Source organism: Nuphar pumila, chromosome 13, assembly GCF_984573655.1.
Source record: "Nuphar pumila chromosome 13, dmNupPumi1.hap1.1, whole genome shotgun sequence".
NCBI lineage: Eukaryota > Viridiplantae > Streptophyta > Magnoliopsida > Nymphaeales > Nymphaeaceae > Nuphar > Nuphar pumila.
Window position 1 is genome coordinate 87,488,467 of NC_143261.1, and position 72,089 is coordinate 87,560,555.

The 72,089-nt window shown below is 37.4% G+C and overlaps 2 protein-coding genes across 4 annotated transcripts; both read left to right on the forward strand.

Moving 5' to 3' along the window:
• The first annotated feature begins 18,474 nt into the window (after positions 1-18,474).
• Positions 18,475-27,834, forward strand: LOC149819019 (protein MODIFYING WALL LIGNIN-2-like). 3 transcript variants are annotated; one of them, XM_089985547.1, is made up of 4 exons: positions 18,475-18,994; positions 19,260-19,465; positions 19,988-20,073; positions 27,660-27,815. In XM_089985547.1, the coding sequence occupies exons 1-4, from the start codon at positions 18,890-18,892 to the stop codon at positions 27,671-27,673; spliced, it is 411 nt and encodes a 136-aa protein (XP_089841673.1). In that variant the 5' UTR covers positions 18,475-18,889; the 3' UTR covers positions 27,674-27,815. The 3 variants fall into 3 exon arrangements, with proteins under 3 accessions (XP_089841673.1, XP_089841672.1, XP_089841671.1); XM_089985546.1 differs by lacking the exon at positions 19,988-20,073 and having other exon boundaries at positions 18,478-18,994; positions 27,660-27,834; XM_089985545.1 differs by lacking the exon at positions 27,660-27,815 and having other exon boundaries at positions 18,493-18,994; positions 19,988-20,432.
• Positions 27,835-50,031: 22,197 nt separating this feature from the next.
• Positions 50,032-52,356, forward strand: LOC149819020 (abscisic acid 8'-hydroxylase 1-like). The gene is made up of 6 exons (XM_089984284.1): positions 50,032-50,344; positions 50,437-50,823; positions 50,940-51,114; positions 51,460-51,566; positions 51,656-51,774; positions 51,903-52,356. The coding sequence occupies exons 1-6, from the start codon at positions 50,072-50,074 to the stop codon at positions 52,000-52,002; spliced, it is 1,161 nt and encodes a 386-aa protein (XP_089840410.1). The 5' UTR covers positions 50,032-50,071; the 3' UTR covers positions 52,003-52,356.
• Positions 52,357-72,089: the final 19,733 nt, after the last annotated feature.

Consider the following 72,089-nt stretch of genomic DNA (forward strand, 5'->3'; position numbering starts at 1 on the left):
GCATGGCACATTCTCTTAATCCAAAATATTATGCAAAAAAGTGATAGGAAAGTAGTATTGATCGTGTCCCTCCAAATTTAGACCCAGAGCTATCAAGGCATAGAAATATTTGTATATATTTGTATGACAAGACTTTATCCAGAATCACATATTCTAAATTAAGTCACACAAGAGTTTGAAAAATTTGTATCTTCAAGATTAATCGGACAAGCATTACTAGCGAGAGAGAAGGAGAATATAGATCCTATCACATGATGGTCAACATTTGGATCAAAAACACCTCTTCTCCAACATCTTGCATTGAGATTGTTATCTCAGCCTGCTAGTTCATCCTGTTGTGAAATAAATTGGAGCACATATTCTCAAATTCATAACATGAAGAGAAACAAACTCACCAGAAAGCGTGCAAAGGATTTAATATATTTTCATTCTAATCTTCGACTACTTTCGCGAACCAATGATGAATACATATACTAATTGCTCTCTTAGTTATTTGACTATTTCTTAGTTTTTTCATTTAAATATACTTATATTTAATATTTTCAAATTGGGTTTGTAATGTAGACAAAGATTATCTAATTTTTAGGATGTAAACCAGAAGAGTGTGACTTAGAGGGACACTACAAGAAAAACGTTAATTAGCGACGGAAATTTGCAACGGATTATTTCAGTCGCAACTTAGCGACGAATTAGCTAGAGAAAACTAGTTGTCCCTAAAATTGGAATTAGCAACGAATTTTGCGACAGAAAAATTTTGCCGTAAAATCCGTCGAAAAAATTCTATTGCAAAACCCATCGTACTTAGCGACGGATTTTTTTTGTCTCTAATTACTAACGGATTTTGCAACGAAAAAAATCCATCGCTAATCCGTTGCTACTTTTCGATTTTAAACGGCCCACCTAGGGCGTGAAATTCTCCCTCCCTCTCTCTGATTACTCCCAAATTGGCCTGAAGGGGAAGAGGGCGGCCTCGAGAGGATGTTCGCCCCTCAGAGTGTCGATGGCGATGGTGAGCCGACAGAAAAGATGGTGTGGCGGGAGTTGCAGAGAGAAGAACCCCAAAGATCTTTGCCTCTCCTCCCGGAACAAGACCAATCCCCTCCCCCACACCAACGACTCCAACAACCACCCATCACCACCGAACTCCAAACCCACCATCCCCAACGCATGCAAGGAGACCCAAGAGATCATAATCGAGGACACTTAGAAGCCCGTTTCGGAGAACAAGTTGCTCCTCCACTCCCTCTCGCTGCCCGTGCCGAAATTCGGCGGCCACCAGATCTCTGGTGAGACCAGGCGCAACGAGATCCGCATTGACATCGACAAGGAGCACAGGATCGTCTTCCCAGAGCACGACGGCACATCGTCGTCCCACGACAGCGGGGAGAGCCGGTCCACAGCCTATCCGTTGGTGACCGTGGTCGCGCCCGCCAAGCCGGAGGTCTCCCACCTCGACTGGGGCCATTCGTACACCCTGCGCAAGCTCGAGGTTGCCACCAACTTGTTTAGTGAGATTGCTTGGCTATTACACTGAAGGAGCTCATAGGTGATCAATCATTTAGGTCTAACGAAATCTTTGTTCCATACCTAATATAATTTTGATCTGTGCACATCTTTTGTTTTGTTTTTTCGTGATTTTTGTGATTTGCTTGGTTAATCATCAGGTTGCTTGTTTATGAATATGTGGACAATGGGAATTTGGAACAATGGCTTCATGGGGATCTTGGAACCTATAGCCCTCTAACATGGAAAATTAGGATGAGCATTATACTTGGAACATCTAAAGGGTATACAATGCTTTTATCATCCTTAATCTCAAGTAAATTTTGCATTCCTTTGATTACCACATTGCTCTTTACTGGTGAAGTTTCATCTACAATGCAGGTTGACTTACCTACACGAGGGACTCGAACCTAAGGTCGTTCATCGTGATGTTAAGTCAAGTAATATATTGCTCGATTATCTAGCTATCATAGCTTAATACAAGTTGAGTTTTAGGTGGATTTGTCATTGTGCACTTGTGCAGGTGAGATTCTCTAGTTGGAATCTGCTTTCTAGTTGGGGTTTATATGATTGGAGCTCAATCTGTAATTTCAAATATTTGTAAGATGGCTTGGTTTTATTCGATGTGCTGCATTGTATAGTCCACAATACTTCATATGTTCACGTGATTGGCAATTCCACTGTCCTTTGTTTGATATTCTACACAACAAAAATGTCCTTCACAAACATCATATCCTTATTAGAGTTGAGACAGTAAAAAATAACAATCATAGATGTGTAAGTTGATTCTGAGGTGACAAGCTTCGACCGATTTCCAAAGACAGTTGGAAGTTTGATGCTGCATGAAATTTTCATTTATTTTCAGAAACACTTGTTAATGTGCTTTTTATTACTTTCTCTTCTTCTTGGTTTGATTAGGAAGCATGATTTAATACCAGGTTTCTTGGTTAACACCTCAAGTCTAAGGAATTAGGCTATTGCATGCAACTCAAGGGTAAGACTTATCCTCTGTTTCAATGCTATTGTTTATTTTATGTATTTATTTACTTCTGCTGCTCCTATAATGTTAACATTTTTCAAGAGTGATGATAAATGTACTCTTTGTTTTTTTCCTTCTTAGGTTAGATGATTGATAGGTGTACTCTTAGGAAAGCGGATTCTTAGGTTGATTTCTTTGGCTAAAATGTTTGTCTTTTGCTCTCACAGAAAAAATGAATCACCAGAAAAGGACTATTTTCGCTTTCAGTGGTTTCTACATTGGGTTGTCAAACGTCAATGGATTGATCTTGGTAAAGAGAAGAAGGAAGGGGATGATAAACAAACATTGCACATTTTATGGATTTTAGTGTCCTTGAAAATCAATCTGAAGTACTCTGTTGAAATGTAGAAACTAAACCAAAAGCTTCTTTTTTGTCTCTACTGTTAATGCCACATATGTCAACACCATGATCTTTGCCGTGAAGAGTAGTTTTTTTTTATGACAAGGAACCTTTGCCGAGAACCGGGTCACTTAATGGGCTCGGTCCCCTCCTCACCACTCAACTCTATGATCTCTATACTTTTCCTATTGGGGGATTGGAGATCTATGATTGTTGTTGGAGATTTTGATCTTTTGGTGGTTTTCATCCAACTCTCAATTGCTAGTTCTATTAGGTCTACAGTGCCGCCTAATTTAATGTAATCTTACTTACTAGTCAAAACGTTCAATACTTTTCCTGATGCATTTGCAGGCTATAGAAACATGTTTTGGATATGGGGAGTAGCTCCATGGTGAAGTTGTTGCAGCTGGAACGATACGGCATCCTTCCCTTATGTTAATGTATTTGCTTTCTCCATATAATCAGCAGCTCATAATGAGTGTTTCATAGGTTATGGCAATGTTTCAGGTATGCTCCTCCCACCCCCGCAATGTTTCACTTGTTATTTCTATTTGGATATTTGAGCATCATATTCATCATGTTTATACTCTCTCTCTCTCTCTCTCTCTCTCTCTCTCTCTCTTCTTTCATTGTTGATTTTTCAAGTGTTATGAAAGATCTCATTTGCTAGGCTCTTAACAAATATATTATATACAATGATGAACCATCTTTACTGATTTTGATATCTATGAACCTTGTCTATATTTGATTACCCCAAGAAAACACTACGAGAAAAGAATCATTAAGAAAATAAAAGAAAAAAAGTGACAAATCTTTTTAGTATGCATTTTCTCTTTTAATGTTGTAGCTTGGATCTCTTCTCAGATTTGAGACAAATAGAGGTCTCATACTTGTTGCAACTTAGGATTCGAGCCGAGCTGGAATCCCTCATGAGGACCCACTCATTTTAACATAGGTCCAATTGATGAGTTGTGGAGCTGATTTCAGAGTTTTTGCCCTTGCAGTAAGGGGGGTTCGTGCCCCCCCCCTATGCAGGTCCCACTTTTTTTTTTTTTTTTGGGGGGGGGGCTTATGTTTGAAACGCGCTGTCTTATGGATCGGACTTGATTTTTTCCTAGCAGCTTAGTTAAAACTGCGTAAAAAAACCCTAATTTTTGGTCAAATGAGGACTTTGACCCTCATTTGACTAAAAAATTGAAAGCGTGTACGCCTCGGCTTAAGGCGCACAACTCAGGGCTCTTTTTTTAAAATTTTATTTTAAATTTTGCCACGGATTAAAAACGGATAATATCCGTCGCTAATATTCAGCGATAAATTTTTGATGTTTTGTGACGGATTATATTCCGTCGCTAATGTTGTCGCTATTTTAGCGATGGATTAGCGACGAAATATAATCCGTCGCAAAACTGAATATGTGCTTATTTAGCAACGGATTAGCGACAGATCATGTTCGTCGCGCATCTGTCGCAAATTAGCGATGAAAGTAGCGACAAATCAGTTCTGTCGCTAATTAGCGACAAAAAATATGTGACAGACGCTATCTGTCACTAATCCATGTTTTTCTTGTAGTGGGAGATCATAATTTTAACATTACAAACATGAATTTATCTGAACTCAGTCTTCCTTCTTATGATGCATTTGATGATGAAGCAAAAAATTATTATGATTCATTATCTCATCGTCATTCACATTGTGTAGGATATACTTTTGGTATGTATTTATGCATTGCTTCTACTTTTGTTAGTATACTGTATAATTTACTTCTTTTTTCCTTTACTTATTTGATTCTTTCTATAATATATTTAGGTTGATTTAATTATGGTGTTAGCTTTTATGATGTAAAATAGAATTGTAGATTGTTAATTTGATTTATTGCATGCATGATGATGAATTGATTTGATGATATTATGATAATTGTTTTTTATTTCATTAGTGTTCTTGTTGTTAACGGCTAAAACTTAAAAATTATATATATATATATATATATATATATATATATATATATATATATATATATATATATATATATAATTTTTTATATTTTTGCCCTACCACACCCTGCACCCATTTTTTTTTAAAGTGCCGCATCACCGCACCCGCACCCATGTGACATGGATGAGACACTACTCAGTCAACGATCAATAGATAAACAGGATTACCACTAGTCTGCCTCTGCATGCATGTGCGCGCGTGTGTATCCAGTTTTATACAGAAGCCTGTGGAATTTCACTAGAATGCATGACTGTACTCAACCAACTATGGTTCAGTAGATCAGTCTAAATTCCAGACTTAACTTTCAATGAGGTCCATCCAAGCCAAATAAGAAACCGTCTAAACCATGTGCATGTGTGTTTGTGTGTGCATATGCAGGCATGGGAATGTGTTTTTGTGTGTGCATGTGGGCACTCACAAAGATATGAACTCTCTCTCTCTCTCTCACTCTCTGCATTGGCTGCATGACTTGGGCCACCAGCTCAAGTGAGACCAGAAATATTTGATTGAAAACTGATGACAAATAATTAAAATGTTAACGATCAGCAAATAATCCAAAGAACCTTTAACTTCATCTTAAACTTGCATAAAATATACTAACATTAATATCATTAGACAACCTATTTTCTAGACATAAAGAAAGCAAAGAAGAGGTAAAAAACAGTTCTAAAGTTAAAGCTTGTAGTAAAAGAAATGCAAGAACTGTTTGCAGAAATTTTGCTTCATGCACGTAGAGAAACAAAAAAACCTCCTTTTGCCTTTTGCAATTGTGCCACAGAGGAATTGTCACCAACCAGCCAATGGGTGTACCAACAGATAGCTTTGCATGATTAGCCAGCTCAAAGGGCTCATGTGCGTGGTGTGTGTGTGTGAGAACAGCAACACGCCTTATAAGGTCTAACCAAAAGCCCGTAATGGCTCACAAGGGCCACTAGGCCTTACCATCCATAGCCCCGCATGGCTTACATGGGCCATTTAGGACAATGTAATGCTTACTAGAAGATCTTTATGTGACATGAGGACCCCATGATGCCCTCCAAGCATCTTTGGTTCATCGAGGGTTTTTCAGTTTCCTAATGTCAATGGAGGGTCCTCACCCAAAATACCTACATGAGCATAGGATTATGGGCCCAAGGTTCCCAGCAAACATTGTAGGGTTACAAACTTGTTTATAAATAAAGAGAACTTGTGTATCCATACGAGTCAAGCCAATCGAGCTTGCCATGTTCGTGCTCTAGTCATTTACCTAAATGAGCTAGCTAATAGTTTGTCTCGCTGAGCTCAATTTCTAAGTCGAGTCGAGCCGATCCAAATGGAAAGTTGTTCATCTTGTTTCCCAGTCCTAGAATTTGTGCCCACCATAGTTCAGAATCCTGGCTCTGCCCTAATCACGGTGGGTATATGATATATATTGAAGGTAAAACATTTTCATGATGTGAATTGGAGTTCCAAAGTACTTTTTTCTTCTACCAACGCAAGATGAGAACCTCCCATGTAGACTTGATTGTCTTCTCCCACGCCATCGTATGTTTTAAACATGCATCGGTTATTAGAATGCATCGGTCATTAGAAGTGTGAATTGCAGACCTTGAATCCATGTATCACCCTTTATCCATTTAAACCATAAAAACCAAGCTTATTACAACCACTAGTTTCCCTTCTAAAACTTCTGCCATGGTGCCTGGTCTTTTATAGTGACGACACTAGCATGATGTCCCGGTTTACTACATACATAGCAAGAAATAATTTCATGCTTGAATTTCTTAAAATATTTAGGTTTTTTATTTTTAAACTTCAAACCGGCCTTGAACCTTGGCTTACGATCCATCATATGTACTTTGGTGCCAACTTCTTTAACTTTCACTTTCATATCTTTGTGATGAGCTTCTTATTCATTTCGAAGATGATAAAGAAGTTGCTCCAAGGTGAAATCATCATTCTTATATTTTAACATATTTTAGTAGTCTTTCCAATTATCATTGCATTTAGAGATTCTGCGCAGAGTCTACTTCTGAGTAGATATCAAACAATGGGTCACTGAGGGCATTCAAAATGCCATCGACACACATAGTCATCTTCCTTCCACTTGCAGTGTTTTCTATTCTGAGCAATAGTTTCTTCTTCTCGTTCTAGAGGATAGGGTTCAATTAACACATACACCACTAACATTCTAAGTAAAGACTAGAAAAAAATTTACTGTTATATCGTTCTCACTGCTCCTATCAAGCTGGTGAGAAGAATTTGAAGAAATAACTAATGCACGCGTAGGACACTTCTTGCATGGTTGCTTAAAACCTATAAATAGAACATAGCAGGGAAGGTGAGCAGACACCTTTATCTTAGGGCCTCCGGACTTGGATGCTTGTGCAAAAGAACATGGGCAAACCATTTTCTACATCTGGCTTCCTTCCAAGCCGAAATCGGAAATCCATCAGTTCTATATTCTGCAAAAAATCCCTTGAATAGGAGAAGGCATAGCAGTTGAACTACAACCCTAGACAGAACTCAGGGAATAAAACCTTTTCAGAATTTGATGAATGGGCCTTTATAGCCCGCATTTGCGTTGCCACGACTGGGCCTGCAAAAATGCACTGGTTTTAGTGTGTTTCCACAGAAACCAAGCAAACACATCCAAAAGGCAAAACCTTGTAAAAATGGTATTAAAATTGAACTTGGCATCAACAACGAATCTGGAAAGTCGAAATATTACATCTCCATGATTTTTTAATTTCCAAGATACTTATCCAATGCCAGTTTCGGATTCTCAAACTTTAGCTCCAACAGAGCTCATAATTAAGGGAACTCGAGTTTCACCGAGTCAGGGGAAACACGACTTTGATGTACACTCAATGTTATAATCTAAGAGGAATGGATACAGGTTCCTCTTCCACCATAACTCCATGTGCGAAAGTTAAGAGTGATGGGTAGAATCAACTAACTCCATATAATTCCATATTAGAAGGCACTTAAATTCATTTTCAATCTGACCAAGTTAGTCAAGTTCATTGAGTCCACGAGTTAGATATCCGGATCTCACCAAGTTTAGCAAAATATTGGTAGTGAAATTGGCTAAAAAGAAATTTGATATTCCAGTGTAATCAGGCAGGACGAGCTTTCAGCAAAGCCTGCATCCATCCATGCATGCACAGGTGCACGTGTGAATGTGTGTTTGCGTGCATACATGTGCATGCATTAGTAAAGATCAACGGATACAAGGAAAACCAGGCGTTTCCTAGCGGAGTATATGACAAGGTCAGGTATTCATGGATGGGGAAAAAGAAAAAAGCTAAGTGAACGAACAAAGCAGCGGTCGCAAACATCAGAAATCCTTTTTTTTTTGCACACAGAAGAAATCAATACTTTCAAACAGAAAATCAGAAAAAGGATGACATCGTATTCATACATCAGAACAATTTAAGGTCATGAAAAAGAGAAATCAGCGATGCAGGATTCTTAACAACAAAAACCAAATCAATCAGATTCTTTATAAGAATCAACAATTTGAGATCTAATTGAAAATAGAGATCGATCATCAAATCTCACGCATTGAAAAGTTAGGGAAAAAATACTTACAGATTCGCGTACCGACTAATACGATCCCAAAACGTAGATAAACCCGATAGTGCAAATTCCACTTAACGATTTAAAAGAAAAAAAAAGCACCTACCTAATACCTAAAAATAGCAACTTTGAGAAAACGAGATCCCTATCAAATGAAAGCTGGGATCGACCAAAAAGGAAAAGGAAAACGGAATATAATCGCACATCAACCGAACAAGGCCACAGATCAAGAACAAAAACCAAGATCTCCGCGTGAATCGGGACATTAACTCAGAAATCAATTCAAGATCGGCAAACGGAGCAATCAGAGAGGAAAATCCGACCTTTCCGCTCGGTAAACCCTCCCGATCCCGGGATGCAGCACCGATCCGATCCCTTTTTCACCGTCGTCTCCGATTCAGTTGATGCAAGGCGGGAATCTGATCCTTCCCCTTCGGAAAAAAAGAAAAGCAGAGCCCGCAAGGGAAAGGACGTATTCCCGACCTGCACCAAGCGAATCCCAGACGGAAGTGAGCGAAGACGCACAAAGAGAGAGAGAGAGAGAGAGATGTTGGTGGGAAAACCCTACATAATCCCCTACATCCAGTCGTGGTATTTATACTTCAATCCCCACGGGCTCATCGACACGTACGTGCTTCGGTATTTCCATTAATCTGAAGGGCAAATCTCGAACACTTTGAATGCTCGGATGACGTCATCCCTTCAATGTCAGGGTGACTACTTTACCCTCGGCCTCATTGGAACATAAAAAAAAGAAACCATTCTGGCTTTCCCAATTACCATTCGTGTGTTTGGATTCAAATATATATTTTTTTCGCGAAATATTACTCAATATTTTTTTTTTGGCTGCATAGAAGAATTTAGTGGAGTCGGTTACGATTTTGCATAATTCACTAAATCCAAACACACTCAATAGTAAGCCTAAGGCTAGGAGATGAGACGAGCCACTCGTCGCTTAGCGGTGTGCTCGGCTCACAGTGAGCTCGTTTGAACTCCTGAAATAGGCTAGGAGAAATGAACATGAAAAACGAGTGTTCGGCTCGGTTTAACTCGTATAGGATCAGTAATTAATATATATATATATATATATATATATATATATATATATATATATATATATATATATATATATATATATATATATATTGTATCATAGAAGGTAAACAGATGAAGTTTTCTGCTTACAAACAATAAGTTTAGAGCTCAAATCCTATTGCTTATAGTTTTGAAAGTGTGTTTATTTTGTAAATAAGCTAATTTGATCTCGACAATGTGGACTTAGAATCTAAGTTTTATTGTTTTTCTTTTTGGTAAACGAGCCAACTCGAGCTTTGTTCATTTAGCTCAGGCTCATGATGAGCCCGAGCTTGGCTCAACCTGCCACAAGAAAACTCAGCATGAACATCCGTGTTTCGTTTCTTCGACTCCTTTACCAGCCCTAATAGTAGCTAATGGCATAGCAATCATTGGTAGGGGGTGGTCATTCGGCTGGGTGCCCGGTAGGCTGTCAAGTACCCAGCCCGTGTCGGTTCGGGCTCATACCTGAATCAAGTTTGATCAGATCCTAATCGGGTCGGGCCCCTATATATAATTTGCATAATGTCTGACAGGCCTGTTCCTTTTACTGGGTCTGTTCTAAAGGGTCCATCCCGAACCCAATTCGAGCCTGAATACAGCTGAATTAGGCCGGGCTCAGGGCAAGACATGAGTCAGGCGTGTGGGGGCCCTAATCGAGCCACCCCCTACTCATCGGTTTGGGTGAAAACACTATTATACCCCAAAGATGATGTCTTGTTCAAATGAAACACGCTAAATTATCATCTCAATTATTCACGTAACACTAGATGGGACAAGTACAGCTTAGATGACCGACCAATCAGAATTCTATCAATTGCATTCATTCTCTCTCTCTCTCTCTCTTATTTGGAATAATAGAACCACTTGAGCGGTCCCCTTCATCATCAAATGTGTGTAATATACTCCTATCAAGTAAAATAATAGTTTTATTTTTATATTTTTTACATACAAAAAATTGCATATCTTAATCTGAACTTTGGTTGGATTCGGGTTTAGTGTGAAATTTCATAAACCATACTTTGTTACCAAACTCGCCTGATCCATATCAGGTAAAATAATATTTTTTGTTTGTTTGTTACATAGAAAATTCGCAAATCTTAATTTAATGATACCCATTTCTTTGTTACCAAACCCTCATCCTGTCAGATTTGATACGCCATAATGAAATGGACGTGAGAAACTATGCATGAAGCAGAAGCAGAAGCAGAAGCAGATCAGGAGCAAGTGCTGAAAAAGTAATATGAAGCTGAAAGCTACGTAGAGTTACTAAGTAATTGTGCAAGTGGATGAAAAAATGAAAAGAAAACACATAAAAAGCAATATGAAGCACAGATGAAAATAAATAATAAATGACATGAACACAAATATGAAATGATATAAAACCAACACACACACACAAGTTTGTTATACAAAATTATAAATTTTTAATATAAAAAATATAAGAAGTGAGGAAAGGCGAGTAAGAAGTTACAAGAAGCCAGAGAAAAATGTTAAGTGAAAGAAGTAAAAATGGGGTTTTCACCAAAGGGAGTCGAGTTTCTCATGTTCCTTACGCGGGTTTCCCAAATCTTCTCCTCCTTTTGAGAAAGCGAAGAGTTTTCGCTTTCGAAGCAAGCTTCTAAGAAGGTGAGTTTCCACTTTTAGCAAGAGGCTTCTGGTAACTATGCTCAGATACATTTGGGTCTTCATCTCCTTAATCTAGCAAAATTCAGTGTTTCTAATGTGTAAGCTTATTGAGCAGGTTTGTATTAAGTTAAAAGGGGTCAAGGTTGAACCAACGGGAGCTCCGTTTGTATGGTAGGAGCAGCTAGTGCACGACACCTGGGTTGGGATGTTGCAGGTTCGAAACCCAATGGTATAGTTGTATATAACTGGTAAGGGTTTGCCTAACCCCTGCTTGCCTTTCAAGAAAAAAAAGGAAAGGGGGGAGGGGGGGGGGCAAGGTTGTGAAGTTGTCCTAGTTTCACTTTTCAAACAGAATATTAATAATTGAGGGGTTAAGAAGTTGTGAAGGGAATGCAGATACGGCTAAAGAAAAAGCAAGGGGGCTGCGAGCACCAAAATTAGCTGTTTCCTCGTGAGGTAAATTTCTTCGTAGGGTCATTCTCGCGGCATTAAAAACTTCAGCGCCTTTGAAAGATATAAGTGCTCTTTAGTCATTAGTAAAAAAATTATCTGTCCTTATCGGTAATCGATCTTTCCAACATGCCTTCTCGATGCCCGTGAATCCGTGTTTGATTGCATGTCCAAGATTACACAGAACAGTATAACAACACAGAAAGAAGACGTGGTTGTGCTCTTAGCGTAAAGGAATAATCCATTTGGTTAGTGCCTCTTAAATCGTACTGCCAGTCAGGATTGCCGAAGTTCTCATTTTTTTTTTGAGGGATCAGTAAGGCTCTGTTTGGGAGCCTTGAATCAGAGGTATGTTGTGGTTTTCGGCTTTTCGCCAGTTTTCTCATGCACTCTGCTGTTTGGGAGCAGTGGTGTTTCTAAAACACTGCATTAGGAACCAAGTTGGCAGCCCCAACACCACATTTCAGGAACGTTTTTGGCTACTCTGTCCTCATTATGTGAAGTTGCAAATTCTGTACAAACGGAATCAAGAAGAACAAATCTAAAATGCCTTTGGAAAGGTCTCCTATGTTACATAGGCCAAATTTACATGGATTTTGTGACAATGTCGTTAGCTCATCGCCAGCTTGCATGTGGGCATACAAGTGCATTGTGACTAAGGGTGTAGGCGGTTTGAATTCGGATCAGATGTGATTAATACCAAATCCTACTAATAGGATGTTGCCTAAACAGATTTGGACTCAGATAAAAATCTCATACCAAATTTGTTTTTTAACATGTAATCAGATTTGAATATCCATCAAATCTTTATATCTGTCATATTCGGTGGCAAAAAGCAAAACCATATCTGCATCCAATATCAGGTTGCAAAATGGAATCCTACGCACAATACATAATTTAGAGGTTTTGTTTTTTCTTACTTCAATACCCAAATATCCAGATTCAGATTGGGTCGAGTAACCCAGACAAACCCAATACTAGAATATAACTTTACCAAGTGAACAATGGGAGCATTTGTATGAGCGATAGACATCGGTTCACAAAGTGGATCATTTTCTCAAACTATTTAATAAATGGAACCGTATCAAATTGGCTCAAACCAATTCATTTATATAATTTTTTTAAAAATCAAAACAATTAGCAAAAATTCAAAGAATAAGGCTAATTTCTTAAAAATTAGAGGAAAACTCCTTATTAATGAAGACCAAGATAAGTGAAGGAAACCTTCTTTTATTTGGTATAAAAAATAAAAAATAAAAAATAAAAACAATTATTGGCTCGATGGAATGTGATGAGACCCTGGTGCGACGCGATAGGTGCGAACAATGGGACATTATGTGACACATCCATGGTGGGCGACCAAGACAGGTGCGACACACCTAAAAGCATGTCTTTTTTACCTAGAAGGAAAAAAAAATGTCGAAGGTCAGTCGGTTCTATACACGTGCCACATGTTATAATTTTTCTATGAAAAAAAGTCTTTAGACGGATCATCAATCAATATTCATGTAACATAAAGTTATAGCATTTAACTACAACCAAGAAGTAATGCATTGAAGAAATCATCTCACATATTTTATATATAAGACTTAAAGTTTTTTCTTGCAAGATTATATAAACGACAATGACAATGGTAAAGTCATTGATATAACTCTTTTACCATTTTGTTCATTAATTATATTTTTATGATGCAAGCACATGTTCTTGCAATCTAATACTATTTTATCAATCATAAGAACAAATAATCATGCATTCTTAAAATGATAAAAGCATCTACTTGCATGCATTGAGAACCATATGATTGACATGAATATCAATGAGATGTATTTATATGCATCATTTTTTGCTCATAATTTATGTGGGATTTGTTCTTGGAAGGAAAATATGTAAACATCATTAAGTTTAAAGGATGTCACAAGTTTGTAACTTACAAGTGAATGTTCTTTGTTATGACACTAAAGTTGGGCATACCCCTTGATGGATTTGATGGATTCCAGGGACTTATAATTTTTCTCTGATAAGCTTGTGAACAAGCAACATGGTATTTATGAAATTTTTTTATTGCATGTCAAAATATATGATAAACTGTTATTTGTTAATTAGATTTATAATGGATTATAAGTTGTCCTACTTTCTTTGTTACAAAAGCCTTGCTTGCAGTTTTGTTAACAATAATAATTGATATATGTATTCCATATGTACATGAAATTATGTTATTTTGAAAATGTTATTTAGGCCAAGTGGGAGATGTTGAAAATTTTATATGGTATTGCATAACTTTTGATGAAATCAATGAATATTCAAATATGGTCGTGATTATGTTCATGAACTATTATTCTAGTATTGTATGCAACAATGACTTATGTGATATCTTATCATGGTTTTACCAGTTTTGATTGTAGGATGAGCTTATTTGGAAACTTATATAAGTTGCGTCGATTTATACACTGAAAAAGAACCCCAACCTCATAACTTTGGATACAATGCCTTTGATGTCTCACAAATCAACTTAGGAGGTATAATCTTGAGTGAGTTAGGGTGATGCAGTGATTGTAGTGTATTTTGTTTTTTTTTTTTTTTTGCAGTAGAGTCTGTTGAAGATGAGACCTTTAAGAGATAGACCTGCTCATGACGTTAGTGTGAAAAAATCAGTTGAGGATCCAATATAAATCATAGAGCATATGGCACACATGCTTACAGTTGACCCGACATTGTCTCTCTACCAGTTGGACAATTTGATATGTACGAGACAAATAGCTCTATTAAGAGGCAAATATTAATAACGACACTCGTTAGTAGCCTTCGAGATAAGATTAGCTTATGTGAACTTTGGTTTTAGACAATCAACATATCCTATATTGATACTGTATGTCTATGTATTGAATGCACAAAGCTTTTTCGATACTCGTAATGGTAATTAGCATGAACACATTATATTAATGACAGATCTCCAATATGTCTTTCAATGTGGTCCCAATTATTGTACTAGTAAATATGCATATATTCAATCAAAATCATGATTTGTCATACAAGAATTTTGTAAATTTTATTTTTAAAATATTAATGTAATTATTGTATTTATTAAATTTTGATTTTGGTATTTCTAAAATCTCTATAATTTTTAGAATTTTATTTTAATTAAAAATATTACCTGATGATCAATGATGATGAATGACCTATTCAATTAGGAAAGTGTTATTGAAGGTTGACATCAGTTTAAACTCTTCTTAATAGGACATTGGAGTCATACTCTATAAATAGATGGTTTCACTCTAGGGAATAGCAACGAAGAAATCATTTTGGATAACCATGTGCCATACAACCAAGAAGCAAACCCCGGTCCGCCACATTTGGCGTGCTAAACCTAGGGTGGAGACCAAAGCTCAAACCCAATTATATTTTGATGATAATTCAAGTTAAAGTAAGTTGTACGTGCCTTGTCTCTTATTTTTTCTTTTTCAATCAAAATAGATTTGAGAGTTTTGGTTGGTAAAATGCATATTTTTTCTTGCTCTATGTATTGATGTTATGATTAATTTATGTATATTACTTATTTAAATTTATGCTCGGATCATTTATATATATTTGGGTCAGATCATACTTGAAATTAGATAGCACTTGACATAGTTAACTTAAAGAAGCCATAACATTGCAATTGTATATCTGATTTCAGTAACTTTTTATGCGTTAAAAAACTTATTCAATTATCTAGATTTTGTCTTTTTAAGCCAAAATCAAATTTCTCCTCTATCATATTTGAAATTGCATGAAAATAAAATAGTTTTTGTTTTGGAAGATTCGATTGCTTATTTAAATAAGCTTATTGATTATGATTACACATTTGTTTCTAATTGCAATATCTATTATTTGAAATTTAATTCATCAAGATAAGCATAGATATTTCAATTGATTATTTATCATCATGTATATTAATTTAGAACATTGATTTGGTCATGGAGATTTCATTTATATATTTAAATTGATATATATATATATATATCGTATAAAAGTATTCATTACTACAATTATTTCAAATAAATAAAAACAAAAAGAGATGTATTTGTTTCTCATGAAACAAAGTAATGAAACTTTATACTTAATTGCAAACATATGCCGATATGTCTTAATGATCATTGATAAAATCTTTTGTAGTGTTTTAATTTTATAAAGTTTATAGGTTGCTTTTTAGATCTTATTCTACCATGTTTTTCAACAGGTCTTACTCCAAAACCTATGTCACAAAACTAGCTAAAAGACAAACTATAACTCAATATGAGTTTGTGCGCAAGTTCACAAAAGTTTTATGCGAAATGGGACAAGACACAGTTTTTTATTATTTTATTGATTAAACATGATTTAATTGAAATTATTACTAACATTGAAGATCATTAAAAATATACAATACTGTTCTCACTTGTTGAGAGTGTTCCCTGTGTCGTGTCATGTGCCTAAACATGAAGCTAAGAGAGGCGTGTCCTCTTGACATAGCTAAAAACCTTGTCATTGTGGAGAATATAGGTCAATAAATAGTTATCACAATGTAGCACAATATGCCAAGTGAATACACGCTTTTTTATCTTTTCTGTTTTTACTTATTTTAAATTTATGTGTGCTTTTGAAAGGTGGATTGAGAAATTTTTGAAGTGGGTATCAGGTCAGTGCAAGCTCCGACTGGTTATAGACAGTGCTTTCTCTGATGCCATTCATCCATGCGATGAACGACATCCCAAATACCATGGATGGATTCTAGACCTTATAGATGGGTCCCATATTTTTTTCCAGAGCTGTTGGTGCCCTGGATGAACAGCATCTAAGGTTTTAAAAATGAACGGCTGAAAAATAGTTACTCAATGGAATTTGGGATGCCGTTCATCATCGCAGGGATGAACGGCATCAGAGCAACTCTGACCTGATACACACTCAAATTTTTGTGCTACAAAATTTTGTGCTAGTTAAGAAAGAATAAAAAGTCAAGGAAGGATAAGAGTAAATAAAAAAAATTATTTTTGTTGTTTTAATAGCTTTTTTTTTAATTCAAAGTCTATCGCTCTTTCTTTTTTTTCCCATTGTTATAATTCTTTTTTATCATTGTTTCTGAAAAGAGCAACCCTACTATATCAATCTTTGTTTTGAGATTTTGAAGAAGCTATATGAACAAAAAGCATCGAGGACATATTCGACCAAGGTCTAATGATGCTCCAGTTAAAATGATGGAAAAATGAAAGAATATATTAGTTAAAAGAGGTCGAGGTAGGCCTAGGAAGACTTTGATAGAGATAATAAGAAAGGATATGAATGCTTTGAACCTCACCGAAGACATGGCATTGGATATAAATGATTGGAAGAGAAGGATTCATGTGGAAGACCCAAAATGATTTTCTTTTTTGGTTCATATCGCTTACCCTAATTGTTTTGGGATGAAGGGGTAGTAGAACAAAAAACACATTTCACACTTTTTTCAGTGTAAGTAATATAAACATATCCGTTCATTTTCTTAAGACTAATTAGAGGTTGCAACTTGTGCGTTGGTTTGGTAACCTAATTTTGGATCCTTGTGTGTGTATTTCAGTAACCAATTAAATTATAATATATGTCTTACTTGCAACATGGATGACAAATGATACGTTGCTCGTGATGGATCCTTATTTTTATTTGAAAATAAATTTTGATAAATCGTCGATACTTTTTTTTTGTTTTTGATAGACCAGCAGGGTTTGGGCAAATCCCCACCGTACCATTGGGTTTTAACGTGATGTGCACTAAGTGGAGCCCCATTGGTAGAATATGCATTCCGAGTTTTCAGCCTACAATATTAAAAAAAAAGAAAAAAGGAGGTTAGTGATGACATTTGGACATGTTGACCTGACTGTCCCAGTAAAATAGAAACCATGGGCAGTGTCCCGTGTCAACCCCATTGAGCCCCATGATGATTCAATATAGTCCAAATGCCATTTTTTTTAACTAAAATAATTTAAATTGCATATTGACCGGACCGTGTAGTACCAAACTCTATAGGGTTCGGGTATAGTGATAATAAAAAGATCCGATTAAGTCTTGGGTATGTAAATGAAGGTTCGATTAATACACGAAGCCGGGTATAGTTTGTGAAATTTTATAAGAGATTCGAACCCGACCCCAGTTTCGATGAAGACCTGCAAATTTTCAACATAAAAATGATAAAAAATATTATTATTTTGGCTGGGTCTGGTTCATGCAGTACTTATCAGATCCGGGTATGGCTTGTCTTATGGTAAATCCCATTAGACTCGAGTCCTAACCCAATAGCACAGGTCTGATTCTACCTTAGTCTGAACCAAACCTGACCCATTGACACTCCTAATTGTAGCCCAGACAATGGTTCCTACTTGTTTTTGTTTTAATCAGATCTAAGAGTCCAATCCCCGTTAACCAAACCACCTTTTATTACACACACATATATATATATATATATATATATATATATATATATATATATATATATATATATATATAGAGAGAGAGAGAGAGAGAGAGAGAACGCATGTTGACAGGTTTGTTTAGTGGGCCCCGATGTTGAGGGAGACCTGTTACGCAGCTTCCGCGAAAGCAAGCCAATGCACGGGAAGAGGAAACGCCCATGGGATGCTGTTTGCTACATTGAAATATGTGAATGGATGGACGCCCTGGTACGCCTCACCATTTTCCTTCTTTTCCTTATTTATTTTCCTCCCTGTTAACCAAACAGGTGAATTCAATAATGGGCATAATTTTATTTCCTCCTTTTTAAGAAGGAAGGCATAACAAACGCAGCGGCTGTTCTCTATATTAAAATTAAAGAATTCTTTGAATCTTAAAACCACACCCCTACTCAAAAAAAAAAAAAAAATCAACTATCCCAATCAACAACTCCCTATCGTTCCCCTCCCCCAAAAGAAGACAGGCGAGATTTTACGAACTCGGGGTCAAATTACCCTTGCAGTTTTCTCCTTTTGATTCATCCTATAGGATGCCAGCACAAATAAAAGACAGGAAGAAGAATCAATCATCGAGGGAGAAAAGAAGGAAACATCTTTTGCTGTCATTGCCTGCAACTTGGAGCGTATGGGTTGACTCCATATTCTTTCAATGGGGACGAAGATCTGAGCGCCCATCATATTGTTGTGCCAACGAAGGCCTCAAGATTCCAAGGATCATTCCAAACCAAACCAAGGGGATCCAAGAAACCCCCACGAAAGAATTCCCGTTGCGTGGAAGTCTTCTCGCCAAATTCTTCGTATCCATCTCTTCCCCAACTCCGCGCCTTCCTCGCCCTCTCCACTTCAATGGGGAAGCCCAAATCCAGAAACAAGGCCGTGTACTCGATAGTCGGATCCCTCGGCCTCCTCTCCTTCGTCACCAGCGTCGCTGCAGAACTCAAGAAGAACCAGGTGAGTAAGAGGGAGGTCCGTTTACCATGGGTGTCTCCTTCGTCACCAGCGTCGGTGTAAGACTCTTCGGGGGCACCCTTTCCCATGCCCCCCATGAAAGTTTTTTTTTTTCCCTTCAGCTTGTGCAATGAATGCATCCTGGTTTAAAATTTGACATGTCCTTTCATCTCAAGATAAATCGAGCCACCCGCTAACCAGGTGTGCAAAGGCTTGTTGGGTGCAAGAAAGCATTATATGATTGGTTACTTTGTTTTGGATTGTGAAGGTAAAGGACCTGAAATTTGATGGGAGATTCTGCTCTCTGCAGAAGAGCCCAGCGTTTGGATTGGGGATCACTGCGTCAGCGTGCCTTCTCTGCGCTCAGGTGATTGGATTTGTAGCAATTGCGACCAAGTATTTCTCAAGAGGCATCAAAGTTCAATTGCATGATAAGAAGAAGGCAATTCCCATAGCACTTGCCCTTCTCTCGTGGTAATTAATCCATTCCCCTTTTGCTCTCTTCTTGGCTGCGCTTTCTAATGGATACATCAATGCAACTACTTGCTCATCCTCATTAGGGAAGGATGAGAAAGAACAGTATAGGCTCAAAGACACGCTGACCTTTAGACTTGCAGCCAAGAGGCAAGGTGCCCACCATCCAGGGGTTCTACGAAGATGCCGTTTCTTCTAAGTCTCAACGACGACTGGACGAATGATGAATGCCATCCAAGGCCCCATGGTTTTATGTCACAGGGACACCAATTTTTTTATGTTACTGTTCTTTTTTTTCTAAGAAACCTTCACCGAGAACCGTGTCACTTAATGAGTTCGCCTCCCTCCCTCCCTGCGAGGTAAAACTCGGCTTGAAGTCGCGACCATCCATTAAACTCTATTAATTTGAAACTCATTAAATTTAAAAAAATGACTAAATAACTAGTATGACAGAAAGGTGAGATATTCAATTATAAACTGTAGAAATGGTTGTCATAAGCTTTTGATGTCTGATGTTTGCAGGGCATGTCTTGCATTGTCCATCTTGTTGCTGGGGGTAGGATCAAGCATGAACCAGAGGCAGCCCTACGGAGAAGGATGGCTAGATGGTGAGTGCTACGTTGTTAAGGGAGGGGTATACGCTGCTGCATCCGTGCTTGCCGTAATCACTGTGACTTGTACATCAGTTGCTCACTCACTTAGCAATAACAAAGAGACACGAAGGGCTAATGGAGGACAGTGATGGCCCGAATCACACGAGGGAAAAGGGAAGTCATCAGTGATCTCTCTCTTGGAGATGGACGAAACCAAGGATGAACCACTTCATTCTTTATTGAAAAATATGCAAGCTTTAAAGAAAGGCTATACCATATTTTTCAACTTTTAATACCAAAAAGTTTGTACGTGTTAATTATTAAAGAAATGATAATGATATTAATTCTTTTGCATGGATTAAGAGAAAGAAAAAGTTTGCACCCATAATTAAAGTTTTTTTATCCCCATGTACACACCTTGCAAAGTTCTCTGTATTTTACAAAATTCGTTGTTATACGTAATGTGGGTTACTATTGAAAGTATATATACTCTTGTGAAGAAATTGCCATTTTTCTCTTTCATCCTAATGTGTGTATGGAGTTGTCATGAAAAAATTTGAATTTCTTGTAATTTTAATACAATAAGATGAAGCCCTAATAAAATTACAATCAAGGTCAATGTATCTCGCATTTTCAATATATTGCAAATCTTCCTATTGTATTTGGGGTAAGTTACGTATAGGCACCTAGCTTATGGAGAATTTAGGTTTAGCTTCCTGAGGTTTCAAATATTCAAGGTAGGACATCTAACCTTTCAAGAAATTACTCAGCTGACCACCTGACTTGCTTTTCCATTCACCAAACTTTAGCTGACTCTTGAAAATGTCAATTTTAACTTTTTTTTTTATCTCTTTGACTTACCGAATATTACTTTTTAAGGGTAAATAAGTAATTTAAGAGAGAAAAGAAAGTCATCTGAGCAATTTTTTAAAAGAATGGGGTACTATTTTAAATATTTAAAACCTTAGGCAGTTAATCATAATTTTTTCATAAGTTAGTTTTTTATACGTAAATTACTGAATTTATTTATCTTTTGTTCGTAATATTTAATCTCCCAAGATTTTTTTTCATTACTTCTTTTCTTCATATACACAGTATAAAATCTCAAGTCTTATGAGATTTTATTGATAACAAAAGCCGCAGAGCAGGATTTGTGGCTACAGTTAGGGGTGTAACTCTGTCGGGTATACACGACCCGACCTGATGTCCTGAACCTATTATATCTGACCCGAATCGATATTGGTGGACCCATGGGTTTGGGTCAAGTTCAAATTATAGACCTATAGTGAGAACGGGTTGGGTCTAAAATATAAACCCTTAATGAGAACAAACTAGGTCTTGGATATTGCAAATGAACACTCAAACCTGAATAGACCTGACCCGATTATGTAACCGGACCCAAATGATTCTTCATATTTTAAAACCGAACCAACATTAACCCGACCCAATTATGTACCTGAACAGCTGCTTTAAACCCGAACAGATTATACACCCAAACCTGAAGTGACCCATGCCCAAACCCGCTTCTGAAAGTTTCTATTGGTAAATATTATATATTCAATGAAAGATTCAAAGATGTTGATAAACTTATAATTAATATGCATTGCATTTTAGTAATCTAAACTTTAATTCATTTTTGCATATACTTCCTATTCCTATTGCATTGAAGTGAATCTAAATAATGTTTGAGAACTCATTGAATATGATATATCATTGTTTTTTTTGTTTAACTTAAAATGTTTGGTTGCATGGATATATTCTTTTTATTTTCAGATTTGACATTATTTAGAATAATGATTAAGCTTTTATTTTTATTAACATATAATCTTCCAAATGAACAGTTGATTATATTATGTTACATATTTTTTTATTTGCGGGTAATTAGGTCTAGAATACCGATCATATTTTTTTATATTTTTGTGACCCGATAGAACCTGAACCCGGTTAATACTTATATGGGCTGGTCCAGGTAAACCCTGACCCGACTCATTGACATGGGTCTACTTTTTCTAGTCATATCAAGACTTGAACCCTACCGTAATATAAACCGGTTTATTATACCTGAACCCATTAACCATATGGTCCACAGTTTCTAGTTATACCTGAACTCAAACTCGAACCCGAATCTGAATTAGATTGGGTCGGGTTTGGGTCTTACTTTTAAATCTGATTCATAATCGAGTCTGATAAGACTCAACCCGGGGCAGGTTACACCCCTAGATACAGTGCAGCTAGAATGGTTGCTCTAGCAAGCGATATATGAACAGTTCATGTGAGGCTCTTTTACTCTAGCCAATCAAGCTGAAACACTGGCTTGTAGGTCAAGTATTTTAGTATGTTCTAAAGCATGATAAAGAAATTCAAAAGGGGAGATAGGGAGAGTGTAATTGGGTGTGTGTGGGCCTGTTGGGGGTGTGGTGAGGATTCACCAAACCATCGACCAGCAAAGACAAATTGCCCTCCCCCACCTGTATGTATATGCGTGTATGTAGGGCGTGTATGTAGGTATAATCTGCTTACTCCCCTCTTCTTCCCTTTTTAGGTTTCATCAAATCTCTTTGTACTTCCGCAATCATCTCTCTCTCTTACTATGTTCAATGTTCAGTCTCCTATGCTTGCAGTGGGTCAATGAATTTTTAATTGTGCAATCTCTGAGTTGCCGATGACGTATTTGGGCCTACCGTTACAAGTGAAGCGCCTCTCTTCCGCTGCTTGGGCTCTAACTATTCAAAAGGTGAAAAACAAGCTTTTTCGTGGCAGGCGTCTTATCTCCTCATTGCTGGATGTCTGACTTTAATCAGACATGTTCTTTCTTCTATCCCTGAATTCTTCATGTCAATGTTCGTGATGCATGTGGGCGTGGAGAAGCAGATTTGTCGTTTAATGACGAATTTTCTTTGGTCTGGGTGTCAACTTAATAGTAAGTGCCATTTGGTTGGTTGGCGAACGGTGGTGTTACCTAGGCGTATGGCTGACTTAGGTGTTTTTGCTCCATGACAGAGGAATATTTCTCTTGTGGCCAAGCAATGTTGGATGGCCCATCAACCAGGTTCTCCATGTGCTTGTTTGCTTCATGCTAAATATGGTGCTCCTGATTTATCTCGTTTTCGTCATGGAACCCGGGGGTTGGGGATCTCGCATGGGTCCTAGTGATGTACCAACTGGGGTAGAGGAAGAAGCAGCAAACGATGCAGTTAGTAGATTTTATGACTTACTTAGAGATGCTGATGAGTCACTGTGGAATGATTGCGAGAGTCACATTATCTTGTTTACAGTTCTTCAACTACTGAATTTGAAGTCAAAGTATAATTTGAGTCAATCATGTTTTGATTGTTTGTGCTATATTGTAAAGACTATGTTGCCCAAAGATGAGAATTTGCCACAAAATTTCTACCGTGCGAAGGTTATGATCAACGCTCTAGGTATGGGGTATCTTAAGATATATGCTTATCCAAATCACTGCATGTTGTATTTCAAAAATAAAGAAAATACCAGATTATGTTCATCATGTGGACATCCTCGGTTCAAGCTAAAGACAAGAGACAATGCTAGCACGAGGTTAAAAGAAGTGTCATACAAGTCACTCCGCTACTTTCCTCTCACCCTTAGATTGCAACAATTATATATGTCTTCGAGGATAGCTAAACACATAAAATGACATGCAAATAAAGTTTGACATGATGAAGACAATATCAAACATACTGTTGACGTGAAAGCTTGGAAGCACTTTGATCGTACTCATCAGACTTTTATAATAGAAGTGAAAAATGTTAGGCATATCGTAAATAGTTATCGATTCTATACAAAAGATTACGGTGTAAACAAGTCAACGATGAATAGTGGTGTGTGTGTCAAGGGTAGCCGTTATGGTAAAAATAAACTTAACTACTACGGTGTTATTGAAGAAATAATGGAGTTGACTTACTTAAGCATAAATAACATGGTAACTTTATTCAAGTGTCATTAGTTTGATCTCACAATAACAAGAGTCGATAAAGCCTCAGTCATTGTGGAGGTGAATCATAAATCAAGGTTTGGAATATATAAACCATTCATATTAGCATCGCAAGCTCAATAAGTTTACTATACTTCATATCTGAATACAAGGAAGTCAGATACAAATGAATGGTGGGCGGTTTGCAAGGTGAAGTCTAAACTATACCCCGAGTATGATTAGTTACAGGAAGACAAGATTGTTGAAGATGGTGATTACTATCAATCAGATGATATGTATGACTTCTCTTATGATCACAATGTCACACATGGTTTGCATGTCACATTTCCATTATCCAATAGCACACGTATAAAAGAATGTGATCTACAAGATATACCAAGTGGATGGGCGTCCAACGAAGAAGAAGACGAAGAAGAAGACGAAGAAGAAGAGGAAGAAGAAGAATATGAAAGTCAAACAAGTGACGGGGAAGCATACTCGAACTTGTGAAATATATATTATAATACATACCACATCACTTTCTCATATGCTCTTATGTTTGTATTTCAGAGACCATGCTAGTAATGGTTGTAGTTAGCGGGATATTGTAGTGTGTTTACTGCAAGTACATGTTTGATAGAAGGTGTGATATGAATGATTTGAATGTATTGTCATGTTTGATGTGACTGTATGCATGCTTGCATGAAGTTGTTTTTTATTTGATTATGTATCTATATTCATGGAATTGCATATCATGTTACATTCTATGCATACTTAGCATGTACATGTTCATGCATAGTTATAAAACTCATTCATGTAGGACCTTTAAATTTTTATATTTCATGCATATGTCATGTCCATGCTAAGATCAAGAGTTATATAACTGATCCAAAGAACATTTTTATTTATTAGAATATGGTTCGTGGAGGTCACAGTGGTCGAGCACCCACTGGTCGAGGACAAAGTGGAGGTGGGACATCATTAGATAGATGTCTTTGTGTTATATTTAAATATAAGAATTCAATATGTTTTTGCTTATATGTTGATATAGAAATTGTTACTTGTTAATAATCTTTATAGGATCTCAGCTCAGTGATAGTCAGTCTCTACCTTCGTCTTCACGTATTGCTTTGATATGTATATCATTTAAATAAGTATACACTTGATTAGTTTATATGTGCATTGTGTGAATTTCTAACTCATTGTTCTGTAGATGATATTTCTCCTACACATGACCCACTTACACCAGCTACTCATACACATCACGAGACAATGCCAGATGCAGGGTCTTCTCAGTCTGACACACGATAACTCATTCAAATAGTGTATAGCGATAGTCGATCGTAAGTATTACATTGTCACTTGTTCAATACTTATCTTATAATTAATATATTTCGACAACCGATTGTTAATGCGTACCAATTCATGTGCAGTGTGAGGTTTGAGCCACAAGAAGTAATACAAAAAATTAGGAAGTCACTAGTTCAGCATCTATCAAAATCGGTCGCTCAATGAAAAGAGTACCCGAAAGAGGTATTGGAAAGATTATGGTCCTCATTCATGGTATACAATCGTTTATCATAGCAAATGTGTTTCATATTTAATTTTTTGTTATGGTCATGTGTACTAACTTTCTGAAATTATCTGTAGACTTCAAATCGCTTTGCGACTGCGAAGGAGGAGCAAGATGCGATGATAGTGTGACAAAAGGTGATTGACAATCGATTTGTCGATATGCGGCACAATATGAAGACTGCAACAATAAAAGCATCTGGTGAGATAGATGATCCACTGCAGTGGAAGGGCCATGACCCTTCTACTATCAGGACAGAGTATTGAGATGTGATGCGCGACAAGTGGGTGAGCCATGAATTTCGAAACCGCTCAGCAAAAGCTGCACAAAACCGAGCGAAGATGTTTGATGCCCATCTACATACAGGTGGTTCTAGGACTTTTGGGAGACACCAAAAGAAAATGTAAACTCAACAATATATATATAGTCAAATTTATAAGTATTTTTGCATACTTTTAAATTAATTTTTTTTATCATTTAACCTTGCAAGAAGCCGAAAAAGGAGACATTGTGCCTTACAAGGATGTGTTTGTGGAAATATATAAACGTAAGAGCATGAAACAGTTTGTATCAGAGAAGGCGAGAGTGATAACGGTATATATTTATTATATTAATAAACATTATAATATGCAAGTTACCATGAATTACAATATCATAAACATTATAATTCTTAGTTATTAATTTATACTGTAATCATTACTTTGTAGGAGTCATACGAGTAGCAGTTGATAGAGCGATATGGCGATGACTCCACTCAGCATCCGGCTTTTGATCATGCAGCATGGGTGACTACAACCAGTGAACCCAAAAAAGGCCATGTGTTCGGGTTTGGAAATAACATGAACATCATACCGATCGTTGCCTCCAGCAGCTAGGGCTCTCAGAATTCTTCTGCCAGCATCAACTCCCACCGTTCGATTGACCTTGTTGTTTCTTGGGATGATGTCTGCCAGCTTTTTTAGGACACAATGCGTGACCTTTTACATGAAGTCATTCTCAACCTTGTCCATAATGAGTTATGCAACTTTTTTTGGGTAGGGGAACTTCTTCTGCATTCAACATGAGCTCCGATGCTGGTCAGGTATGAATGATTGAATCCCTATGATTTTTTATTGCTAGCATTAGAACACATATATGCATGATTGAATCACTATGAAATTTTTTTGACTGCCTTATAACACATATCTGCATGATTAAATCACTATGAAAGTTTTTTTATAACCTTAGAACACATATAAGCATGATTTCATCACTATGAAAGTTTTTTGACTGTCTTATAACACATATATGCATGATTGAATCACTATAATAGTTTTTTGACAACCTTAGAACACGTATAAGCATGATTTCATCACTATGAATTTTTTTTTACTGTCTTATAACACATATATGCATGATTGAATCACTATGAAAGTTTTTTGACAACCTTAAAACACATATAAGCATGACTTCATCACTATGAATTTTTTTTGACTGCCTTATAACACATATATGCATGATTGAATCACTATGATTTTTTTTGACAAACTTAGAACACATATAAGCATGATTTCATCACTATGAAAGTTTTTTTACTGCCTTATAACACATATATGCATGATTGAATCACTACAAAAGTTTTTTGACAACCTTAGAACACATATAAGCATGATTTCATCACTATAAAAGTTTTTGACTGCCTTATAACACATATATGCATGATTGAATCACTATGATAGTTTTTTGACAACCTTAGAACACATATAAGCATGATTTCATCACTATAATTTTTTTTGACTGCCTTATAACACATGTATGCATGATTGTGTTGCATAACACATTTATTTGACAACCTTATAAACCATATATGCATGCTTGAATGACTATGACATTTTTTTGACAACCTTAGAACACATATCTGCATGATTGAATCACTATAATTTTGTTTTGTCATCTTTAGAACACATATCTGAATTCTGTTAATGTCCTTCACTTTATTGCTAGTCTATGTGTCATTCTGCCATGTTACTTTGATTGCCTTAGATTAGGTGCATTGCATATAATTTATTTCATTATATTTTGTTTATCAATACTAACATTTCGGTTATCTTGTAGGATGCTGGAGATGATCACCATAGAGGAGCTGATGAAGGCATGGATGGAGGGGCAGATCCAGACAATGAAGATGATGATGCTCCGAATCTTGGCGAGGATTAGCTTCATGTGTTGAATTTGTTTCATGTACTTGTTGTTTCAAACAAAACTCTTTGTATATGTATACTTGTAACTAATTAGAACTTGTCGAGGATTATACTGGGTTGTTAAATTTGTTTCACTTATATCGTGTGTTAAATTTGTTACACCTGCTTTGTATATGTATTTTTTATGTGTACTTTATTTTTTATACACATGTTATATAAATTGTATAACGAGAATTTTTTTTCAATATTTATTATATTTCAAATAACTTTTTTTTATTTTTTATTTTATTTTATGATGGATTAGCGATAGATATTATGTGTTGCTAATATCCATCATGAATTTAGTGACAGATTAGAGACAAATATTTATCTGTCTCAAAAACTGAATCAGTTGATGTTTTGCGACGAAATGTAATCTGTTAATAAATAGGCGATGAAATTTAGCGACAGAAAAGCATCTATCGTTAAATTTTAGTGACATATTATTGATGAACATGTATTTGTTGCAAAACCAAATCAGTCCTTATTTAGCGACGAATCATGACATTCGCTAATCTGTCACCAATTAGCGATGAAAGTAGCGACAGATCAGTTTGTCGTTAATTAGCGATCAAAAAATTACGATGGATGCTATTTATCGCTAAGCCGCTGCCAATCCGTCGCTAAACGGATTTGCGATGGATTATCATGGGATAGCGTCCGTCGCTAATCCTCAAAATTCTTGTAGTGACACCAAGGATCAAACCAGGACTCCACATGTGACCCTTCTGACTAGATCTAGGATTGCCACTGCTTCCTGTTTGACTCCCTTCCACCCATAAGAACTAAGTCTACTTTTAATAGAAACCCACATGGATTCTTGCTCGTGATGCTACTAACAATCTGGACCCAAGGTGTGTCCAGCTGGTTGGCCACTTTCCAAGTCAATTTAGCAAGATGGGGCAAGTTCATATCCTTTAGACTTCGAATGCCCATGCCTCCTTTCTCACGAGGTTTGCAGATGCTCTCTCAACACATTAGGTGCGCATGATTTTTCTCGTCCGATCTTTGCCAGAGAAAATTGCTTATCATCTTCTCAATGGAGTTGATTGTGCTGGGTGGGAGCATTAAAGCCCCCCATCCAATAAACATGAAAAGACTGAAGAACTGCCTGAATGAGGATCACTCGCCGCTTGAGAGAGTTTTTTGCCTATTCCAGCACTCCATTTTTGCTCGAAATTGATTCACCGAAGGTTCACACATAACCTTTTTCAACTTCCTTTTGAAGAGGGGGGAGTCCCAGGTATGTGAGAGCAGAGGCGTAGCTAGGATTCATGTGTGTGTGTGTGTGGGGGGGGGGGCAAACAGGGGTGTAGCAAAAAAAAATGGTGTGATAGTCTAGGGTTCGGGGGCAGCGCCCCCGAAAATTTTGTTTTTGAGATAAAATAAAAAATGGCTACAATTATTAATAAGAATCTATTTCATATGGACAAATCAAACTATTTGCTGCAGTCAAGGCTGGGCTAGGACTGGGCTACAGCCTGACGCTGCTAAGCCATCGTTAATTAGCGACGAATTTGACAACTAAAGTTTTTCCGTCGCTATTTTCGTAAATATTACGGATTTTAGCGATAGATTTGTTTCTCTCGTTAATGCGCCGTAAAGTTGCAATGAAAAAAAACCATCATAAAATTCCGTCGTTACTTAACATTTTTCTTGTAGTAGAAGATGTCTCTGGCACGTTTGTCCGCATTCGACACTAGAGGCATTTGGTGTTGCTCTCTCTCTCTCTCTCTATATATATATATATATATATATATATATATATATATATATATATATATATATATGTTTGCTACCTCGTGGGTAAGTAACCTCCTAATTAAAAGATGTAATACTGTTATTTTTTCTCAATTTATGTGCACATCTGACCCAGTAGATGCGATCTACATATCATGTTTAGTAGAAACTAACCTTTAGATCATGCTTTCTAACGTATGTCGAATTTCACAAGGGTTAAAAAATCAATGGCTTACAATGTACCAAATTTTTATACCACAAAAAAACATGTTTTTATCCCTTGCGCAAGCAGAACCATGGTGATTCCTTAGGGGTAATGGGTGGGTAAGCCCATGGACTTTTACCCAGTCAGGACAATGATAGTAAGTACAACAGGCAAAGCCATTGTGGCTAGGTTTTTAATCCTGGGGGGCAGTTTCTCTGTGTAAATATATATATAAAAAAAAAGTTGATTCCTGCTATTTTGACCTTGCTGAACAGGATCCATGAGGTCAAGGCCAAATTTGGTCCAAACAACCTCCCCCCCCCCCCCCCCCCCCCCGCTTCCTATCAGTTCTAACTAAGGGGTTCCTTACCCACGAGGGTAACAAATGCATGATTGTTCTATACATTTAGGGATATAAACAGAATGGGTTTGGAATTTGGATACTCAACCAAACCGAATTCATTTAGTCAGGTTTGATAGGAAACCTTAGAACTGATTAGTAATTGGATTCTAGTTAGGTATTGAGTTTTGCATTTAAACCTGAACCCGAATCTAACAATTGGAACTTGATTAAAACCAGACCCAATTAAGTGTAAATGTCAGCATGACATTAAAACAATATTACACGCACGCCCACGCTCGCACAAGTTTACAATGCCGCATCTTTGTTTTTTGGAATAAGAACTCTCTCTCTCTCTCTCTCTCTCTCTCTCTCTCTCTCTCTCTCCACCCCCCTTGTTTGGCATATGCCACCAAGTCATCTGATTAGGAACATTAAATTATAGGCATAATCAATCATAGTTGGTGTGCTGTGATCAACATCTACTCTGGGTTAAGTCCTTAAATTGATAATTGATGGTACTGCATGTCATCATGATCGGTGGAACAATATAATACATATCAACCAGCTAGGTGTTCACAGACATGCACACACGGTGTTACAGCTTATATAAAATTTTCTTTAGCTTATATAATAGCTCTTTATCTCTTCAAACAACCTTTTGAATTGAAAGGTCCACAAGTGTTTTTCTTCAACAAAATTTGGTGGGGTCGATCTTAGTGTCTTCTCTTGATCCAAGTAATCCGAATGGATTGAATGTGCATGCGAACAACAATTATGGTCGACTCAATCCTATCTGTGAAATAGGAATCAGCAAGTTCATTCCAATTCCATGTTTCCTAATCTTTCACATAGAGAGGTGTGGTTCTGTGTTCGGGGGCAAACACTTTTATAAGTGTTCGACCCTTTTAATAAAGGGGCAGTACACTGGAGCTCCCTTTATTCACAAAGGGCAGCCACTACGTGGCTCCCCCTGGTTGTCCAGAACAGCTTATAAGGTGTCCTGCCCGGAACACTGGATCTGCTACCTGACATAGAGGAGATAGTTGTCAAAACCCTTGTTTGAAATTTAAGAATATCAATTCTCGTTCATTTGAAAACCTCTGGCAAAGTTTTTCCAAACAAGTTGGTTCCTTTCAATTCCTTCCATGTCCATTTCTCTTGGATTTACTCCAAGTTATTTTCAACAATTCCTCTCAAATATCACCTCCCCAAAATCCTTTCTCTCCAACCTGCCAACCCTTTAATTTTCCCTAGTAATATGGGTTCCTTGGGGATTTTTGGATCACCGTTGGGAGTGGACATCAGACTGGCCCACCCGAGGCCCCTTAGGATCAGATAGGCCAGCCAAAAGCTTGACCTAACTCTTCTGGGTTCAGGCTGAGCCCAAGTTGATCTACCGGACTGACTTTCAGCTGGATCTGGTCCGGCCTTTTAAACTCATCTAGTAAATGGGCCAGGTAGGGTTGGACTCCAATGTGATGTCATGTTGGCCGTACTGATGAACCAGCACATTTACTAGTCATCGCAGGCTGAATTGAAACCGATCGGGCTTTGGGCTGCCCCCGAGCACTAAGGGTGTCAATAGGTTGGATTGGACCTGCAACCGACCTGTACCAAACCCTATAGTGTCAGAGATTGGTGATAAAGAAGGAGGTAAATTAAAAAGTGGGTCAGATCCAAAGGGTCTCAATAATTTGTGGAGTCGGGTATGGTTTATGAAATTTCATACCAGGCCTGGGTCTGACCCGGTTCTAATTAAGTTCCGTGGTTTTTCAATATGAAAAGATAAACAAATATATTTTACTAGATATGGACTGGGACTGATTCATGTAATCCTTATAGGACCTGGGTATGGCTTTTCTTACAGCAGACTGATTGAGCCCGTATCTGGACCTGGTACCCTCACCTCAAAGTCAGATATGGGTTCAAACTCACTTGGGTCTGAACCAAATCCAACCGGTTGACACCCCGTACCTGACACCGCCAACTTCGGCCCAGGTATCTGACCCCATGTGCACCCTAAGGGTAAGTTTGATTAGCTTGTCTAGGGTTGAATGAAATGAACAAAAAAGACGGAATAGAACCTTGGTTCTATTATTGTTCTAAGTCCAATGTTTGTTTGGACTGTACTCAGAAGCTATATTTCAAATGTTCATTGTTTGATGATGATGTGCGGACAACTTGGACAGTCATGGATAATGGGTCAAATTACTTCATTTTCGATCATATTTTACATGTTTTAACAAGTTTATTAAGGTTTTTTGCCCGGACATAGATCCAATTACAAAATTATGTTTAAAATCACAAATTTTTACCCTGAATTTGAGGAACATTTGTTACGATCCAATTACGAAATTGAACACCACTACAGCCAGATAAAACCATTCTCCTAATCTGTGTTCTTCAGCCACTTTCTTTCATTCTGCTTGGTCTTTTCCATGAGAAAAAGCATTTCATACAAAAACATGAGTCAATCAACCTCAATTGCTAAAGTCACAAGATGGATCTCATAATGTAGGTTGGGGGTCGCAAACGCATTATTGCCCACTGGAATTCCCATTGAACAAAACAAAGACCACAATTCAGATGCGCCCAACAATCCTCAACACGACAACCAAACAATCAATTCCCAAGCTACTAACACCAACATTTCCAATTGCCCCAAATCCTAGACTATTCACAAACAATCCATCAAGATCGTCTGCAGGATCACCATTGAATTATACACTGCCACCAATAAACAGCCCACCTCCAAATCGCATGCCATAATTATCGAAACCCACTGCATGGGCGCACTCCAAATCGCGAAACTCCATCGAATTTACCTATACCGCCGATCTCTGAAACATGGGAAACAACATGAACCGGGAACAACAACCGGATTGGTCGCCGGCGAAGAACAACGGAATAGGAGGTGAAGAGAAAGGGAAGGAGGAGATGGGTGGAGGTGTTTTTTCTTTGGAGGTGCCGCGGTGGTGGACCCAGGAGCCCTAGGAGTAGGGCACGCTAGCTGATGATGTAAGGGAGGTCCTTGATTCTGCCACCTGAACCACCCACTACCCCCGTCGAGAACTTCAGCATATTCCTTCCCTCTCTCTATATTCATTGGACACGTCCTGCATCCTCTTGATGCTAGAGAGAGAGACGCATCGATGGACAAATGTGGTGCACCCATCGATGTTTTTTTTTTAATCATTCCCTCTATTCCTCTTCTTTTTGTAACAGGAGTGTCGTCCACTTCGTCAAATGTTTGTTACAAAACTGTTCTGGACGACCCATGCGTGACCTAAGTCCCCACGTCACCACGCTGCAGGTGTTCAAACTCTTTCACAAGCACTATCAGCCAAGATTGCCTCAATCATTGTATGTCTTTTATTTATTACATGTAAATAAATGAACCTGTTTCCCATTGGTTCAATGTACATGCTTGAGTGCTTGTCATGATTCATGAATGATGACTCACGAGCCTAATAAGCTAAGACCTGAAGTCATTTGTCTCTAAATATCAGCACCAAAAATTCCTAACAAATTGTCATATATCCCCTTATCATCAACTTTACAGAGTCCACAACTTTGCTTTCGTTTACATTATAGATGAAAACAAATGTCATTTCTTAGCTGAGCCAAGGGAAGTCGGCCTGCTAGTAGGAAAGTACACTTAGCTTTGACCTTAGATGCCTCTCATGGGTTTCAAACCTCATTCGCCACATGTTAGGTGGAAAAACCATGATCGCATCCTCGGGAAGGCAGAACCTTTGCGGCTGATGCAGACAGTAATGTACTCGGTTATGTAAAAGGACATAAATTAGTAGGCCCCTGCAAGAAGTTAAGGGTTAACCCACTTGCCTCGTCTTTTATCAAGAAATTGGTCAGGCAAGATGAGGTTAGTTAGACCGGTTGGATGCAGAATGAGACGAGGAGATAATTCAAATAAAAAAATTAAATGAGGATCATTTATTTATGAAGTGATTTTGGACTTTGATGACGTAGAATACTCTCATATTGAAAAAATTTAAAAAAGTTGTGGGCTTTATAACCTACATGAAGATTCTAACACTTGTTTCATAAAACAAGAGAATAGAATGACTACCACCCACACGCTCGCACCCGCCCATCATATCAGCTTGGGTTTGGGTTCGAGTAATTGGCCATTTAGGGCCATATCCATTCTAAGTCCAATATTCTTTTTGTCTCGCATTACTAGTTTTATTTGAATTAAATAAAGGGTTAAGACAAATGGATAACAGGCTATTCCATTATCGGTTCACATCACTTCGTATTTTGTAACGGGTCTCTTTCACATTTTGTAACCGTTCGAGAGTTATAAACGTGGTTAGAGGGCTGAAGTTTCAGATATGAAGATGTCTATGACTCTTGTGTTTTTAAGTTTTCTCTCTCCCTGCTATATCTCTCTCTCTCAGTTTTTCTTGTGGGTGTTTCTCTGAAAGGAAAGTTCTGCAACATTCATTCGCTGAGGTTGTCTTCGAAGGACGATATACTATCGGAGTACACCAGTTCAGATTATCGAGGCTATTGTATCCTGAGAGAAGAACATTGGACCCTTTTTGCACTGTATGTGGGGGTGAATCTTCTCTAAGGGGAGTATTCTTATACGCCTTAGCCTTTCGCAGAATAATAACATGTTTTATTTATTATTCTTATTTTGTTCCGTGCATATGTTTGATTTGTTGCCTTTGTCTGGATTTTGGTTTCGAACTGGATATGACATGCTTGAACCCTGTTACGATGTGAATCAAATGTTTTATTTGCATGTCATGTTTTATGAAAATCTGATTTATATCATGATTCTGGTTTTGATTCTAACAGTCTTAGAGAAGATTCTAAGTATGTCGATTGCATCAGGTTTTATACCAAAAGTAGACATGTTCAGTATGCTAGAAAAAATTGCCAGTCAGAATTTCAAACGTTGACAACAACGCATGAAAATCCGGTTTACAACTATAGGCTTGTTATCTGTTCTAGAACTTGAATGCCCTTCGGTTTCTGATCCTGATTCTGCTACTGTTAATGCAGTTGTAGAGTGGAAAGAGAAGGATGGTATATATCGTGGTTGCATTCTGTTGGCTCTGTCTAACACCTTATTCGATGTATATTGTTCATCATCTACCACTGCTAAAGCCTTATGGGATCAACTTTACAAAAAGTACAATACCGAAGACCAAGGTCTTGAGAAGTACTCTGTTGTCAAGTTTCTGAAATATCAGATGGTTGAGGGCAAGTCGGTCACTGAACATGCACACGAGTTTTTGTTGTTGCTTCATAGTTTGGCTAAGGCTGATATGAGAAGTTTTAAGTAATGACCATCGTGAAAAAATTTCCTAAGTCTTGGGTAGACTTTGGTATGTCTCTCAAGTACCGTAGAGGAAAGATCTCCCTGTATGATCTTATGGTAGCTATAACCATTGAGGAAGAGCATAAGAGTCATAAACAGGTGGTGATGCCAACTGAACAACCTAAAGTGAATATGATGACCGATGAATTTTGGCCTAATTTAAACCTAAGGCCAAAATTCAGAAGAAAGAAAAAAACAAATTATACTGGAATTGTGGATAGGTTGAGTATTGGGCTAAGGAATGTCCTTCCAAGAAGGCAAAGGCTCATGGGACCACAGATGATATGCCTCAAGTCAATATGTTGATTGAGGTCGTTGAGACCAGTACTGGGTATGTTTCTGTTAACCCGCAAATCTATCACGTTTATGAGCCAACTGAATGACTGGTTGACACTGGGTCTAATGTGCACGTTTATGCTGATAAGTTTGTCTTTGTCTCATACTAAGCTGCTACAAGAAGATCTGTGACTATGGGCAACTCCACTACTATAAAGGTGTTGGGGATTGGAAGCGTGGATCTGAAGTTTCTTTCAGAACGAGTTCTATCTTTACATAGAGTGCAACATATGCCTGTGGTTAGAAAGAATATTTTAAGTGGTTCATGTCTAGTTAGAGAGGGTTATGAATTTAATTTTAAATGTAATAAAGTTATTATTTTATATTATGAAACCTTTATTGGTAAGGGGTATTTAGATGATGGTTTGTTTAAACTTCGTGTTGAACATGTTTGCAGTAATAAATTAGAGAATGATGTTTCTTTTGATTCATTGTCTAATGTTGCGTATAATATAGAATCATCTTATTTATGGCATAATAGATTGAGTCATGTGAATTTTAATTCTGTAAAATACATGACGAACTTAAAGATGATTCCTGAACATTCCATAGATAAAACTAAAAAGTGTGAAATCTGTGTGCAAGCAAAATAAAGTAGGAAATTATTTCATACGACTGTTAGAGATTTTGAAATATTGGATTTGATGCACACATATATCTGTGAGTTTAATGGACTGTTAACTAGAAATCATAAAAAGTATTTTATCACTTTTATAGATGATGACTCTAAATACTGTTATGTGTATATGCTAAAATAAAAAAATGAAGCTTTTAATAAGTTTCTTATCTTTAAGAATGAAGCAGAAACACAAACTAGTAGAAAACTTAAAAGATTAAGGTCTAATAAAGGGGGAGAATATACCTCTAATAAACTTGATGAATATTGCAAATCTGTTGGCATAGTTCATGAGTTTACCGCTCCATATTCTCCTCAATTTAATAGGATTGCGAAAAGAAAGAATAGAACCCTAACTGACATGATAAATGCTCTACTTGGGAGTTCCGGATTACCTACCTATATGTGAGGAGATGCTCTTAATACAACTTGCCATATTCTAAATTGAGTTCCCCAGAAGCATAAAGATAGTAGCCCATATGAACTCTGGAGAAATAGGAATTCTAGCTTAAAATGCCTCAAAGTGTGAGTGTGTTTTGCAAAGGTACTTGTCCTAGAGCACAACAGGAAGAAGTTGAGTCCTAAAACTGTAGACGTTGTCTTTTTAGGTTATGTAGAGAACAACTTTGCATATAAGTTCTTAGTAATTAAGTCTGAGATATCTGACATAGATGTAAACTCTATTGTTGAGCTTCGAAAAGCTACATTCTTTGAGGATGTATTTCTCATGAAAATTTGTGTACCTCAGAATCTTTCTTCTTTAGATATACCTTCAACTTTTGGTTTCATTTCTGAATATATGGAAATGATGACAGGTGTGGGGGTTGAGCCATCTTGTTCTCACTCTAGACCAACTGAGTTTGAGGAAGTGGTTGAATAAAGAAGAAGCAAGAGACCCCGGATTACCAAGGATTTGAGAAGTGATTATATCACTTACCTTATCAAGGATGATCCTCCCACTTTCCGAGATGCAATGGCTTCACCTGAAGCAAGACAGTAGAAAGAAGACATAAAGAGTGAAATGGACTCTATTGTCTCTAATGACACTTAGGAACTGGTTGACCTCCCTCGTGGCAGCTCCACTATTGGGTGCAAATGGATCTTTAAGAAAAAGTTAGAACCAGATGGATCCATTGATAAGTACAAGGCTAGACTAGTTGCCAAGAAGTTCAAACAAAAGAAAGGAATAGATTATTTTGACACATATTATCTGGTTACTCGGATGACCACAATTAAGGTGCTTATAGCACTGGCCTCCATTTATGATCTCTCGGTCCATCAAATGGACGTGAAGACTGCCTTTTTACATGGATCAACCTGAGGGTTTTGTGGCTTCTGGTAATGAAAATAAAGTTTGTAGACTTGTTAAGTCATTATATGGACTAAAATAAGCCCCTAAGCAATGGCATGAGAAGTTTGATAAAGTTATTTTATCTGATAAATGTGTTTATTGCAAAGTTAAAAGTGATGCATGTATCATTTTATGCATGTATGTAAATGATATTTTGTTGTTTAGTTCTAATATGAGAATTGTGAACGAGATGAAGTTGTTTCTTAGTAGTAAATTTGATATGAAGGATATGGGTATTGCAAATGTGATCTTAGGCTTAAAGCTGACTCGTTCAGCTGAGGGGATCGGTATTTCTCAATCTCACTTTGTTGAGAAAGTACTTGAGAAATTTGGCTATAACTAAGGAAGATCTGTAGCAACTTCATATGACCCTTCTACGCCTCTTTATAAAAATATGATTGGTGTTTCTGTGTCTTAATTAAGGTATTCCTAGATTCTTGAAAGTTTAATGTATCTTGTAAATTGCACGAGACCAGATATTTTGTTCTCGGTGACAAAATTAAGTAGATACATAAGTTGTTCAAATCGTACTCATTGAAAGGCATTAGACAAAGTACATAGGTACCTGAAAGAAACTATTTTCTTGAGTTTACATTACAAGAGATTCCCTGCCGTTCTTGAGGGATATAGTGATGCGAGCTGGATTGCCAAGAACTCTGGGAGTTGTGGCATAATAGGGTATATATTTACCTTGGGTAGCGACACAGTCGTCTGAAGATCAGTAAAGCAAACCATCTTGTCACGATCTACTTTTGAGGCTGAGATCTGTGCTTTAGATATTACAGGAATGAAAGTTGAATGGTTAAAAGGACTTTTAGAGAAACTTTCTTTAATGAGCAAACTAATTCCTGCAATATCTGTGCACTTTGACAATATAACCACAATTGCAAAGATCAAAAGCACAAAATATAATCAAAAGTAGAGGAGACACATCCAAGTCAGAATAAAATCTGTAAGAAAACTGGTGTCTCAGTTAGTGGTTGTTGTGGACTATGTTAGATCCAAAGAGAACACGACTGATCCACTAACAAAAAGAATAGATAAGTCATTAGTCCTTAAATCCAGAGAGAGATGAGACTGAAACCCATCAGTAGTTCATCTACAGTGGCAACCCAACCTATCTGAATGAAGATCTCACAAACTAAATTCAATGTGGTAATAATAAGTTGTAGGGTGAATTAGATAGCACCTTCTTAATGTGATACTATGTATATATGTCTTTTTCCCTAATTACTTTGGAAAGGTGTTGTAGCTGCAAGTTAAGGAAGAGTTAAAACTCTGAATGGGTTCAAAGCCTTATAGGCAAGATGTTAGCAGTGCATCTCTGGATAAGTCCACCTATGTGAGTGTGACTGTGTGGCCGCAGTTTAAAGAATTGGGTTATTCCTGAATTCACTCATGAAACATGATTCAGGCACATGGCCATTAACACACCGCCCTTAAAAATTACAACCAGAACTTTTTTCATGTTATTGTTAATGAACACTCTTACATCAAAGGTTCAAGTTCAAGACTTTAGTTTACTTCGTTCCTGTGGGGGTAAAGTTAGTCAACTAAGCTAGTGGTTCAAACCGGAAGGTACCATTACTGAAAGCATGATATGTTCTGCTACATATTACTCCATTTTGCATTTTTGTTTCCTTTTGTTTTCATTCTTTGAATTTATAGGAAAATGTTGGATGTAGAAAGAGATGATGAGGTAATTCAAATAAAGAAAATAAATGGAGACCACTCCTTTATGAAGTGCTTTTCGACTTTGATGATATAGAATAGTCTCATATTGAAGAATCTCAAAAAAGTTGTAGGCTTTATAACTTACATGGAGATTCTAACACTTGTTCTATAAAAAAAGAGAATGGGAGGGCTACCACACACGCGCATGCGTGTCCACCCGCAGCGTCGTGTCGGGCTGAGTTCGGGTATGGGTTCGGGTAATTTGCCCTTTAGGGCCATATTCATTCTAAGTTTAATATTCTTTTTGTCCCGCATTACTATTTTTATTTAGATTAAATAATGGGTTAAGAGAAATGGATAACGAATCGTTCTGTTATTGAGTCACGTCACTTTGTATTTTGTAATAGGTCTCTTTCATATTTTGTAACCGTTCGGGGGTTATAAAACGTGGTTAGAAGACTGGGGTTTCATATACAAAGATGCCTGTGACTCTTGCGTTTTTACGTTTTCTCTCTCCTTGCTATATATCTTTCTCTCAATTTTCTCTGTGGGTGTTTTCCTGAAATGAAAGTTCTGCAACATTCGTTCGTTGATGTTGTCTTTGAAGGACGATCTATCATCGGAGTGCACCGGTTCAGATCATCAAGGTTATTGTATCTTTGGAGAAGGACGTCAGACCTTTTTTGCACCGTATGTGGAGGCGGATCTTTTCTAAGGAGAGTATTCTTATACACAGCCTTTCGCAGAATAATAACATGTATTTATTGTTCTTTTTCTGTTTCGTTGATATGTTTGATTTATTATTTTTATCTGAATTTTTGTTTTGAACCCGATATGACATGCTTAGATTCGAATTAAATATTTTATTTGTATGTCATGTTATATGAAAATCTAATTTATATCATGATTCTGGTTTTGATTTTAACTAAACCCTCACCCCTCCTTCAACTCTATCAATGGGTTTTTTAACCCACAACGTCTCAGCACAAGGACACCTAAACTGACAGCTCCTGCTAACCACCCGGAGCCCCCATTTGGTAATATCTGGGTCAGCTTTTCTTAATGAGAACCAGCAGCTCTTCAATAGGTCAGCTCCAGCTGACATCACATGTCACAACACACTTTGGCAGAGGCCTGCACCAAAGCCATGTAACACAGGATGCCAAAAATAAAAAAGAATTGGGCACAACCCCATCGATGATGCCAATTCGTCAAAGCAAAGAGGAAGAAAATAATTAAAAACCACATATTACATGGCGTGGGAATAAAAAAAAAACTGATATAAACAACATAATGAGCACAACTGTGAAGGAAAGAATAGTTTTTTTTTACAGTGCAAACAATATGAAGAGAGTAAACTTTGGACTTTAGAGTTGGCATTGTCTCTACTCTTATAATATTTTAATGCTGGTTCAAAGCAAAGCTGGCCACTATTTCTCATGTTGCTAACGGTACTCACCATACAAGAGATAATATGAAAGGATTATATGTGCAAGTGCCCTTCCCTTTTCATATAACAAAAATGGGGTAATGTTTGCTTACCCTCGTGGGTAAGAAATTTTTTTTTATTTTTTTTAAATGGTTTTTGAAATGTTTAATAATATTATTAGATATAGGAAGAATTCATAAAATTACAGCCGCAGCAAGTACGGAGAGGTTTGAGATTACTCCCAGATGATAAAAATGAAAACATAAAAAACATTTACATGACCCTCAGAGCACCGAATCACAGCAGCAAGTTTATCAAGTTTTTTTTTTCGTATCTGATCCTCCAGATGTGATGTACATTGTAAGTTTAGTCGAAACTGACCTTTGGATAGTCAGATTTTATAAAGGTTGAAAAAATCAACGACCTACAATGTATCAAATTTTCACATCTCAAAAAAATAGAATTATATCTCTATGCTCTACTTCATTTTCACAACAAAATAGAATTATACAGTTTTTTATATTCTATTTTGTTACAAAAATGTATAATTTGACAAGAGAAAAAACCTCCAAAAAAAAAAAAAAAACAGAACGACCTGCTGTCTTGAGTTCACAGGTGAGGCCGGGGGCCAAAGAAAAAAATAAAGAGAATGGAATTGACTTTGTCGTTGCAAAAGGAATCAAGAAGGAAAAGGACTAGAAGCCCTCCAAGAAACAAATAACAGATTTACGTGGTTTGGCCTTCAGTGCACATGTTGAGGTGAAGGAGGAGTGAGAAAACTATTATTAACAATAGAGAATACAACTGTGAAAAAGACCCCTCGTGAAAGCTCTAAACCCCAATACATAAGAAAATACCTCTTTGCCTCCTTAAGGGTAGGAGTGGCAATTTCTGACACGACCCGCCAACCCGCCTCTTAGGCGGGTTCGGGTTGGGCTTAAGCCAACCCGTTTAATAAACGGGTCGACCCGCGTAACCCGTTTATTAAACAGGTCGGGTTCGGGTTGGGGGTATGCCAACCCGCCAACCCGGCTGACTCGTTTAATAAACGGGTTAGGTGGGTGGGTCAATCCGCCAACCCGTCTGCCCGACCCGTCAACCCGCCAACCCGACCTGCCAACCTGACTCGCGAACCTGAAAACCCGTTTACCCGACCCAACCCATTTATTAAATGGGTTGGCGGGTCGTGTCGGGTTACCCGTTTATTAAACGGGTCGGGTTCGGGTTGAGGTATGCTGACACGCCAACCCACCAACCTGACCCGATTGCCACCCCTACTTAAGGGACGTGACTCTTAAAAAAAAAAAAGACCCTAATCAGGTTGTGGACAAGCCCACCACAAACCTTTAATGAAAGTTTCTCATTCAAAGTTCAAAGTTTCTCTCAAAATTTGTCATATCAGGTCATGAAGCAAACCGAGGGAAGAATTTCAAAACACACATAATATGATAATTTGATTACCATGTTTATGCTAGTTATTAGAACGTATAGATGCACATAGGATTTATTAACGGAGTATGGTCTTCATTTACAATTTTCAGATCTGTTAAAATTCAGCCAAGAGTGTGTTATCCAAGCATTGCTTTTCTCTCCTAACATGATACGAGACAAAAAGATTGCAAATAATTGGTGATAAGTGATTTAATGGAGGCTCAAATCTTGCTGTTTATTTACTTAAAATATTAAAAATGCACATTGTTTATTAATCTAATAGTTCTACCCCTTTTTTTTTTGGATATTTGGGCAATTGACCGAGTCAAACCATGATCGGTGGGTTAATGTGCCTTTTGGTTCAAAGGGAACCATTGAATTGACTCTTTCGTTGATTGCAAAATTAAGTCGACTATCAACTTTTTATACTTAATGCTCGTACAAATTACTATTATACTCGTATACATAATATAAAATCTTATATATATTTCTAACCTTAATAAAACTCTTTCTCGAATCTCTCTTCTCTTCTTCCTCTAACGAGTCATGCGAGCTCACATTTCTCTCTTCTCTTTCCTCTAATGACAAAAGATGAGAGCAACGGAATCCGGCAGCGGCAAAAGGATCGGGAAATCGGGACCTCACCCCGTTGGACCGAGGATGGAGGATATGCAACGGAGAATGGACTGGAGATAAAGGTTAAAATCAAAACCCGTGTGAGATAGAGGCGGGGGTGGAGACCTTCTCGGCGGCCCCGATCCACTGCCAGATCTCTCTCTCTCTCTCTCTCTCTCTCCTTTTTCATACAACCAGCTGCCTTGAGTTGCGTACTCTCGTAAATATGCTAAAAAGGCATACTTTTCACTATAGGCATAGGTTTAGGTGCCAATTAAAAATCCAAAACTTTTGGCACCTGATTTTGGAAGCTGAAGTGCAAGTCGGGTACACTGGGAGTGAGAAAAAAATTCATAAGAAAAATAATTATATAAAAAGTTTTCATATGAAAACTTCTTTTAATGAAAAAAATTCTCTTATTTGTGTGCCCCGAGAAAATCAGGTAGGAAAATGTAAGAGCAATACTTTAGAGAAGAAGGGTGAAACATTCATAATGAGGATGCACCACGATGGGATGGGTGTTTTGATTAGGGTGACGGCATCCTAAAATAAAGATATTTTATAGAAAAAATATGTCCTTTGAGATGGATAAATTTTCCATTACAAAAGGCAAATTGATCATACAAAAATCAAGGCAATTTAAAAAAATGGTTCAGGCATATTTATTTTGGTTACAAGTGGGTGTGAATGATCTTTTTTTTGATAGGCGAGCTGGGGTTAGGCAAACCCCTATGTGGCAGAGGGATTTCAACCTGGGCCTTCAGCTTGGCACAGGACCCAGTGGGGGTGAATAATCACAATTGAGAAAGTAGTTGTGATTGTTGGTTACAAGGTCAACCTCCTGTTCACAAGATTCACAGCAGAAAATAATCACAGTTAGCAATTACAATCACAACTTCTACTTTTCTCATGTTTCACTGTCCTTGAGAAAGTATTGTGATTGTAATTTGCAATCACAAAATCTTGTGAAAATCCAAGAATAATGGGGCTGTGCAAACATGCCCTTCATGTCAGAAATTTTCTCTTGTTTCAAATAGTTGGAAAAGTTATCATTTTTCTGGTATTTTCTTGCTTCCAAATGTGTGCAAATTTTTTCATAGAATGTCAACATAAAGACCTTGACAGTATTTCTGTTCACTTTTTATTTTTTATTGTATGAAGTAATTAAGCTAGGACTTCACTGAAGTGAAAATCTAGACCTTATTTAGCGGCATATAACCGTCCAACGAATATACGAGTAGGCAAAGAGGTCTTCGGATGGAAGAATAAAAAAAAAGCAGATAGTCCACGTCACCTTGTGTTGGGTGTTGCAGGTTCAAAACCCAATGGTATACTTGTATAACTGGTAGGGGTCTGCCTAACCCCAGTTTGCCTTTAAAAAAATAAAAACTTAGAATTGATGCTCATTCATTGTGGTTCTATGGATTGGGCTATAGTTACCAAAAGGTTTTAAAGCCTCTGGAAGCATAAAAATCGTGCTTTTTCTAACACGAAATCAAAAGTTCTCTGTTGAAAATGAGTTTTTTAATGTTTCAAAATTTTTAAATTTTGTTTTAAAGTTTGCAGTTTAATTGCGAAACTTACATGCATGAACGATATTTTCTCTTGAATAGGCCTAAAAGCTGGATTTTAATAGAAGGGATTTTATTTTTGCTTTTTGTATAATTCTCTGCTTGGTTAAGTTGAAACCGTTTTACCTGATGTCCCTCATGCTTCTAAGTGTTTGTCACTTGGCACATCAATTTTTGCATCTACTTCTTACTCTGGTAAAACTTGGACTATAGTTATGAGAAGTGACTATCTATGTGGGAAAATACACTTCACAAGAAGATAAGTGTGGGGAATGTAGCTTGCGATTAGTGAGAAACGCACTTCCCACTCACTTCATACTGTTTTTATTTCTCGCTTCTTAATTGCTTTTCTTCGTGCTTTCTCTCCTTCCCTCTCACTTTTCTTTTTTTTTTTGCATTAATCTATATTATCTTTTATTACAACAAAGGTTCCATGTATTTTCTCGTTAATTCTACCACTTTTCATAGCGGTTTCCATGTCATTTTCTATCTCTTTCCATACATTGCACCAATCACTTTACAGAAGTATTCTCTTCGTGCTTCGTTCTAGTTTTTCAAGGCTCACCCTTTCCACTTCTCGTATCAATTGTTGGCTATGGTTTGGACGTTAGACCTCACCTAAATCATGATGAGTCTAGATTGAGCTCATCTTACCCAACGACTCACTCGGGGGTCTATTGATTGATATGATAAAAATGATTGAAAGGTTAGTTCCAAGTCATGTAACATGGAATACAGTTATATTTACAAAGTTTTCAATAAGAGTTGGACATGAGGCTCTCTGTTTGGGAGAAGGGTATTGAAGGAGTTGGGAGGATGTCCAAGATGGTTATACGGTTTGGGAGAAAAAAAGTAAAAGGAATGATAAATGTATGTCGAGTCAGCCAACTCCAAATATCAAAAATTTCAAATTTCTCCTCCTCTAATAAAGAGCCCAAGTGGGGATTGCCATAGTGGGGTTGGGGCCTTGGTTGCTAAACGAGCATTTAAGGTTTGATTCTCATAGACTTCACCCCTCTGAGCAAGCCAATGTGTAGCATAGGCTCTGAGGGCAAGGGTCCTAGTTTGGAAGTTTTATGTTGCTGACATGATGACCATATGCGAGTGTGACTTTCTTCGGGTTATAAATTAAAGAAAAAAACTCTTCTAATAAAGGGAAGGTATTTACAACTCCTTGAATCACAAGGATTCTGCTTAAATTTTGGATGGGTCAAATTTTTTATCCCATTTATGTCAGTAAATTTTATGTTTACCTATTTACCTCATTATTAATTGCAATAATAGTGCAATTAAGAAGCTAACAACTAGGTGTGGACAATGGGACCTGGCCTGCTAATGGACCAGGTCAACCAGACCGTTGACTCAACCGACCCAAGCGTAAATTGATGGGTTGCGCCAATAGCCTGGTTCAGGCCAACCCATTGGAAAATCATCAACCCACGACCTGTCCTTTATGCTGGTGGGCCTAATCAGGTCAAATCAGGCCACCGGCCAATTTGTTTCAACTATGTTAAGGTCAAACTTGGACCTAATTTATAAGCTCAAGCCCTACTTATAATAGGCTGAGTGGGGCTGTCCGCCTCATTGCCCACCTTATAAGTACACTCACCTACAACCAAATATTGTGAAGAACCAAGTGCAATTGAAAGCCTAAAGCATTAAAAGAGACTTATTTCCCAACAATAGAGAATCTACCCTGGATATCGATCTTTGGAATGGGACATGTGCAGTGCGGAGCTCTACTGAGTGAAAAATGTGAGTGTAGGAACACGCGGTATGCGTTCACTTGATCAGTGACGTGCGATGGTAGCACGACATGCAATAGACATCAATATCATTGTTAGTGCATCGTTGTGTGGCAGCACAGACGTGAAGCGTTGTTCGGTTAAGCAGTGTCAGCGAATTAGAGGATGTTGCCTTTAGAAATTTGGTTAAAGATCTCTCGGCTTGCAAGAGATGTCCCACGCATAGCGGTTAGACGCACGAGTGTGTGTGTGGGTTAGGGCTAATTCTCCCAGGAATCACCTTAGGCGGTTCCAACCGAGTATGGTGACTCAGGGCTAGGCGAGTGAATACTTAGGCACCGACGAATGAGTCTAGGGGGTGCTCTTCACTATGGTGTTCAATCATCAACTAGTCTTCGGACTGGAGGCCGCAAGGTCTTGTTCCTTCAGTGGTGAGGTTTTGTTATGTAATGCACATGGAGCTACAATACTCTTCATGGCACGCAAGGCTCAGACAAAGTTTGTGCCTCTTTCGAAAGTGATAGTTGGTATGGGACGACTATGCATTAAGTGGCTTAGACAAAATAAAATACGCATTTAGAAATATGTTTGATCAACTTTTGTTAGGCAACTGCACACGGAGTGGTGCACAAGGCCAATGAAAATGATTCAACACATGGAAAGGTGTTGGTACGCAGTCTTTGGCCGTTAAGCTAGCCAGCTTAGCGCATCGCGGGTTTGCAAAGCATTATATGCCCGTGACAGGGCGATAGAAAGGCTTACGACGGTAAGGAAGGATCATCGCGCTGTACTAGCTTATTGAAAAAAGTAAGGCCATGATAAATTGGCATCAGAGTAGAGAGATTCACAAAGACCTTGTTTTTCATTGTGTGTGAGACTAAAGAGGACAACGATGGTTTATCTTGGTTACGTAATTTTGTTCAACTGAAGTTTGGTTGACCAAGCACAGAAGTAAGATATTGGCAGGATGGTATGGGACATTTTGTCGATGATAAGTAGAAGTGTAAGGTTGTTATTCAGTTGGTTAAAGAAACGTAAATAAGCCAAAAGACTTCTACCAGTTGTGCGTTAGGCTCACAAGTAGAGTGTGACATTTGCCTTGTGCATGTAGATAATGCACATTGGATTCGGCTGGATTGATTTGCACATTTGGGTACAAGAGACTAAATTAAACTTTTAGATTTTCTCTCAAGATTATGGGTTAGTGAAGTGCCCATGTTGAGCAGAATGCTCGTTATTTTAGTCTCTTGAGTTGACAGATCATCAATGGATTGTGTGTATAGAAAAAGTTATTGTACGCGGCTCGTTGGTTCCTACGAGAATATTTTGCTGACTCTAAGATAAAGTATAACATGTTGGCTTTGAGAGAGGAGTTTCAGCATTAAGCTAAAGGTGCCCATGTGAGGACGAGTACCCAGGAAGACGCTTTAAATTACCACTTTGAGGTGATACGCAAGAAGACGTCCTCACTTGAGAACTAGTTTGAACCAGTGAAAAACCACAAGTTGGAGCTTAAGGGAGTTGATATCTCTGCGACACACATTGGTGGCCGTCTTTCTCTGTGAGGACCACAAAGGGTTTGGACTTACCGTTGCTGAGGTTGGAAGGCACCCCAGTCATGAGCATGAAGATGGCATGTTTGTCATGCGGGCGAGGATGACCCGTTTGTGTTTGAGACTGCATTGGGGTCTCATGAGTAGAGAATGCTCGATGTTGATAAAGCAGAAGACTGTTGTCTAAGTGATCGGAGATGCGTTAAAGGAATGAGACTTAGCGTGTTAAAGGTTGCGGCGATGATGGATATAATCCAAAACAAGTTGAGTATGGTGAAGAAAAGAAGTAGACCAAAGATAATTGTAAAGTGAAATTGGCATATCAGTGAAGATTGTGTTTTTACCTGCACCAACATTGTCGAGGACGATAATGGTTTTGGGTCGAGGAGAAAGTCACACACCGATCTTTTGAAAAGGGGCATGTGCAGTGCGGAGCTCTGCTGAGTAGAAAATGCATCGAGTGTAGGAACATGCAATATGTGTTCGCTTGATTAGTAACGTGTGGTGGTAGCATGGCATGCGATAGGCATCAGTATCATCGTTAGTGCATCACTGTGTGACGGTACAAACATGGAGTGTTGTTCGGTTAAGCAGTGTCAGTGGATTAGAGGATGTTGCCTTTGGAGATTTGGTTAAAGACCTCTCGACTTGCAAGAGATGTCTCACGCGTAGCGGTTGGATGCACGAGAGTACGTATAGGTTAGGGCTAATTCACCTAGGAATCACCTTAGGTGGTTTCAACCGAGTATGGTGACTCGGGGCTAGACGAGTGAATGCCTAGGCACCGACGAATGAGTCTCAGTGGTGCACTTCGCTATGATGTTTAATCATCAATTAGTCTTCGGATCGGGGACTTGTTCCTTTAGTGATGAGGTTTTGCTATGTTGTGTGCATTGAGCTAGAATACTCTTCATAGCATGCAAGGTTAAGGTAAAGTTTGTGTCTTTTTCAGAATTGATAACTGGTATGGAACGACTATGCATTAAGTGACATAGACAAAATGAAATGTGTATTTGAAAATGTATTTGATCAGATTCCGTTAGGCAGCTACATATGAGGTGATGTGTAGGGCCAATAAAAATAATTCAGCATATGAAAAGTTATTGATACGTGACCATTGCGAGTTTGTGAAGCATTTTATGTTCATGATAGAGCAATAGAAAAACTTATGATGATAAGAAAGGACCCCCACACCATGCGGACTTATTGAAAAAAGTAAGCCTATAACATGATCCATAACTCTCTAAAATTCATTGAAATTCATTGATCTTGAAGTCCAATTTTTGTATTTTTAATCCTTTACAATATTAGCTTTCAAACAAGACCCAGATACATGAACCGGAAGTCAAAATGAAGTATCCCTGTCACATAGGTTTCAAGATAAGACTCATGAAAGGAGGTGCAAAGGCAACCCAGTGACTGCTGGAAAAAAGATAGGAGAGAGAGACCGGCGGGGCTTGAAAAGTTAGGGGGATGAGATGAGATTTGGTTTTGGTGGTGTCGAGGAGTCCAAAATCTGGCTGGCCAATCCTCCCAGTTGCCACCCTTCCCCACCTCCTCTTAATGTTTTTTTTTTATTAAATGCGCCTTTTTCTCTTTGTTTTGTTTCATCACTAATCATAGAGGAACAGGCTTTTCGTGGAGGTAGCGAATGAGGTCGGTACCACGTACATATATATAAGTATCTCTCTATAATTTTCAAACAAGACGTCATTTCTCTCTCTAGATGGCCACTCTCATTCACTGTCCACACACACGTTGGCAAAACTTCCCTTTCTCGTCATCTCTCTAGATTGCAACACTCAGTCTCTCTCTCTCCTACCCTGAGCTGGAAACGAGATTCTGTGGGTGGATTTGGGCTGTATTGATTTCCATTTCCTGGCTCGGTTTTCCTTATAAATACCTCTCTCTGTTCTCTCCCCCATTCAAGCAACCAAGAGAAACTGTGTTTTGTTAACTCCCAAGTATGGCTCTGTTTATTATCGCACTAGCACTCTGCTTCTTCTTCTGCCCCTTGTTGTTCTTCATCCCTTTCCTTTACTCCTGGGCTAGCGGCCTGATCTCTGCAGGGCGCAGAGGTCGCTGCCAGTATAGCAAGCTTCCCTTACCCCCTGGCTCGGTGGGCTGGCCTTATATTGGAGAGACCTTCCAACTCTACTCCCAAAACCCCAACGCCTTCTTTTCTCGGAAACAGAAAAGGTTGGTTCCGTTCCCCTCTGACTCCTTCCATCTCAAATTAAACTATTTGTTCTGATGAGTTTCGGTTTTCTTTCTAATAGGTATGGGTCCATCTTCAAGACTCACATACTGGGCTGCCCATGTGTAATGCTAGCAGTCCCTGAGGCTGTTCGGTTTGTGTTGGTAACTCAAGCTCATCTGTTCAAGCCAACTTTCCCAGCAAGCAAAATGAGGATGTTGGGAAGGGAGGCCGTGTTCTTCCATCAGGGTGAGTACCACTCCAAATTAAGGAAGTTGATCGTCAGATCATTCCTGCCCGAATCACTCAAGAACATGGTTTCTCAAATCGATTCTATTGCATTGAACACACTGCGCTCTTGTGATGGCCAATCTGTAACTGCTTTCCTGGAGATGAAAACGGTAAGACACTCGAAACATTCACCTTCACCTTCACTTTTTACATGAAATTATGAATTGGGCAATCGTTGTAATCTCGTTTGATTTCATTGCAGTATGCTCTCAACGTTGCTCTGCTTTCGATTTTCGGAAAAGATGAGTGTTTCGACAGCGCAGAGCTGAAGAAGCTATACTATGTCTTGGAGAAGGGGTACAATTCTATGCCGGTTAATCTACCTGGAACTCTCTTCAACAAAGCAATGAAGGCAAGGAAGCAATTGAGTCTGATCTTGGCTAACATTATTTCCTCTAGAAGGCAACGAACAGAGCAACATAATGATCTGCTGAGTTCATTCATGAGTGGGAAAGAAGTCCTCACTGACACTCAGATTGCAGACAATGTTATTGGGGTGATCTTTGCAGCCAGAGATACTACCGCTAGTGTGCTCACATGGATCCTCAAGTATTTAGCAGAGAACCCACCTATTCTAAAAGCAGTCACGGTATGTTTCAGTCCTTTTCCCCTTTTTTCTTCTCTGAATTGTGTTTCTGAGTTTCTTCTTTCATTTTTGTTTTGGTATAGAGTCTGATGTAAGGAATACAACTTTGTGATGTTCAGGAGGAACAAGAGGCAATAAGGAGGGCTAAAGAGATCAGTGATGGAGACAAAGCTCTGACTTGGGCAGATACAAGGAACACGCCTTTAACTTCTCGGGTGATAATGGAATCGATGAGGGTAGCCACAGTTCTATCATTTACCTTCAGAGAAGCTGTGCAGGATGTTGAATATGAAGGTTGGTAGCGTTTCATTGAATTCTTTTTTTCTTTTTCATGATGATATCTGGGTGGAAGATGTTGAATATGAGGGTTGGTAGAATGTCATTGATTTTTATTTTCATGATAGCATATTAATATTTAGGTTGGTCTTGGCAACAAAAGTAACATCATATTTTCTGTGGACACGTTTCTGTTGGTGTTCAAGCAACTGCCCAGGCTACTCATATTTTACTACTAAAATGGGTTTTGTGAGTTGTTAGATGAGAAATAGAAGCATGAATGGTTCGTTTTCTGCATATTTTATTATGGGCAAGTCTATCGACTTATGAATGGGTCTCCCCCTGTTTGTTTGTATGTTTCAGGTTACCTGATACCAAAGGGATGGAAGGTCTTGCCTTTGTTCAGGAACATTCACCATAATCCTGATATTTTTCCTGATCCTGAAAAATTCGATCCTTCAAGATTTGAGGTAAAACTCTTGCTGAAAATGGATAGATTTCTATTCTTCGTTTCCATTCTTTTCATTTGTAGCCACAAAAGTGCCTTTTTCTATAACAGGTTGCTCCCAAGGCCCATACCTTCTTGCCATTTGGAAATGGGATCCACTCTTGTCCAGGAAATGAGTTAGCAAAGCTGGAGATGTTGGTACTCCTCCATCACATAACCACAAAATACAGGTGAGAAACTTTGCACTGTTTGATACACTAACTTTTTGATTGGTCTAGCCAACATGGTCTTCTTAAGTATGAATACCATTGGTCCAACCTTCTCACTAGTCCCTTTCTTATCTGTCTTTGGATTTCAGGTGGTCCGTCCTGGGGTCACAGGATGGAATTCAGTATGGCCCATTTCCTCTGCCTCATAATGGGCTGCCCATCATGTTGTCTCGTAAAGAAATGACTTAGCCTGACAGATGAGAGGGACCCAAGAGATTGGGGGATTGAAAGGGGCGAAAAGAAGCAAGTGTCAAATTAATACAGTATGTCCCTGGGCTGGGTAGTCATTTTTGGAGCCCCGAATGAAAGGAAATTCCGTGAAGGAACAGGAAGGGAAATATTAATGGTAAGAGAGGTTTTTAATTTCTAGTAAAGGGCTAGAAAAAGAGGAGAAAGAGAGCAAATCTTTACGGAGGACGTGGATGCCACCCAAGTACTTCCATAATATGTACATAAAATAACATGGAAAATTTTGTACATGGTTGGAATCTACAACTTTCTTGCAATGAAATAAAGGCACGACCGGCTTTGCATTTTCAAGGAATAACAAACAGTGCCACTGATCAATCATTTATCTTAGCTTGATCTGGAGAGAGAGAGAGAGAGAGAGAGAGAGAGAGAGAGAGAGAGAGAGAGAGAGAGAGAGAGTTACAGTTATCTACGTACGACGAGAGTATAGTCGTGTGGGCTTGGGTCTGCCTTAGCTCATGTGATCCCAATGTCGTTTTCAATCACTAAATTGAACGGAGGAGCCGTCTAGCTCTTCTTGGAGTTGTCTTTTAGCCTCTAAGGGGGGCTCTCTTTGACTCTTTAGTAAGAAACACAGCGTCTTTCTTACAAAGGCTAAAAACATGTCTATAAATAATATATAGCGCTATCCACATAATAAATGCAAAAAAAGAGCTTTCCTATTAAAAAGGATTCATGCCTACCCTCAAGTATAGGAATTGGTGTATTTGGTCCCCCATCTCTCTCTCTCTCTCTCTCTCTCTCTCTCTAGGATTCAATGGCCTACATTATCGTAGAAACACCATGAAAGCATCCTAACATGCGAATCATTTTGTTGCTTACAAATGATACGCAACAATTGAAAGTAACTTCACAAGTTCATATAGGTGATTTATGGGGCATTACACACATAAATAGACAGGAGAAAATTGTGAACCAGCCATCATGCCACGGCAGTAGCACTTTCTCATTTCACTGATGTGCGCGGAGAGTGGTCAGTACAGGGAACCAATTATAACGCGGGCTCAGATCTAAAATCTGCAGGCAGTAGGATGGCAAATATTTAGCTATGCTGGTGCTTATTTTTCCGAGTAATGAATACACAGGTTTGATGGGGATCTGAGAGATCTCGGGATCTGATACAGGTCCCCGCTACCAACACTATTATTATGGCATTGATAAAAGGGAAGGACAACATCTAGCGAAAGGACATCGATGATACGGCAGATGATGACACAAACTGCACTGGCACTCACATGTGTGACAGCCCTTCTAGAATAATTTGGCTCATGCTTCTGGCCCTTCTCACTTTCGTCGTGACGTTTGCATAAGAAGGTGAAAAAAGCAAAGATTGAAGATGAATTTGTACACGGCCTTCTTTCTCTATACTTTTTCAAATTAGCTTTTTTCATTCATTTGTGTGTTTCTGAGTAAACCCTTTCTATTATCTAAGAAAGAGATAGGTATTGAAGATTTTTACCTTCCTGGATAGTCGATTATTCAGCCAGCGTACATGGGATTTGTCGATTTTCTTTTTAAGGAGAAAAAATCACAACTGTTTTCACTATTATGAGCTTAGGCATACTTTATTTGGATAAAGCCCTACTTAGGGCAGTTCACACATTGGAGAGAGAGTGAGCCCACCTCTCTCTCCAATGCATGCGATCCTCTTTGAAACATGACCACGGTAGTCATGTATGATCAACATTTCCCATTTCACCATGTGAAACTAATCGTGATGTAGGATTTTACTTTTTCCTATTGCAGTATTTCACTTGCATTCATATTCTTAAAATGACTTATATACTTTAGTTTTTCATCAAGTTATATGTCTTATTAGACATATCTTAATCCCATACATGATACATGTTTCAAAAATATATCCTTTGATATGCCCATTGTCAAAGGATCAGTAATCGTATCAAATGTAAATAAGTAACTGATTTTGATTTCATTATTTTCAATCATATCATGAATATAATGATATTTTATCATTATATGCTTAATTTTAGAATTGTCTGCTTCACTCTTCATAAGAGAAATGGCAGCCTGGTTATCACAATAATTTGAACTAGCCCGTTGGTTATATCTTACTTCAAATCATTAATAAAGTGACTTATCCAAACAGCAAATGTAGCAGCTCCATTGCATACAATATATTCTGCTTCCTGAGTATGATGGGCTATGCAACCTTATTTCTTACAAGACCAGAAAATTGCTCTTCCTTTGAGGAGAAAAACATATCCAGAAGTAGATTTACTATCATTTTTGTTGTCTGCAAAGTCATCATCAGAGTACCCAGTTAATTCTAAAGTATCAACTTGAAAACAAAATTTCAAGTTTATAATTTTTTTTAAATATTAAAATATTATTTTTATTGCTTGCTAATGAAGCTAACAAAAATTACTTTGGTAGCGACTAAGGAGACCAACAACAAAGTTGATATCAGGCCTTGTACAAAGCATAACATACATTAAGCTTCCAACAGCTTGTGCATAAGGGACATTCAGTCTTTCTTGTTCATCACCAGAACTATAATTCGTACTCAGTTTGACACCTTTTACCACAGGTGTTCTAACATGTTTTCTATCACTCATTTTAAATTTCTTGAGTATATAATTTATATATATTTTTTGACTTAAGCTTAAAAGTTTTAAGTTTCTATCTTGAGTGATTTTAATTCCAAGGACATAGGATGCTTCTCCCATATCTTTTATTTTGAATTAAGAATTCAACCATGACTTGGTTGAATACAATCATCTTTTTATCGTTTTTAGTCAAAAAAATATCATCTACATAAAGTGAGAGAACAACAAATTTACTCTCACTATTCCAAACATAAATACAGTGGTCAAGTTTATTTGGCACAAACTCTAATTTCATAATTAACTTATGAAACTTTAAGTACCACTGACGTGGTGATTGCTTGAATTTGTATAGGGATTTTTTCAACCTATATACTTTATCTTCTTTGCCTTTTATTATATAGCCTTCAGGTTGATTTATGAAAATGGTTTCTTTAAGCTCACCATTAAGAAATGTGATTTTAACATCCATTTGATGCAAATCTAGATTGTAGTGAGCTACAATAGCGAGAATTATCCTAATCAAGGTGAATTTTATAATAAATGAATATGTGTTAACATAATCTAATCTTTCTTTCTGAGAAAAGCCCTTAGCAACTAATCTTGCTTTAAATTTATCAATACTGCGATCAGACTTGAATTTCTTCTTTAAAATTCATTTATATCTAATGACTTTCTTTTTTTCAGGTAAATTAGTCAATTTTCAGACCTAGTTTTTCTCAATAGACTCAATTTCCTCGTCCATGACTTTTATCCAGTTTGTTGAGTCATATGAGTTTATTGTCTCATTATATGACAAGTTAGCTTCCGTGTCATTCATGTCTAAAGCATAACACAGTTCCTCTGACAGATAGACATAATAGTCATCTAAGTAAGACAGATGAAATCTAGACCTTTTGTATCCAACCTGAGACTGATTAGAAGAAGATAGAGAGTTTGTAGAGGGTTCATCATTACTTAAATGTTCTTGCGAGTCATCAGAATCATAATACACATCAAGAAGACCGTCTTTATTTATTTCAAAAATAATTTCTTTTATTTTTTTTATCTTCCAAGAAGATAACATCTTTACTTTAAATTAAACCCTTATCTGGGTGGTAAAATCTATAACATTCAGATCATTTGGGATATTTAATAAAGATACACCTTATAGATCTGGTATCGAGTTTATCTCTAGATCATCCTATAACCTTTATATCAGTTATTGAACCCCGTCTACAAAGGTGACTTAGATTAGGTTTTCTTCCTGTCAATGATTTATAAGGTGTAGAGATAATAGTTTTACAAGAAATCCTATTTAAAATATATAGTATTGTATGTATTACTTCTCCCAAGAATATTTTGGGTAATTAAGCATTACATAATATACATCTAACCATATCAAGGAAAGTGCTATTAAATCTTTTAGCTACATTATTTTGTTGAGGTGTGGTAGGAGTTGTAGTTTGAGGTCTGATCCCATTTGCCTTATAATATTCAAAAAATTCATTTGATGTGTATTTTTCTTCTCGATCAGACCATAAAACTTTAATCTTTCTACTAAGTTAGTTTTTTACTTTTTGACGATATTCTTTAAATTTGTTTAATGCTTCATACTTATAAATTATAAGATGTACATAACTGTATCTAGAAAAGTTATGAATAAAAAATATAAAATATTGCATTTCTTTATGAGTTTAAGTCCTGAATGGACCATAAATGTCAGTACGTATGATTTTCAATAATTCAGATGCTCTAATTACATTATGTGAGAAAGGTTTTCGTGTCATTTTTTCATAAATACATGGTTCACATATATGAAATAAAAATTTATTAAAGTCAAGTATTAGATTTAATTCAACAAGTTTCTTTATTTTCTTTAAGTTAATGTGTCCAAGTCTTTGAAGCCAGACATTTACATCTACATTAAAGATAGTGTCAATATAAGCAAAAATTAAAAAAAAATTATTCATATCAGAATCATCAATTTTAAATAATCCATGATGTTTATCAAAAACTTCATCAAACAGGACTCAACCATGTTTATCCACAGTAATTTTCTCTGGTAGAAATCTAACTTCAAAACCCTCGGCAACCAAGGCTGAGATAAAAACTAAATTGTGTCTCATGGATGGTACAAACATGACATTTGACAACAATACATTATTTCTAAAAGTTTTAATGTGATAAGTCCTGACACCCAAAATAGTAGGTGTTGGTTGCCCATGTACACTTGATGTTCACGAGGCTTATACTTGACCATGTCCACCATTCCTTTATTGCTCATTGCTATATGATGTGTCGCCCTAGAGTCCACGCACCATCCAAAAAGAGCCTGGTTTGCATAAGATCATTTCGATATCACGCAGATTATATATCGCCTCTCTTTTTTCTGGTCATTCTTGTTGTTCATACTATTTTTGTTGTTTGTCTGACTCCAGGAATCTTTCTTGAAGTATTCAGGTTTTTTCACACTTAAAGCACTTGACCTAGAAGGTGGTTGTCTGCAGCTTGTAGAATGTTGGACATTTTCTCTTATCCAATTTGCCATTACCTTTAAAGGATTTCTTCTTAAAATGTGGACGTCTAACAAGGCTATAATTGTGATTGGGAGCATCCTTCATGAAGTGTAATTCACTTTTCTTATCTTGTTGCATATGTTGTTGCTCAATTTTTAATTGAGCTAGAAGCACTTCCAGGGTTAGATTTTTTGAGTTCAGTCTAAGAGCAGTTTGCACTATCTTCCATGAAGATGAGAGACTATGCAAAATGATGTATATCTACATACGGTCAGAGATTACATTGCCAACTATCGCAAAGTTCTTTGCCATAACAAGCATTTTGTTCACGTGATCAACAACATTATCAATTTCTTGCATTTGACATGAATTATATTGTTTTAGGAGTAATTGTATGTGTTTCAGAAGTAGTATCATATTATGGTATCAAACATAGACTTAGTTGTAGGGTAATCTTTGAACACCCTAATAAAGTCATCATCCATATAGGTGAGCATGATGGTTATAGCCAATATGTTGTCTCTTTTATATTTTAGAAAAACTGATTTATCCTTTTTTGTAGCTTCGTCCTCAAGGTCTCTTAATTCAGTAGTGAGGGCATTCTCGATGCTCTCTTAAGTTAAAACAAGACGAATCCTTAACTTCCAAATATAAAAATTTGTACCATTAAGTTTATCAATTTTGGCTAATTCAGTTGCACAAACCCTACTTGTCATTTTTCTTAATTTAGGTATTTTATGATGACAAAACATGATAAATATAAGTCTAACATTCAACAAGTAGATAAATAAGAGAATAATAGCGATAAACTCATAAAATATAACTTTCATAATCAACAAATTCAAGAAGAACTAACTTATTATTTCATGCAACTACCAAAAAAATGTCCGATAATCAATTTCTTGGTTTTCAAAGAAAATGAGCAAATCTGCACTTTTTGAGCACTTTCCTGTAATTTCAGAAAAAATCAGAGATGAGTACATCTAAAAAGAGTATTATCCAAAACAAAAATAGGAGCTACAAAAAATCAGAAACTTAAGCCCGTTATGGATAATATTTCAGAGTTCATGTCTCTTTCTAGAATTACCAAAAAAACAAAGACCTTTTTCGTAATTTTGGGATACAGTTGTCAAAAGCAATAAAGTGAAGGGGTTGTACAGTAAATTTATTATAGAAGGATAAAATAGATAATAAATTAAAAAGTAGGGTTAAACAAGTAATTTAACTACGTAGGGGCATGACCAGTAATACCAGAAAAGATCAGGGGTAAGAAGTAATTTCACCAGGCAAGGACTTGATCGAAATTATGAGAAAAGATCAACGGCACAGTCATAATTTCACTTGGTAAACAGTATAAAAAGCTCAAAGATTCGAGAAAAGCCAAAAGCTTCTGGTGCATTAAAAAAAATTTAGTCAGCGAGGATGATGTCGATCATCCAGTTCGATTAGCCTGCCGAATGGGTCACTGAAAAAAACAAGGAAAAAATCCATGTTTTCAGACAGCAAGGGATATGTCATTCGATCTGCCGGTTGGATCGTCGAAAAAATAGAGAAATGCAAGGTTTTCAGACAGTGAGGAGTATGTCGTTCGATATGCCGGTTGGATCACCTAAAAAAAAGGCAGGTGATGGTAGCGAAAAGAAAAAAAATGCAAGTATATATATATATATATATATATATATATATATATATATATATATAGTAGTGAGGTTGCCAGATGCTGGCGACCTCCTACAAAATATTTTTCGGTGAAGAGAGAGGTCGTCGGTTACTGGTGACTCTCTGAGAAAGAAAAAAAAGTTCTTTGTTTGATCCAAAAAAAAATGTTTATGTTTCTTTCTTTCCCAATTTTTTTTTTGACACTATGTCATCTGACATAGGCCTCGATTCGGGGTTTGTATTCTGCTTCTTTAGTTTTTTTTTGTTTATTTCTTTTAAGAACAAGGGTTGCCTGATTCCGATGACCCACTATATTTTATTTTTTTGTTTTGTTGTTGTTTTTTTTATTTATCGAGGTCGCCCGATGTCGGCGACCTTCTAAAAAGAAGAAAAAAAATAGAGAAGAGAGGTCGTCGGTTGCTAGTGACCCTCAAAGGAAACTTTTGTTTGAAAAAAAAAACTCATTTTTTTTCTTCCTCATCTTTTTTTTAATGTATTGAGATCGCCTGATGCTGGCGAACTTCTAAAAAATAGTGACCCTTTGAACATTGATGCAGACCCCAGATGGGGTTTGTGTGTTTTTTTATATATATGCCGAGATAGGGGTCACCGAAATTCGGTGACCTAACTAATATATCAGATAAACAAAAACACTAACCTTTGATTTTTGTCTTGATTTCTTGTGTTCGCCTGACGAGTGATGAACGATGTCTCCGAGCGATGAACCTCGATGACCGACTAATTTGATTTTAGACAGCAGTGAAGCGAACAGATCTCTGCATGCAACAAGAACCAAGCTCTGATGCCATTGATGGAATGAATATCTAGATGCATGCATATGAAGGTAAGGAGAACGAAGATGAAGATGGATTTGTAGACGGCCTTCTTCAGGAGGAGATATACTTCCTCAGGTTAGCTTCTTTTGTTCATTCGTGTGTTCCTGAGTAAGCCCTCTCCCTTATTTAAGGGAGAGATAGGTGCTTGAGATTTTCACCGGGTAGCTGATTACTCAACGTATGTGGGACTTACCGATTTTCTCTCCTTAGAAAGAAAATTGGCAACCGTTTCATTGCTATGAACTTATCCAAAATGATGCATGCTTCATTTGGATAAGGCCCTATTCAGGGCAGTTTCACACGTTGGAGAGAGAGTGGATCCACCTCTCTCCTCAACATGTGAGATCCTCCGTGAAACATGACCACGGTGGTCATGTAAGACCAACACGTCATTGGTGTTAGAAAATTAAACTTGAGATAAATTATTCAAAGTTAAACGGGGCATGGTGTCCTTGTTGAGGATGCCTGCACACACACACCGAGGGTCCAAAGCTGAGTCCGCATTCATCTCAAGTGTGATTTCTAAAAGAAACCATGAATTCAGCATGAGCTCAAGGAAGACTTGAAGATCAAGAAAGATTATCATATTGGAAAACTAGAAGATCCATCTTGGAGAAGTTAATTTACTGTTGAAAACTTGTATTTTTTTTGTGTGTTTTGCAACTTATGTATATTCTCTTGTATTATGGAAAATTATAAAATGATCTCTCTCACAATAGGTAACGTGAGAGAGACCTGTCTCATCTTGGATGTAGGCTAGAGCTTAGCCGAACCACGTAAATCATGTGATTGCTTCCCTGTGCGTGTGATCTATGTGTGTGTGATCTCTGTTTACTTTAGAGTGCTTTCAGAAGGAAAAAAAAAAAGGAAAGAAGGGGGCATGGTGCATTGAGAAAATAGTATCAGGTTGTAACATACCTTCCCTTCTTCACGCAATCACGTTTGACCTCTTTTTCATTTTCTTTCTCACATTATTTTGTAATCCCATCCAAAGAAAGTAAAAAGGTGTTACTAATTATTTCTTTGCACTTCAAAACTCAGTTAGCAGTTTAAGCCCATTTGTGACATGCCTGACTTATCTTTCAATTGTTCCTCCAGGCTTGCAGAATACTGTTGAGTTAATTTGTACATGTTTGCAATAGTAAGTGAGTTCATGGACTTGAGGAACTTCGAATCTTTATTCCTCTCTTCTTTCTCAAATGGCCTAAAGTGGCTTTTTTTAATCATGTTGCATCCACAATGTAGTTTTTTTTTTACCAATCTTGGAATAGGTTTCTCTTAAATCAAAATAAGGTTCTTTCAAATTTTGCATAATTTCCAGTTAGGGCTTAAATTACTTACGATTTGTTTAGACATTATCAGTTAACTGAAAAATTCATAGCAGGACCTTTTCATAGAAATGCATGCAGTTCTCTTTGGCAGATTTCTGCATGCTCTAACAGCCCTTTGTCTTGATGATAGCATAAAGAAACTGGATTTAGAATTAATATATTTGTGATTTCAAAACCCCTGATATTATCCCATTGACTTGAGAAAATTGGAGCCATTTTAGGGTCTATTGTTATATGAGAAAGTTCTCATATGAAAAGGTATCGGTCGCAAAATAATTATAGGAAATTGTTTTCCTCTCTGTCTCTCTCAGAGAGAGGGGCCAAACTATCATGGTCAAAGGTTATTCAATTGGATCCACTTGCCTCTTTTTTCCCATATGTATGTGCGTGTGTTTTCTCTTTATGATCAAATTTTGAGTCTATTTATCACCAAGTGGTTTAGATGCCTGCAAGTGCATATACTAATGTAAAAAAACCAGCTCTGCAGGGCTTAATTGGTCAAGAGATTCAAAGATAAAACCAAGGGGCTAATCAGATATCAAAACATAGACCCAAGGGTTTTGGTGCAGTGGAAGGGGCCTTGACCACTAGACGGGTGATCAGAGTTCCAATATTCCCATGAGCATCAGCCCCTTGCATTAATGAGGGTGAGGGATAATTAAGCCCTTGCTCACCCGAAGCTTGGCGACTCCCTGAGGGAGAGGGGTGTGCCACAGGTTTACACCATCGGGACAGCGACCATAGAGCGCGACTAGGTTTCTTATTCCGAGGGCGGTTTGCCCATCCTTCATGAAAAAAAACCAGGTTATCAAACATGATTTCTATAGAAAATAGCAGGAAAAGGAAACCTTTCTTAAAATTTATAAAGGGGGGAACATATCTCGAGAATACCAATCCATCTGCATATTTTAGTCCTAAATGTTTTGTTATCGACAAAAGATATTAGAGGCCCTTCTTGAGAACATAAGAATCTTGAAATATTTACTCAAACCAAGAGCCTAACATGGAAAAAACTAAGCTCATGGTGGAGGACAACTCACATTTCTTCCCTCAAGAATTAAGTAGAACTAAGGTCTATCATCAATGGAATCCTAGCCACCTTTCCCATGATCATGCGACTTCTTGGCAGCTTCCTCCATTTGAATTTAAGAAATGTTCTATAACTCGAAAGCTGTGAGCAAATATCATTCTTTAAATACTTAACGTGGATTACATGTGTAATATGCTAGGAGCATAGTTACGTCTCAAGGTTTGTAGTACGTACGTACTAGAGGACCACTCATCTACTTATTGGAGTTGGGACTCTCATGTACTGAAGCAACAAGTTCATTAGCGAGATGAACATCACATGTGATGACTTTGGACATATATCAATGTAACCTGTTGATACTTAATTTTTTTAGCCTGACTTCATCATTTTTTTATTGGGTTCCATGAAGCATTTAGGTTTGATTGTTTAAAGTTTCAGATATTTGAAATGAATGCCTACTCTTTTAAGAAATGCATCAAATAGGCTTCTCGCATTTACTCAGTCCAAATTGTAAGCCAAAACTGTTAGGTTAAATGTAAGATTGTATTTCTACCCTTTAGTTCATAATCATTTAGCATTTAATTTTTTTCACCGTATTTGGCACAACCGCACCATTGCTAGGGTCTCTCTCGATACCCTTCTAACTGGGATTGACAAAAAATCGCACCCCACAAACGACTTCTAACTCCCAGGATACTGGAAAACCACTTAATTATCAAATACTTCAGGTTCTGTTTGGAAGCCTTTCGTCAAAGATGAATTGCAGTTTCGTTTACACCCTCTACCGCTAAGAACAGTTGCATTGTGGTTTCCACAATACCCACTAGTAGTTGGGACCGTTGGTATTGCCAAAACACTGTTGGGATGGGTTGGCGGATCCAACATTACGGGGGTGTTTGGTTGCACACTTTTAGAATCACTCTCTCACTGGAATAAGAGTGATTCTAAAAGAGCTCCGGTTATCATGTTCAAATGAACATGAGAATCAGCAACCCCGTGAGATAAATCTCACACACGGGTGTGATTTCGAATCAAACACGGGTTTGCTTATTTATTTATAATTTATGGCTTACTAATATATATATATATATATATATATGTGTGTGTGTGTGTGTGTGTGTGTGTGTGTGTGTTATTTATTTATTTATTGATTTATGGGCTACTCAAACCATGATCCAAATGTGATAAACCCAAACCATGATCCACTAAATCCAAAAAATCCATTGATCCAATCCATGGTCCACTAGATTCAATCCATGATTCATTTCATGAGTTGGATTCAAACTTAAGCTTAACTGGATCAAACTAGGATAATTCAATTCATGATACATTAAAAATTCATGTCCAAGCTTAAGCTTAATTGGATCTAAATCTGTGATTTGTATTCAAACCATGATCCACATGAGAACATGAATCCATGTCAACTTACCCAAAAAAAAATGAATCTCATATAAATAAGATTCATTTAATCAAACCAACCAAACATAAAAAGTGAAATCTCATGAGAAGGTAAATCACATGGACTCACTTTCATTTTTTTGAAAACAACTACGTTTCAACACCATTCACAAGAAAGATGCCATCCCAAACACCATATTTTGAGAAGGCATTTTGTCACATCACATTTTGGCAAAACCATATTTTGGAAACAAATGGAGACCATTATATATATATATATATATATATATATATATATGTGTGTGTGTGTGTGTGTTTTAGTGTCGATGCAAGTGTCCCAAACAAAGCCATGATGGGCTTGCCAGTCTTAGCAATCACCACTCTTCTAGCTACATGCACTGCAAGAGTGTGTATCAGGCCTGAGAGAGCTCTGACGGTAATCCATCAGAGCTTGCTCTGATGCTGTTCAAGCTCTGATGCTGTTCATCCTTGCGATGAACAGCATCCCAAATACCATAGATGTGTCCCACATTTTTTGAAGCCGTTGATGTCTTAGATGAATGGCTGAAAAAATAGTACAACATATTGTATTTGGGTTGCCGTTCATCACATGGATGAATGGCATCAGAGTGAGCTCTGACAGATGGGTCTGACATGATATCGACTCTCTCCCCTAAATGTTTAACTCAAACAGACCCCTGACTACCCCCTTGATCGCATTAATATGTTGATGTCTAGTGTTTTCCGAACCTATATCTGTCTAGACTCGGTTTATAACAGATTTAGGTAATTTTGTATTTGAATCATTATATATAAGAATTTCACTGTGAACATTTAATACTATGTAGAGGGTCTAATGCCATATAACACTCCCCTTAAATCTTAATTTTAGGGTTCTTATCGGATAAATTAAGACATGCCCATCCTGTAAAGATTGACTTCAAAAATCACTAAGAGTTTGTCTATAAATAGTAGTTTTAGATGAGATGGTCGTGATTACTTTGTTTTTTAATGGAGAGAAACCACGTACCCCTTTGGTTTGGAAGACCGGCCAGAAGGTGTTGTTGACCATGGCCTTGTTTCATCACTCGTAGAAATCTGTGTACTCCCAGCACCCACTGGTAGGGATATACAACGAGCCGAGCTAGCTCGGGTTCGACTCATTTAAACTTGGTTCAAACTCCTTTGAAAAATAAATGAGCCCAACTTTGAACAAGGTTTCAGGGAAACACATAAACGAGCCAAGCTTGAACTGGCAGCAACTCAAATAAGCTCAGTAAGCCTGATTACGCAATGCCCTCTTTCTATGTCGCTACATTTCTATCTCCACCAGTCAATAACATATATGTTGAGCAGAGCTACTGCATCCTTCACCCTGAGGTCCTCAGCTAATACATTCTGAATATCCAGGTAGTCTTTCATCTGGAATAGAAAGTTCTCTATGGCATTGCTATCCCTGGAACCATTAAGCTTCGCTGGCCTCGGCATATCTATCTTTGATGGCCTATCACCATTTTCGCCATTTAAGGTCACTGTCCACTGCAAAGTAAGGTTCTTCAACTGAAGCTCTCCTATTTTAGTCTGCAAAGTGATCACTGTCATATTCGATGAAGTAACTCATCATATCAGCAAGTTCACCTGCTCTCGCAGGCTATTCACCTCTTCGTCCAGTCCTCTGAATGACTCAAATGTGTGTGAAATCGCTTTTTCATGTGAAGTCACATTAGCCACCAGTTTATTGACAGTCTCAGTCATTTGCTCATGACTCCAAGGTGAACCCATCTCCTCGGTCTCGGTGATTGTCTTACCTTTGGTGTTACGCAAGTTGTATTGGGGTGCCACGATATCTTGCTCACAAATCATGTCATGTCGATGCGTCTCTCGATACCGACTTCAGTGTCACTTATCCAGCTTGAGAACGGGCTCTAGTATCACTTGTCACTAGCATATTTCTTCAATAGGCCAGTGTGGCGCGACGGTCCTTTCTTACCGCCACAAGCCTTTCTGATCGCTTGCTTGCTGCTTTCGCTGCAGAAGATTTGAGTATAGAGAGTGCAAAAGAGCGAAAGAGAAGAGAGGGAGAGAAATTGCAATCACTTGAAGGTAATCACAATGAGGGTGAATAAAGAAATCTCAACGCATTTGCATTCATTAATTATTTTGCGAGCAGGCTCATTACAGTTCTAATCTACGAGCTAACCCTTTAGGGTATTGATCAACCTAAACCAAAGTGCATGGGTGGCCCAGAAAAGGTTAAAGTGACTCAACACTTATATCAAGATTCAACCAAAGCAAAACAAACTCTAGACACAACTATACAAAGTAGGTCAGAGGGAAACACCCTTATAGCTTCTTATTTTTGTACCTACAATTAGAGGTGAACTAGTAATTTTAGGTCATATACACGCATTTTTTTAGGAACACAGTGTTCATCTTAAATATTTTAATACTGATACAGCCTATAAATATAAAAATCCACTATCCAATAGGTGCCTCTATATTGTCTTTTTTGTTTCCTCTTTGCTTCAACATGAAAGAAGTATTCAAAAAAGTGAGTAGATGTATGTGGCTCATGTCTTAACCAAGAGCAATACATGCAGAAGTAATAAAGGTATGAAACTATTGAGCTAAAAAATCATGGGTGCAAGTTGTAACAAATCAATTTGACCAATAGATGTGTTTAACATGCTTTATTTATCGTGATCAAATGTTTGGACATGATTTTTTCAGTCTTAAATTTTTTGAATAGTGTGAGCTATTAATTTTTCAATCTCATACAAAAATTACTTACATGTCACAGAGCTCATTTTCCACTAAAAAAAAACTATGCAGACCACATTTATGGGGTTTAATTTTCAAAAAATAATAAAATATAAAAAGGGGGTGTTTTTTACTCAATAGTTTCATATAGGGGTGTCAACCAGTCCGGTTTTCCTGGGCCCGACCCATACCGAACCCTATAGGGTCCGGGTATGGTGATAAATAAGAAGGCCCGATTAAAACCTAGGTCCGGACCTGAAAGTCGGATTAATACATGGATCCAGTTATAGTTTGTGAAATTTTATACCCGACACAAGTTTCGATTAAGACCCATAATTTTCAATGTAAAATGATAAAAAAAATATTATTTTACCGGGTATGACCCGGGTCTTGTTCATGTTTCTTATCCGTCCAGGTATGATTTCTCTTATGATGGGTCCGATTAGACCTGGGTCTGGACCCGATATCATACCCTAAAATTGAGGCCAAGTCTGATTCACGTGGGTCCAAACCAAACTCGACCCGTTGACACCCCTAGTTTCATACTTTCATCAGAATCATGCGGTTTTTCTGCCCAGATTGAATAGAAGAGACTCATAGAGGCAATGACTATTACATTTTGGTTGCAGTCACTAAGAATAAAAACAAGGCACCTTTTTTTTTCAATATAGAGAAATCACTGGTATGACTTGGATGTCCTGTTATGGATTGAGAGGTGTCACGTTGCTCGTGGACTTGAACCAGTGTTCGCTGTGTAAAATTCCTAAAGATATTTTTTTTTCATTTGGCTTTGATCTTGTAGCAAAGGATGCATGCCCCAGGTATAAAACCCTCAACCTCATTTATCTTGAAGGCCTTAATCCAGTCCACCTAAACAGGTGTGCGGAGCCCTCGTGGACACAGATGGAGATTAGTTTATTATTTTCAATAACTTTTTTTTTTATTTTGCATAATATTTCAATAAAAACATTTTTTTATACATAAAAATAAAAATGGTCATTTCATTGTCGTTTTACTATCGTTTGGTGCGCTTGTTGGCTGATGAAGTACAAAAACCATATTTACACCATTATCGATTTAATAATTTTATTTTTTATCTGTCTTGGCCAGGGAGTCAGTTAGGCCAATCAGCCACGAAGAGTTGATCAGGACAATTAGGCTCAGGGAGTCATTCATGATCTGCTTGCACAAAGTCACCTTTTGCAGGCTTACTAGCTTGACCCCCATGTTTAGTTTGAATATCATGTCTGTGTGGGGAGTACACTAGAGCACTGAAAAGATTTCACGCAGCAGCTGTGGCAGTTCGAAGTTGCCACACATATTCGAAAAGTTGTTTTTCCTTGGAATGATAAGTGAAAGAAATGGTAAATCAGGCAGAGAAGATGATTCGTATTGCTCTGTTCAAAACAGAAAAAGGAGAACAATATAAAGTACAAGGTGTCTCGTCTCTTAATAATGTTGGGACGTTATCTTTACGATTCTAGCTAAAGTTGTTTCCTAAAAATTGTGAAGGCATATCAGAAAACGTATCTTCCCTGTTGTACAACAAATGAACTAAATGAAAAACAAATGAGACCAGTAAATATTAACAGTAAAAATAAGAGACGTAAATGGTAACTTCTAATACGCCCTCTCAAGTTGTAGCATGTAGATCTAACATGCCCAACTTGGTCTTCAATAGAGATAACAGTTTGCTGCCCAAAGCCTTGGTAAATAGATCTGCACACTGTAAGGTTGTAGGAACGAATCCGGTCTGGATCATGCCGCTTTGGACCTTCTCTCGGGTGACGTGACAATCGATTTCAATATGTTTTGTGTGTTCATGGTAGACTGGATTAGCAGCAATATGTGTAGTTCCTTGATTGTCACAGAATAGGAGCATGGACTGAGGGTGAGTCATTGACCAATACTCGGTCTATGCGAGGAGCAGAAAATAATTGTTTGCTTCTTGGATTTCCAAACTATAGGACTGTTCCTGATCATGATGCAATAAGATGAAGTGAGTCTAAGTAGAGAATGCTAAAACACAATACATGTAAATAGAACCATGAATACATCATACATACTTTAATTATAAACAATCATTTAAGTAGATATTCATTCAGAGCATGATTTATCAATACATACCACTAATTAATTCATAAGCCACTATCACAATTATGCATAAGGAGTTAAATAATTATTGTACTTACCGATGTGAATTCATATCTCCTTCATGCATTGAGTGACTTTAATTTTTTTTTCTTAAGTGATACATGCAATGTTTAAACTAATGCACATTCAATTATTCTTTTGATATCCTTACTCTGTGGGTAATAACACAGACTTCACCTGGATCAAGGCAATGTCTTAGGAGGGAGTATATTCAAACAAGTTATGGCCTAACCCTAGTTGTGCACCAGTCACCAGTCCTATGTGAGGGACGAGCTTCTCGAGAGAGAACTTCCAACACCTCTATCATGATATATCAGACTTCACTCATGAGTTACATACCTACCACACCCCGTGGCTACTGTAGAGGTTTCTCCTATCTTTGTGCGGAGAGAGAGGCAACTTTTTATGCTTTAAATAAACTTTTCACGAAGCAAAAAATATCACTTACCCTCTCATTGTAAGCATAAATAGAATTAATATGTGCATTTGATCTTTTATTATATTAATTTTATTGTCATTCATGCACGAACACAATTAACCTACACTACAACAAAGCAGTAGATTAGCGACGACCACATTCCGTCGCTAACATGGTTAGCGACGGATTAGCGACAACGAGGCAACAGTATGCTTACGTCGCGAATATTTCGACGCTAACTGGCGACGGAATTATTCCGTCGCCAGATCCGTCGCTAATTGCGACGGAATAACGAGCGCTATATTTTGTCGCCAATCCGCCGGTACTCAACGTCGACCACCGCTTGGCGACGGATTTAATTTCGTCGCTACGCCGTCGCTAGATTAATATGAATAGCGACGGATGGTTCCGTCGCTAATCCGTCGCAAACACGAAAAAAAATTAAAAAAAATTTATTTGAAAATTAATTACCGGGAACTGTACAATTTATATTTCCTGTACAATTTATATTTCCTATAAATAAAAAACAAACCACACAAAAAAATTCATATAACAAGAATCTACAACAATTAATCGTTCCACCTTAAAATTAAGAAGTTTAATTATTTACAATTCAACAATTACAATTAGGAAAAATAAAAAAAATAGAACTTCTTCAACACAGTCCTCTAATCATCGCCAAGATTTTGTGCGTCTTCTTGTTCATTGTCTTTATCTGTCCCTTCAGCTCCACTACCCGGATTATCGCTAGCAGCCTACACAAGAAAAGAACAGTCAATATTGATAAACAAAATATAATGAAATAAATTACACACTATATGTGATTCTATCATGTGCTCATGTGTGATCTAAGGCAATAAAAAAACTCTATATGTGATTCTATCATGCTCATATGTGCTCTAAGGCAGTCAAAAAATTGAATATGTGATTATAGCATGTTCATATGTGTTCTAAGGCATCTAAAAAAACTCTATATGTGATTCTACTATGCTCAGATGTGCTTTAAGGCAGGCAAAAAACTGTATATGTGATTCGATCATGCTCGTATGTGTGCTAAGGCAGTAAAAAAATTGAATATGTGAATATAGCATGCTCATATGTGCTCTAAGGCAGTCAAAAAACTGAATATGTGATTCTATCATAAATGATATATAACATATTCATATGTGTTCTAAGGCAGTAAAAAAACTCTATATGTTATTATAGCATGCTCATATGTGTGCTAAGGCAGTCAAAAAACTGAATATGTGATTATAATATGCTCATATGTGTTCTTAGGCAGTCAAAAAACTGAATATGTGATTATAGCATGCTCATATGTGTTATAATGCAGTCAAAAAAACTTTATATGTGATTCTATCATGCTCATATGTGTTCTAAGGCAGACAAAAAGTTATATATATATGTGATTCTATCATGCTCATATGTGTGCTAAGGCAGTAAAAAAATTGAATATGTGAATATAGCATGCTCATATGTGCTCTAAGGCAGGCAAAACCAAAAATTTTATATGTGATTCTATCATAAATGATATATAACATGTTCATATGTGTTCTAAGGCAGTCAAAAAATTGAATATGTGATTATAGCATGTTCATATGTGTTCTAAGGCATCTAAAAAAACTCTATATGTGATTCTACCATGCTCAGATGTGCTTTAAGGCAGACAAAAAACTATATATGTGATTCGATCATGCTCGTATGTGTGCTAAGGTAGTCAAAAAATTGAATATGTGAATATAGCATGCTCATATGTGCTCTAAGGCAGTCAAAAAACTGAATATGTGATTATACCTGAGAGGGACCTGGAATCGAAGATCCCCTATCCTGAACAGCGGCCTTGATATCATTTCGGAGAAAGGGGGCGACGGTGTATTGAAAGTAGTTATTCAGTGATTCATTAATGATCTCGCGTACATCATCACCAGAAAGAATAGTCGGCTGCTTGGAGCTTATGTCGGCGCAAGAAGTCGGTGAGCCGTAACTGGAAGAACCAATAACTGGTGAAGTGTTCATATTACTCCCAAACCCGAACACGCGACCTTTTTTTGGTTCACCTACTGCAGTCACCCATGCTGTAGGATCAAATGATGGATGCTGAGTAGCGTCTTTGCCATATCGCTCTACCATTTGTTGCTCATATGCCTCCTACAAAATAATGTTTAAAGTATTCATTAATAATTAATGATAACATTATGATAACTTGCATATATATTGCAATGATTATTAATAGAATTAATACATACCGTTGTCGTTCTCGCCTTCTCTGATACGAAGACTCCCGTGGTCTTCCGTTTATGTGTTTCTACAAACACATCCTTATATGGTACACTGCCTCCTTTTTCTGCTTTCTGCGAAGTTAAATGATAAAAGATTTAGTACACAAGTTTGCAACAATACTTATAAAATTAATATTATATATTGATGAGTTACCATTTTCTTTAGGTGGCTCCCAAATGTCTTAGATCCACCTGTGTGTAGATGGGCTTCGGGCATCTTCGATCGATTTTGTAAAGCCTTCGCAGAGCGATTTTTAAATGCATCTCCCGCCCACTTATCACACATTTTATCCTAGTAATCTCTCCTGATAGTAATAGGACCATGGCCCTTCCACAGTAATGGATCATCTACTACGCCAGATGCTTTTTTTGTTGCAGTCTTCATAGTGTGCAGCATGCCTGCAAATCGATTGGCAGCCACCTTCTGCCACACCTTCCTTGCATCATTTTCTTCCACCGTAGTTGCGAAGCGATTCGAAGCCTACAAATATTTTCAGAAAGTTAGTAGACATTGCTTAAATAAATTAAATATGAAACACATTAACTATGAGGAACAACTGTATACCATGAATGAGGACCACAATCTGTCTAACACCTCCTTTGGGTACTCTTTCCATTGAGCAACTGGTCCTGGTAGATATTGAAGAAGTGAATTCCTAATCTCCCGTACTACTTCTTGTGGCTCAAACCTCGTGTTGCACATGAATTGTTACACAGTAAATATCAATATAAAATATTTAAAAGATATGCAATAATTTAAAACAAAATACTTACGGTCGATTATCGATATACACTATTCGAATGAGTCTTCTTGTGCCAGCCTGAGAAGACCCTGTTTCCTGTGTTGGCTGTTGACTTGTGTGATCAACTGGTGTAGGTGGGTCGTGTACAGGCGCAACATCATCTGTAAAAAAATACATTAGAAATTCTCAGAATGTGCATTTGAACAAATCAAGCATCTAATTAGTTATATGATATACCTATCACAGGAGCCCGTGAAGATGAAGGCTGAGCCTGGCTACTACTGGATGAGCGACCACTATAACCTCCACGAACCATATTCTAACAAATAACATATGTCATACAATACATTCAAATAA

Excerpts from the sequence above, each read along its gene's own strand:
- LOC149819019 (XM_089985545.1), top strand. The coding sequence starts at position 18,890 with ATGGGGAAGCCCAAATCCAGAAACAAGGCCGTGTACTCGATAGTCGGA. Across the intron at positions 18,995-19,259 it reads CAGAACTCAAGAAGAACCAG|GTAAAGGACCTGAAATTTGA; the intron begins GTGAGTAAGAGG and ends TGGATTGTGAAG. Across the intron at positions 19,466-19,987 it reads GCACTTGCCCTTCTCTCGTG|GGCATGTCTTGCATTGTCCA; the intron begins GTAATTAATCCA and ends TGATGTTTGCAG.
- LOC149819020 (XM_089984284.1), top strand. The coding sequence starts at position 50,072 with ATGCTAGCAGTCCCTGAGGCTGTTCGGTTTGTGTTGGTAACTCAAGCT. Across the intron at positions 51,567-51,655 it reads TCGATCCTTCAAGATTTGAG|GTTGCTCCCAAGGCCCATAC; the intron begins GTAAAACTCTTG and ends TTTCTATAACAG. Across the intron at positions 51,775-51,902 it reads CACATAACCACAAAATACAG|GTGGTCCGTCCTGGGGTCAC; the intron begins GTGAGAAACTTT and ends TTTGGATTTCAG.